This window comes from Coturnix japonica, chromosome 4 (genome assembly GCF_001577835.2).
Source record: "Coturnix japonica isolate 7356 chromosome 4, Coturnix japonica 2.1, whole genome shotgun sequence".
In the NCBI taxonomy this organism is placed as follows: Eukaryota; Metazoa; Chordata; class Aves; order Galliformes; family Phasianidae; genus Coturnix; species Coturnix japonica.
This window is the reverse complement of record NC_029519.1, coordinates 68,918,273-68,990,361: the sequence shown is the minus strand read 5'-3', so window position 1 is coordinate 68,990,361 and position 72,089 is coordinate 68,918,273.

Below are 72,089 nucleotides of genomic sequence, written 5' to 3'. Positions count from 1 at the left end.
ACTCACAAAGAAAAAAAGAAACTGCAATAACATATCCGTAATTTTACAAAGAGGGTAAAAATTTTCCACTTGTGGTTTTAAACAGATCTTTTGCTTTGCATAAAATGCTCAGTGGAAAAAAAAGCAAGGGGAAAAGATGTAGGCACTTCCTATTTTCTTTATGTTAGCAGGCTCTGAGAAGAGGAATTTTAATGCTGTATGGGTGAAGCAGGAAATTAATGCCAAAGAAAAAGAACAAAAAGTAAAACCTGTAGGAAAGTAATTGCGGTACTACACACCATGGATTTAGTGATGCTATTATAAAAACCAACCAACTATCAGGGGATTGTGCCATTTACGGGGTCTGGAAGAGCAAGGCAAATCACAAACACCATGCAGTAAATACTTACACTCCTTATCACAGGGTAGCTCTCAAGTGTGGACTCAACTGAGTCATAAATAACACTGCACATGCAATTACACTTTCAGCAGAGGATCTCCATTACTTCTGATCTCATTACATGGAGCAGCCAGCTCAGGGCACACTTCACTTGCAGTGGAGTCATGTTTACACCAGGCAGTGGAGCACAGTGTGTGCATCCTCCAAGCACATCAAACTGAGTGTCAGCACCAAACTTGCTCTGATTTAAGAACCATACAGCTGTGCTTCCACTGTATTGTTCCTAAAGCATTCAGCCTTTCTGACAAACAGGGACTACTAGCCATATTTGCATGTTGCAACACTGGACCACTGCCACTTTTTGGATCAGAAGCATCCTCTCCTGTCTGATCCCAACACTCACACCACAGTGGGTGTTCAGAGGAATGAGCACCAAAATCTCCCAGCACATGCTGCAGGAGCACTCACCTCCCCATGTGTTGGTCCCAGGGAATGTGGCATCTCTATACACAGCCCTCATCTGGGAAGGTCGCATGTGTATCTTGAAGTGCTTCAAGTAACAGGATTTTCAGCTAGCTGGTTGAAGACAAAGTGGTAGTAGGCCTGCATTTCTTCGCCATGTTGTTTTGATTCCTGAAGAGTGGGAGCTACTTCTTTTCCTAATTCCATTTCATAACTTTTCCTCAAGCAGATAAAGGGAACTATTATTTTACCGGTCATCTTTGTATAAACAGACCACTTAATTTGAGAGATGAAGATACCTACTGCTTTTATGAAGGCATTTCTCCAAAAAGAAAACCAGCGTGATTTTTTCCCTTAAAAGCAGTCACTGAATTGCTTTCTACAGATTCTTATCAAAAAGAGATAAGGCTGAAAGAAGCATTGCTGTCTCAAAAACTGACACCCCTTTGCAACAGATGCTGTGGATCTTCTTCTGAGTCATTATTTTTTGAAAAAAGCAGTTTTTAATGAAAATAATCATTTATTCATAGCAACTTTACATTTCCAGCAATAAGAAATCACAGGGTTAAAAGTATTTAATATGTTGTCTCATTGATTTTTAAGGGTATATTATAATGTTTAACATGCCCTCAATTTCTAGCCTCAGTACATTGCTTTTCTTTTGCTGTAACCATCTAGAATTTCATTCTCTATTTTAGTACTGGTTCACCACAGATAAATAACCTTTCCTATCTGATAAGAAAACAGATGGAGATCTCAGATTCTTTCATCTTAAGGCACAATTCTAAAAACATTTTAACCATTCTGGTTTTCTCCCAACACTTTCCAAATTATTATCACCTTTCCTAAAAAGTAAGGAGCAAAATTAGCATTCTTATTAGATGTACACAAGACCCCTAAAATAAAAGCCTTTTCCAAATCTTTACTTGAGATTTGCCCATACAGTATATTCAAATACCACATTAGTTTCCCCATTGTGGTAGCTTAGAAGCTCACCTTCTGCTTATATTTTAGCAAAATTCACAGCTTCCCACCACAGTCTCTGTTTGCCAGGTGCCATCTTTGTCCCTTATTTGTCTCATTTGACTATACTAAAACATGAATTGCTTGCTTCCATTTATTATTTTAATACATATTTTATGAACAAGTAGTCTACGATAACTTTGTCAGTGATCTGTAATTTTTACCATCAGCCACTTCCTCCAACCTGTAAAACATGCTCAATAAAAATTTTCATTCTAAAACAGTGTCACTAAATAACAAGTTAATTTTCAGGGCATTTCCAAGTTTGTCAGTAAGTACCAAATCGATCCAGTAGAGCTCTTAAACACATACTTAAGTCTTAAGCACTTTACTTGCACCAGTGTTATACACCTTGCTACTTGGAGACCCAGGACTGTTGTAGAAAGGGAACACAATGTACCAGCATGGCTGATCTATATGCCCTGAACTCCAGTTTTGGTAACTCATTCATAGAATCACAGAATGATCATAGAATGGCTTGGGTTGGAATGGACCTCAAGGATCACCAAGCTCTAACCCCCTTGCCACAGGTACAGCTACCAACCTCCACCTTTAATACCAGACCAGGCTGCTCAGGGTCCCATCCAATCTGGCCTTGAACACCTACAGGGATAAGGAATCCACAACCACCCTGGGCAGCCTGTTTCAACACCTCACCACTCTCATAGTAAAGATCTCCCCCCTAATATCCAACCTAAATCTTCCCTCCTTCAACTTAAAAACATTTCCCCTTCTCCATTCAGAGATTTCAGGACAGCCTGTACTCACATTATAAACAATCAGAGAAAGCTGAGCACGGACCAAGAAGCAACTAACTAGGATAATCCCTGCAATAGCATTCTTTTGTCTTCTCACATTTCATAAAACACTTCTGCATGGTCAAGATGGGGTTTAGACAATAAAATGTTTCTCGCTTTGGGGAAAATCCCAAAAATTCATTACACCCACATGGGACAGGTTTCTGAGCCAGAGAGCTTAGACTCACCCCTTAACTAGATTTGGATTTGAATGTTTGGTTTTTACTTAAAAGAGACTATTGTTTGGAAAATCTGGACCAAGAGTTGAGAATTTCGGTCCCCCCCCTCCCTCCCCCCAGGTAATTTTTTATTATGATGAGGAGGAAGACCACCACTATGGGTTTATGATACACCTTGGAACATTTTGACAGAAAAAGAAAACAGTAGAAAGAGGAAATGAAAAGAATTATCAGTTTACCATAGTTACCCACTTTCAGTAGTCATCAGGCTCACTGATACTTTAAATAATACTGCTCTGTTTTCCTTCAAACTTGCCTTTTGGTAAACATTCTAATAAATTTATTTGAAACCTATCATACCTTAAACCATCAAAAATCTTGTATACACGTGTCAACAGAATTTTCTGTTGTCTTTATGAGAGGCTACAGCTTTAGTCAGGGTATGGTCCAATCCTTATTTTCCCTGTGCTGACAGGAAGAAGCATGCCCTCAGATCAGTGGAGAAAGCTCAGACTTCTATAATGAGAGCCGGATTGCTGTAGAGGTATTGATTAGCTCACACTGTACTCTGAATTAGGAATTGCAGTTCACAGATAGAGATTCAGCAATTTAAACTCCTAGGGGTTTAATTACTGAAACTAATACTATGAATGTAACCAAGGAAAATATTAAAGGTTTTCAGAAACTGTTTTTCAGAGGAAAGAAGGAAAATGTTATTAGCTTAGGATGAGTGAAATTAAGGAGCTGATTCTTTAACGAAGCTTTGCTGATTACCTTTTAACATGCCATACTCAATAGGATCAAAGCCAAACACGTAAATAAATTATGCATTTGCCCAGTACTCATAAAAGAAAGTTAAAATTTCCCTCTGGTTAGAGGTTGCTACCACAGCAGGATAAACACGACCTGAACCTCTTCAAGGTTTAATGAGACAGGAGTTCAGCCAGACAAGAATCTACACCAGAATCAGATGAACCCTGCTCAATGACCAGCTGTCACAAGCAAAGAAAGTGCTTTCTTTATAGGAGTTAAAAATACAAGAAAAGTCCTCCCAAAATTGAGTAATAAGAAAAGAAAAAAGTCCATTGCCATAGCAGGCTTTTAAAAATCTCTACCCCGAGGAAAAAACACCTCATTTTCTGTTCAAACCATTCAGTTTCTTCTTAAATGGGTTTTGGCTTTTTGAGGAAGATGGAGTCACCAGCTAATGCCAGTTGCAGTCTCCAGTGAGAAAACTAGTGGGCAATTTTGGGAGTGAATGCAGGCACTTGCCATCCTGCTCCCAGAGACTGAAATGTACTTTTCTTCGGATCAAGAAATGAAGTCCATGCTTTACTTTCAGACAAGAACAAAAAACGTTTTTCCATTTAGAAGAGTGAAGATACACATACATGGATAAATCATAAGTCATAAATCTTATGTTATTCCCAAATTCTCCCATTAACAATAATGATGTTAGAAATCCAGAGTAAATACAGTTTGTCAGTTAGTTTCCATTTTGATCTACTCATAATATGATTTCAAACTTCGAGAAGATCTGAACAGGTCCTGCCAACTAGAAAATGGTTTAATTGAGAATTTAACAAGAGAGAAAGGATGCATAATGTGGATCAGAGAGAGAACTTATCACTAGACCACTGCTTTTGACATACTTGGTCTCTTTGATGTACACAGTTGTTGTAGTCCCAGTTTGTATTTGGGATGTAAGCTGTCCATGCCATAACAGTTACGGTAATATATTGCTTTCTTAGCAATGGTTTCCAACTTATGGTGTGCTTTTGATATTTTTAATTTTCTTTTTTTTAAATACTACAGCTCTTAGGATTATTCTTCTGCAGGGAGGGCGGCTGCATAAAGAACAAACACAGTTATAGAGGGGGGTTTTATTTGCTCGATTTTACAAAAGATTTTAAAACCTAATCCTGCATTTCCTCCAAACATTTTAAAGCTTATTTCATACTTCTACTATCTGCAAGGGAGTAATTACACTTATAAAGGATCCAGACTAAATCTGAGGCATTCTTTTGTTCATCATCACATCCTCGTGGTATTGTTTTATTCCTCTAAAGGGAGGTACAATGTCTGTGCTGCTTTCTAGGGGCCACCTTAAAAGAAAGAATATAGGGAGATACTTCAGTTATGTATCTCACACATTTCTAAATGTGATATCAATGCAGAATAATCATCTAAATACATCCTCCTATGCATATATGTAGAGTGAGATGTGCTGCTACTTCTACAGCTAATGCAGCATCTTAATGGCACTGCATAAAAGATGGAAATTTGGGATCCCCCCGTTTAGCTAATACAGTGCAAAAAAACACTGAAAGAGAGCATCATAAACCACTTACAATCATTTCATTCTGTAATCTGTAATAGGGGAATAGTGACAGGAAAAAAGGGCTGAACACATTTTTCATACAGCTAAAATAACGTCCCATGTTATTTTATTTTATTTAGGGTATTAATTTTACTCAGGTCACAGGTAAATAGCTACACTTTCATTAATGAAATGCTCTTAAGCTAATTTCCATTTGTATGCAAGCAACATCATCAGGTTTAGTACATGCACACAGTCGTACATACTTATACTGATATCTGCATGAGAAGAAAGCGAACAGGCTGTTGATTTATTACACACAAATTGAATGAATAAGATAACGTTTTATTAGCAAGATACCATTATAAAAATGACTATAAATGGATACAATACAAGTGGTATATGGCCTTATCAGTAAATCTACTGTATGTTAGGACCTGGTACATGTTGTAATAAAAAGATAATTAAAAGTATTGAATCACAGAACCATACCACCAAATAGCCCAGTAACAACAAGCTCCATTAGTGAGACAGTGTGTGCTGCCAACCTGGCTCAGAAAAAACAAAAAGCAAAGTCAAAATTTAGGAGATGTAAAAAAGCCCACAGTCCTAGCAGTGAAAGAATAAAGACAGGGAGGTTTTTTCTGACTTCCCCTAAAAGAGACTCGAAAAATGACTTGACACGGGGCTTTCTTGTTTGAGGGGCTTTATCTCAAACCCCTAACGAGTGTGTTTCTGGTAAGGTGATATTCACTCTTTAGCTGCTGTAAGTAATCTAGCACACTGTGAAGCAGTGCATATTTCAGAGGCCTTTCTTTTTTTTTTTTCTTTTTTTTTTCTTTTTTCTTTTTTTTTTTTTTTCCCCTAGTTTTATGACTAGCACTGTCTGGCTCTGGAAATACACACTGACTTCTCGTCCCTCCCCCTCCCACTCGGGTCAGCTGCCTCTCTCCCTCCCTCTGGTCAGTTTAAGATGGAGATGCTGCCTAAGCGCCACTGTACAGAATAAGCACACAACATTTTCTCCTGGGAGTTGGTTCATGCAAAACACTGCCCCGCTGAGAGAGTGGAAATTTACCCATAAGACATTCTTCCAGCAGCAAGACTCCAGAGGAAACCTGATCAGAATTTTTAAAGACATGCCTTGACTTTCTCTCTAATTCCTTCGAAGTTTCATGGGGAAAAAGAACACAAACCAAATGTTTAAGGTTTGTTATGCCTGCACTTTACTAGAAACAGACTGTGATATAGTCTAATTTGGGGATAAAAGCTGAGAAGAAGACAGCAGTGGATTATTTTCAATAGATTTTCTGTTACTATGTCTTCTATGATTTCTTTTTGTGTTTCTTTCCTCCTTCTGACTTTCAGTTTATAGTCTCTGCAGCACTTCAGCTGATCAATACATCAGCTCTCCTCCCCTCCACACAGGCAGAACCTTACTACCTTTAAGCTGTGCATGTGGCATTTGCAAAATAAAAACCATTCCATTTTACTACTTAAATTCATGTCACTGATTTACAGAAAAAATACAACTCCAAGTAGCATAGGACACAATCAAGGTGATGATTGATTTTTAAGTTGCTATTTCTTGAAGACCCTTAGAAAAATGCATGGATCTCTATAGCAAATCTAAGATCTCTTTTAAGAAAAAACCCTCTAATTCTGAGTCTGATCCAATGTCCACTGAATGCCCCTCCTCACTTCATTTTGCCTTGAACCAGCTTTTTATTGTTTAATCTTACTCTGATCGATTTCAGCAGCAGAGCTCCCACATTCTTTTATTATCATAATAAATTTAAGCTTCATATTTTCATAGTACCTAAAAGTTGCAAGTAGGGTATGACCCAGAGCAGCAGGTACTATTTAGAAGGATCTTGTTAAAGGACAGTCCCTTACTTCAGATGTTTCAGTTATGGACGAGTTGCAGACCCACATATCCTCCTGCTGCAGAGAAAGGAGTGGGTGGTCAGGACCCAGCTAGTCAGTGAGGCTGGGAGAATAAGGATTTTGCAGAGCAAAGCTTGTACACAATGACATCGTTTGAAGAAGGAACACATCTCTTTTTAATCTTGAGCAAGCAAGCAAGCATCCCTAAATAAGATACTGTGCCAGAAACTTTGGCTTCTTCCTCGGTTTTCTGCAGCAATAAGGAAGTTACTTCACCTTTCTCTGCGGCAGTGCTCAGACACTGTGCATTTTTAAAGGATACTGAAAGTGGATCCAGGACTGAGTTACAATATGATACGAACTTACAATGGCAGATCAAATTTGGTTTTGTATATTAGCAAAACAAGACTGAGATGTGATCTCAACGTTTAAATACCTTAAAAAGAAATCAACAAGCTGTAAATGGATCACTAAATTCCACAGAAAGAGATATAACAATGAACAATGACTGGAATTTATGACCAGATTAATAAAATCCAGAGGGAAGACACAGCTGGAACAATGACAGCAATAGATACTTGGAAGTACCAGAGGTGGTGGATGCTCTGTGTCCAAATAGCTTTGAAGCAAAACCAGCTAGCAAAACACAAGTTAAAAAGGTTACTGGTTGGACAATCAGACAAATTCTGCAGCTACATATAAGAGGTCAAGTTACACTACTGATAAAATTAATGATCAGAAGAATCACTTGCTCAGATACAAAGCAGGGATTTTTTATTCATTTTGGTATCATGAAACTTAGATTTTGGCTAAAATGCTTTTGCTTTGGAGAAATGTACTCTTGGCATGCAAGTGTATTTCATCTTTCATCTCTTTTAGGGTGCCTCATATCTCAGACCCAAACAAGTATTTAGAACTCATCATGTAGTAGCTCTGAGGTTCACAGCATGCACCCTCTGCACTGAGCCAGCTGTGAATGCTCCAGTTCCTCAAGCAGAATGCTGATACACTAGTATCCTCAACAGCTCCCCACCCTGCTGTCCTATCTGCATTGTTCCCCACCTGCTTAGCTGGGTGCTTCTACAGTTCTGAGCCATTCTCATCAGAGCCATTCTCAGTGTTTGAGACAACCAAGTAGCATCTTTTCTACTTTCAGTCCTACGAAATTCCCATAGTCACGTCACATTTCTGACTATTCATCAGCTACGTATTGCTTTGTTTCCCTGTCTGAAGTGAGATGCTATCTAGCCCTGGGGAAATGTGTTTTATCATGCCCAAGTGTCCAGCTGTATAGTAAAGCAAACATAAAAACAGGCATCTCAGTAAATGACAAATAAGAGGCACATTCGAGACACTTCTCACTGCTGTAACAAAGCAAGGGTAGTTCAGATGAACTATAGATAGTCCTGGTACAATTTGATCACTGCCATTATTCTGAGGTGCACAAATACTATTCCAGCCTGCTGCACGCTATCCCACATGCCTGGAATGTTGATAACTCAGGAAACCCAGTGCCAGGCAGAATTATTGAGACACTGAACCACCCCAAAATGAATCAGTCTCAGATTTAGCCTGAACTACAGGCAAAGGCTCTAACTTTGGACTGCTCTGATTAAACCACGTCATGTAAGTAAGCTTCTGCTTGATGCATTGTAATAAAACTTAATGAGGGATAGGGGAGAATGTGAGCATTCTTGAGAACTGGTGGTCTAATTTTTTCTACTTCGGGGGCATGTGAACTGGCATTCACTTAATGACTAAAAAGCAAATAGAAACTCGCAGTTCTTTTATGGGATAATGCAAAAAGACAGACATGAACATCTCCTTATGTACCTAAACTGTGCGCTGTACTTACTCAGTTCTTCACCCAGTATGTTCCACATGCACCACAAAACTGTAGCAAGACATAGGTTAATAATTAAGGACTCTAATTTTAGAAAGGTATATATACTAAGGACAGCCTCCACAAAGAAAGGGTTCTTTCTCATTAACACTGTAGCTCTGTGTTTCTGTGTAGAGGCACTCTGTCTTTGCACAGTTTGAAATGCCTAAGGATGGCACATATACTCCTAGTTGCTAAAACACCCAATAACGCAAAATGCAGATCTCTCACAACTGGCCCTTTTAATTGATGTCAACATACAATATTTCTGTCATTCTATGCTTGAGGGTGCAAGACTGATTTTTCTTGATATTTCCACTCTGGACACTTAAAACATTCACCTCCTGATTCTCAGAAAGCTCTTTTCCTGAAGTGTGTGCAAAAATCATTACAAAACTTTGACATGAGTGGATGCAGCCTATTGGTATTTATTCTCAGTTTCAAGAATTTTAGCTTTCCAGACTTCTGAAAAGCACGCTCCCCCAGGATTTTCCAACTACTTATGATCAATCTAAACATTTCCTTTCTTTTGTCCACACATCCAGTATAAGTTTCCTAAGTTATGAAGAAGAAGTCAAGCTAGAACAGTGATCTCACTGTCAAGGTCAGTGAATATATGTACTGACATCCCATAAGATATATTCCAAAAAGTCAGGCACCATCGGCCTTTCTAGACCATCCTGTTTAGAAACCATGAACTGGCATTTCTTGCCATCACTGGAAAATGTCCCTTTTCTGTCAAACGTCTGATGGTAGGCACAATGGACAAATATATGGGGCAGGATCCAGATCAACAACAATTGAGAACCCAAGTTAATTGTGATAACTCCTAAAACTGATTTGTATATATATCTAATGGGATGGTTCAGATACCCTGTATTGTCAGAGGATAAACAGGCATTCTGGAAAACTTGCATGCTAGAGCAGCAGCTGTGCACAGCTAAGTGACAAAAAGTGCTCAGCAGAGACTTGTTGAAATTCCTGCACATCTTCAGAGTAGAGGCACCATATCTGGCAAATAAATTTCAGGAACTCATCCATTTCTGCTCTAGTTCTTAGTGGCTTCCTTTGTGGGTTTGTTTGTTTATTTGTTTTGTTTTTTAAAGCACTAACTGATGTTAAAATTACATCTGTGAGAGGAACAGAGATGTGAAAGAGCATGGCAGGGGGGTTGAAACTATATGATCTTTGAGATCCTTTTCAACCCAGGCCATTCTATGATTCTGTGATTCCATGAAGTGGAATAGATGAGTCTTCATGGGAACAAGCGCCCAGCATTGCTATTCCAATGCATAAATCCATAGCTTTTCTTTTCAGCAGCAATGTGGTGGGTAAGAATAGGTGTGAGTAAACTTCCAGAAAACAAGTGGTCACAAGATTTTTTTATGGTGCTATGATAGCTTACACATGGAGAAGAAACATAGAAGTTACTTTGGTTGATTCCAGATATCACACCTGGGACAGTTTCAGGCAGAGTCCCAAAAGGAGTTGTATATTAGCTACAATTCATAAAGCGCTGTTATGAAAGACGATACATAGAAATCCTGGACCAGAATATAGGCTGATTTGCAAATACTGCCTGGGGCACACAAGTGAAAATATTGATCACCAGTTACTGTGTATACACAATGTAGATAACAATACCTGTAATGGTCTGAAAGTTAAACCTGCCATTAGAGTATAAACTCTTTAGACTGCGTATGCTGGAAAAAGTCCATGTGTTGGCAGTGTGAATTTCACATCACATTCAACAGAGTACTGCCTCAGGGCTCAAGTAATTGCAATCATACAGATAACATTTGTTTTATTTCCATGATAGAAGTGAGGTTTACCATGTGGCTCTTCCACAGAAAGAGAAAAAGAAGTAAGAAAATTTACTAACAACTCCTCCAAGATGCCTCTGTTTTGATAAAACTTACTTTTCGTAAGACATAAAAGATAAAATTTACTTTTTCACAGAGAAATAGAGGTACTGAGCATTTATACCTATGCCTCTACACAACATCAGACACAGAAGTTCATAAAAAATTTCAGCATTACAATTAAATTATTTCCTTTAAAAATTTCTTTACAAATTCCTGCTAGTATCAAAACTGTACACCAAGCCACATAGCACAATACAAATTGCATCAATTAACTACAGCATCTGTATCCTACATTAATAGCTAAAACACCAAAATACCTGTATCGGATGAATTAGACAGCACAGATAAAAATTTAGACAGAAATTTGCCCAAATTTTGCAAGTTGAGAAAAAAAAGAAAAAAAAAGACAATAATATAATTTCCATTAATGAGAATGAGGAATATGCTCTTGAAAGAAAACTGTTCTAAAAGCAAGAAGCAATTATGTTTCATGCTCAAAAGACCACAGATTCCACATAAAACTCACAATGCTGCGCCAATTATTTGGAGTTCAAATTCCCTTATTGTAGCAATTGAAACAATCTCAATGAGTGCAAAAATTACCAAGTTGAAAAATCTATTCTTTCAACTATGCCATGCACTCATTTTGCACAATAAATGATCTTAAAGTATTTCAGAAGGTGCTGCACTTTTTAGTTTTAAATGTAAAAATAACATCTATCACTTTAGTAACACTGTTAGACATCTTTTAAATAGATACTTAACAGAATTACAGACATGTTGGAGAAGATAGCTTATATTCACTGAAAAGGCTACTGTAGTGCATTAGTCTTTAGATAAAGTAATAGGATCTTTTCCATGTATTAACAATCCTCTACACAAAAGATTTCTTAAAACTTTTTAAACAGCTTTATCTAGTCAAGGTTACAAAGCACAAATGGGTAACTAAACGATATGTGGCCACTGAAAAGGTATTGCCTGTAACAATTCATATTTTGATTGCTAAAAATATGAGTTTGCTCTTTTAAAACTAGGAGTATATTTTAAAATGGAGAATGGCATAACAAATATCACTTTTTTTCAACAGAATCGGATTGGATTTTAGCCAAAATCCACTGACTTGTCCCCTCTGACAGGACTTGGGGCAAGCAAAACACTGAGGCTAATTCTATGCTGAAATCTACCAAGTTTCTTATTGAATTGCCATTTGGTAATTGCAAAGTATACCAGTGTTAATGCTAGTAATGTAATTTGACACTGTAAGCAACTATTTTTAGAACAATATTTTCTTAAATAGGTGGACACATACTCTATTTTGGCTAAACACCTTTAGCCAGAAGTAACAGCTCAACATTCAAGAAGAAGCTCTGTTATATACTGCTGCTGTACTTTGCAGGTACATGTGCACAGTTATCTACCTCAGCTGAGCATCCGTCACCCACCAGTGACTGAATTGCTTCCAAATTTGTATCAGTTTGTGATTCCCATTTTTACTTCTCAATCTTAATCAAGAGTGTCCAAACAGACTGGTACTCCTATACCTACAATTTACCCATTTATCTGGTTCAAATTTCAAAGCACTCAGGATCAGGAAATATAAACCCAAGTGTTTGGCAAGGCACCGAAAAGTAATAGAAAAAAAATACGTTGTGTGGAACAAACGATGAATCAGTCTTTTATTCATTTTTTCTGCAAGGTTTGTAGCAAATAAATGAGCCTTTCTTTCTGGTGCTACCACAGCATAAAAAGAGAATCACTGGAACATGCTGGAATAGCCATAAAAAGTGAATAAAAAATAGCAAGAATGGCTCTCAAATGCCTGCATAAAGCTAAGTCAGGGCTATAAAAACTGCTGCATCTAATTCCATAATTTCTTTCTGCGTTTTCACGCAGTCAGCCATTCCGAATGGTCCTAGAGTTCACTGTCCAAGGATATTGCAAAAAAATCTTATATAATCCTTAATAAAAATTATTTTTATTACCATTATTTCTTATTGATGTCATGATTGTTTAAAAAAAAAAATAATAAAGGATGTTAACTTCAAACCAAATAATTACCCTTTTCCTTCCCCTCCCCCAAGATTTTTATAGACACACATTTCATTTGGTTTTCTGTACATCCCTTAACAGTTTGTGAATTTTCATTCCCCTCTAAGATATGAATATATTATACTAAGAGATATTATATAAATGAGACCATTATTCAAAATGAGAACCTTCTCCACTAACAGCATCACTATTTGCAGAGTATGAGACAAAATAAATGTCTCCCATGAGTGACTAAATGCAAAATAAAAAGTAACCACTCAACTTTAATAGTTTAAAAATGCTATTAAACATAATGGCTCCTCAACATTCAAGGAGCACTATGTTTTAAGTGATCTTCATTTTTAAAGAACTATTTTATTTACATTTAAAATATTGATGGTGCATAAAGTTCTGTTCATGTACTAATGATAGTCAAAAGTATTTAAAATAATTGCCACAACCTGAAGTCATAAGTTTGCTCTGTCCTTAGGCCACTGGAGATTCCAGCAGTAAAAATGTAAACGGCATCTGAAGAAATAATACGAAACACCTACACCATTCCATGTAATTCTTGAAAGAGTATCTGAGTTTCCTAGTGACCAAAAGAAACATCAAAGCAAAAGCTTCTAGATTATTAAGCAATAATGTTGTAACTCAGTCTGTGTTTTCTTACTGGTTGTGGAGAATTCTGGCCCTGTGTATATGCTCCAAGAAAATAACATTTTAGGTAGCAGCCTTATTATCAAAATTTCTGATGTAGAGAATGAGCCTTTTCAAAATACTACAAAGATCAATCTTGCATTTGAGAGGGTGAATAGAGAGAAAGTTTGCTTTTCCTTTGTGTTGTTATATTTATTGAAAAAACAAAACAAAACTCATTTTTTTTATTTTTGTGCTGCCCAGGGTTATAAAACAATATGTTAAGGAGACACTAGAACTTATTTTCCAGATTATTTTGCCACCTGAAATGAAGCAGGTACATGCAGTATAGAAAGATGTGCTCTTAGCAACAGCTGAATTTGTGGGAAAAAACAAAAACAAAAACAAAAAAAACAAAAACAAAAACAAAAAACAAAACAAAAAAACCCAAAACAAAACAAAACAAAAACCACCAAAACCACATCACTTTACAAGGAAAAAAACCCAGGACATCACAAGCCAGCACCAATGATGTACCAGCCTGGTGTAGCCTAGCAAATGATATCACTGGTGGCAGGTGACAAGACGAAGGGAAATGGCCTCAAGTTGGGCCAAAGTAAGTGTAAGTTGGGTGTTAGGATACACTTGGTCAAACACTGGAATAGGCCCCCCAGGGAGGTGGTTGAGTCACCATCCCTGGACGTGTTTAGAAGAACTTTGGATGTGGTGCTCAGAGATATGATTTAGCAGAGGGTTGTTAGAGTTAGGGTACTATGGTTAGGCTGTGGTTGGACTTGACTTTAAGGTCTTTTCCAACCTGAATAATTCTGTGATTCTATGAATGGCCAGGTTGACTGGTTGTGTCTTTAAACTCCTGGGCAACACATTCTGCTTACACTGCAGGAGTAGGTACTTCTGTCACATAGGCTAGAACTTGTGTAGCCCTGCAGGACATAGTCTAACTTTCTATGTAGTTCCACATCTTACAGAAGAGGCCTCTAACTTACTGCTTCTTAGGATAACCAATTAAAAAAAAAAAAAAAAAAGAGAGAGAGAGAGAGAGAGAATGTCCAGATCCCCTTACCAAAGTTTGACCAGCAATGAGCAATACTGGGTTTGAAACTTGCCTCAGCCTTACTTTAACACTGAATAAACAATTCAGAGGCTGTGTAACCTCAGGAAAATTCTCCAAGATAGACTATCTGGAACAGAGATAACAAAGAACTTTTGCTGTCGAGACAAGAACATAGCAGGATGCCTAGAGCAGATGGACAGGTCACTGTTTAAATAAACAAGAGAACTACCATTACAGTGGTTATTTGTTTTCTGTTTTTTTTTTTTTTTTTTTTTTTTTTTTTTTTTTTTTTTTTTTTTTTGAGCTTTACTTTCTATCTTGTAATCAGGAAAATCAAGCTCTGTCTCAACTGTCTAGAAGAGATAAGTGTTTATTCTAGAAGAGACAAATTAGAAAAACTTTTTTTTCCAAATAATATTATTTAATCATTAAATATAATAAATCTAGAATGCTTTTAGACTCAATCAGACTAACTTTTTAAGGCAGGAAACCTTAAGAACACTAGCACTCTTCAAGCTGAAAAAGCCTGTTGGAAATCCCAGTGCTGGGGCAGAAGGAGAACTCTTCCCAATGTAACGAGTATCAACAGTGAGACATACATGACAGACAGTTGGTGACTTCAGAGTATTCTGAAGAACTCCACAGACTCTTTCACATCATCTTGTTTTTCATTTTGTAACTTTATTAAGGTAGCTTGTAAAAGACCCTACTGGAAGTGAAACCAGTTGGAGAAAACTTTGCATATGCAGATAATTATATTAAACAACTTGTCTAGAGTCACACAGCAGGACAGAGGCAGAGCTTAGGGGGAAGCCAGACACAGGGCTATGCAGCAAACTAACTATTCTTCCTTTGCATTCCCTGGATGACCTCTCCTAGCAGGGAAGGCCAGGCACAGGTTCCAGCCACCAAGCTCAGAGCTGCATCTCCATTTACAACTGCTTTGTGTCCAGCCAGCAGTTCCAATTGCCATAATTCCTACCTAAAACACATGCCCCTCTAAGTCCCAGTCCCAGATCTTTCCGTTCCTTTCTGTTGTGTCTCTGTCAATACTACAATATTCTCTTCAGACATCATGGATACCCACCCCCACAATGAAACCAAATCACACAGTGTACTTCTTCCTCAAAATCATTTGTACTGCTCCTTTTTTCCCTCCTTTTAGAGTCAACACCCTCCTCTCACATCATAAAAGTCTCCATATACCGTTCATAAGCGCAGCACATTGTAAAACACATCTGTGCTCTCTCTGATCGCATTCCCTCCCCACATTTTGAACCTCCACCTTTTTCCCTGGGATGTGGCCTTTCCTCAAGGCCCGCATAGCCATGCAGCGAATCAGCCTTGGTTGCTATGGCTACAACTCCAGCCTCACATCCAGCCTTCCATTCCCCACTGGCGATTCCAGGCTTGCTTACAAGATGCCCAGGATATTAAAAAAATCCTTTCAATATTCAACCTAGTCTAATGACCAACATCTATCTTGACATCTATAAGAATGTGTCAGCTTCTCAGTCTTGTCAAACAGCAGTGTGTCATCTTTGATTTGCAGAACTTTTGAATGATGAATCCTTGGCAAAATTCCTGTTTCTTGCAGACCACCAAATATCCTGATCCACAGCTCAGAACTCTAGTAAAGGACTGCGGTCTTGTGGGCTGCCTATGTACCTCTTGCTATGGCTCTATGATGAAGTTTGGAAAAAAACCTATTTTTTCTTTTTTCACAGAAATATTTTCAAATCAACAAGACCCAGCAGGCAGGCTTTGGGCTAAATTAAAAATGCAAGATCCAGGCAGGCCACAACACTTTATCTAGAGCAAAGCAGCTACATGGACAGCAATACAGTATTTACCCCCTTCACAACTCCTGAAAATGCCACATTTCTATGAAAGAAGAAGAGGAAAGGAAAAATATCACCCCCTTCTTTTGCACAGCCTGCCAACTAAAATAGCAAGAAAAGGAACTGCAGCAGATCTTATGATGCCCATCTGAGAATGGAAGGAGGGCAGAGGCACTCTAACATAAGCCCTATTACCTTTTGGGGAAGGGTGAAGGATGGGAAGAAATATCCAAACAAAGCTCTTTTGTTGAAGACTGGAAGAGATGAGACAGCCAACATGTTCAATAGAATGTGAGAAGGCAAGGAAAGGAAGTGACTTTGTAAAGAGCAAAGACACAGCCCTTCTCTCCCAGAGAAACACAAGGTCAGGAACATCACACATGATTTTGTTTCAGCTGTAACTACCTGATGTCATTAATAATCACTTAAGTACCTTCCACACCTAAGTTTTATCTACCTCATACCATATAACTGCGCAGGAGCAGATGCCATGCTTCCATTTGTATCTTGCCAGAAAAAAAATAATAATAAACTACATGTGTACAGAACAGCTGCCAAACTGCATTTAGAGCTTGTAGAGATCACAATATTTTATAGCATGAAAGTGTTGGATTAAAAAGAAAATGATCATCCTTGGCCATTATACCATCAGTTGGATTTGGAGCTTTATCACAAGCATTATCTTTCTTCTAGATCTTTTTTTAACAATGTGCCTTGTTTGACTTGCAGCCTTGATATAATAAAATATTAATCATTTCCAAAGAGATAAGATGCAGGAAAACATATTTTGTATTGTGTAGACTGGCTAAAATTTTATTTAAGAGATATTCTCAGTTTGTATCAGTCCTAGATTTTGTAGCAGAAATGTGAAATAGTAATTCACACAGAATGTACTTGTTCCATACCTGAATATATCGACTGGTACTGTTAGCATGTCATTAGCTCTCCACCTTTTCCTTCTGATGTTTTTTCATGGAGGGCACAAAAAGAAAGACACTCACATCCTTTGTCATCAGTGGTGTTTTTGAACATCATGACAGTTTCTCAGTCTCACTGCAGCCCTGAACTGACAATAGGTTGTTTTACACCTGGTGTTTTCTTGAGGGAGAATAACCCAGTGACACTGGGCAGAGAAGGAGTGGAGGCAGCATGTCTCTCTTGCACAGGCATGGTTGGTGAACCAGAAGAATGGCCTGTAAGGCCCATAAGGCTTTAACCTTCAAGAGTTTCAGTGCCTTTTCACTTTGTAGGATTTTTACCATTTTACCTTTCTCAAAGTTTTTCCAGACTAAGCTTTGATGCAAGTTAACATGCATAGGAGAATGGCAAAACAAGACTTGTCTTTCCTTATCTATCACAGATACATGGAACAATTGTGGTCTAACCCTTACTGTATCTGCACATGGGTACATAGACAAAGAAAAAAGATATCTCCCAATCTCAGGTAACTTCAGACCTTCTGTTTCTAGGGCTTATCTCTTCTTTGCTGTGAAAGTAATTTTAAATGGCAACCAAAAAAAGATTCCTTTTTTTTTTTTTATTACCTTCAAACACCAAAGACTAAAGTATGAACCAGAATATCTCTCCTTTTGATTATTTTCTCTCTTTTTTACAGAAAACCAAATAATTATTTGTGTTCTTTCAAATGACATAGTGAAATATATGTCTAATGTTTTCACTGTTATTTCATGGTGAGATGAGCCTGGTGTTTGAGTCCCACCACATCTGTAGAAACATAGCTTTCTCTCAGTCTTCAGCAGTGCCTTTCTTTGGCTTTCCACTACATGTTCTGTCCATATTTTGAAATTTAAACAAAGATTTTTCCATTTCTTTATAATTTTCCTGTTCAGGATTATATATTAGTCCATGTATAAGTCCAAGATTTTACAGAGGTTTCTAACATGACTAGTTTTTGCATGAGGATACAGAGAATTACAGTAAAACACTGATACATTCTCTGCCTAAGTACAACACTTGAACTTTTGTTTGGAATCCTCAAAGGATCCTCCAGGATTTCCTCCCATAACACATCTTCTAAATCATGCAAATCTGCTTTGGTTCTGGCTACTCCATGCTCTCTTGGCTCACATTCCTCTCTAGTGCTTGGTATCAGATATTTTCTCTCACACTTTCCATGTTCTTTGACAAAACTTGATCAGAAACATTTAGCACACCTCATCTGATAACTCGTTTCTCTATGTAACAACCTCAGTTCTTTTCTATTTACATTTACAGGGCTGTTGCCATGTAAACTGTCACTGTTAGTCTTTGATTTCTGTCCCAGTGTAGAGGTGAAACAATGAATGTAAAAAGATGTGCAATCAAAACAGAAACTGACACTTATGGAGACTCCATAATGTCAAGCAGGGTTCGGAAGTTGTTCACAGAAACATTTGCAATTGCCATTGCATGCAGTATTGCTCTCCTTACTGGGTGCATAAGGATGGTAGCTAGATTTTCACAGTATCACACAGTATCACAGTCTCGTGCGGGTTGGAAGGGACCTTAGAGATCATCGAGTCCAACCCCCGGGATTTGAGCCCCTGTGTAGCAGAGCGGCACTTCTACCACTTGCGCCACAGGGGGGATTCGAACCCAGGCCCTCCGGTGTTGCAAGTGGCATTCCTACCACTGCGCCACCAGGGCAGGTAATAGTTTTACATCCCATACAATGCTATGTTTATTTGAAGACAAGAATGAGACAGCAAGAGAGCTCTCTCTGACCAGTGAACAGGAAAAATACAGCATTGCATCTACACAGTAATATTTAGCTTAGCTGAGGTCAGGAAAAGGATTGTTCTATCTGTAGTGACTGTTACTGCTAGTATTGCTCTTTTTCTACTCGTGTCTAATGTCTTCCTTTTATTCAACCCTGATGTAATACATCCCCAAGTTTCTTTTTCCCTGGTAAAAAGGTCCTTTTGGACCTTCCCATTTCTACCACTACTGTTCCTATCTTCCCCTGGGCTCTGCTTTCAGAGAGAGTTGCAGCTCCTTTCTCTCTCATGCAACCGAAGCCACCAATATTACGCTTTGTCTTTTACAAACCTTATCGCTCTATAAAGAGCTTATGTTCCTAGGCACATTTGGAAACCAAAAAAAAAAAAAAAAAAAAAACCCCAAAAAAAAGGAAAAAGAAAAAAGAAATAAAGAAAAGGAAAAAAGACTCCATGAAGACAAGCATTCAGTTTTCCACATAATACCAGAGCTCTCTTTTGCACTTCATATTTCAAAATTCCCTACCAACCTTTTGCTGCTCTTGCTCCCACCTAATTATTAATTTTTTTTTTTTTTTTTGAGAACAGTTTGAGTTTGATCAATATAAAATCTGTGATTTTTCTAATTGTGATTCGTTACAGCTTCTCTAAATTGGTTACTTGAGGAATAAAGACTAACCTTTTCAAACCTCTCATCCGGAAATATTATGATAATGAGCAGTGCCTGAGCTTCACAGAGGATGCCTGCAATATTACTACACTACTGAACAGATAGATCTTTTATAACAGTGAAAGGTTGCTTCCAGAAAAAGCATCTTTATGGAAACGTTTAGACCTCCTAATATTAACAATTCAGGCTTACTTCCTATTTTATGAATTTACCAGAAGACCACCTAGATGGCATTTGTTTTTAAATGACACACTACTATTTAACACAGAGAAATACATACATATACATATACTCCAATCTTTGCAACATTTTTATAGGAATAGTCTTTAGAAAGAAGATTCCCCAAATGAAACATGTCTGTGGGTGATGAGAAAGGAAAACAGCAAACTAAAGCCTATTTAATGTAATGCAATTTATATGAAAGATCTCATATCAACAAAATATTTTCACACTCAAACATTTTAGTGGTAGGTATCCAACAAATACTCAAAATGGCTTTGTGCCGTGCACATAGATGTTGATGTTACAGAACGAAAGACACTCTGGTAATTTTTTTGTTTGTTTGTTTTTTGGAAAAGAGAATTTAAAAACATTTATTTTAGGAGGTCAAAAGTGCATTTACTCTCTTGGACAAGATATTTGTGATGCTATTAGGCAGAGTAATTTGTAGAAATCTATACTTATTACAGATTATAAAATACAGACTACAGTTTGAATTTAACCCCAGTATCACAGAATCAGAGAATCGATATTCAACATGATTTTTGTTATTTTCAAAATGAAGTCTTCTAGTCAACTGTTTTGTAATGTCTGTGCTGTGCCATTTTATGGCACTAATGTTCCAATACACTAAAGCATTTAGACAGTATTGCTGACTCCAGTGCAACAATTTGCATACTTACAGTTAAGTACATACTTTCTGAGACCAGGACTTTATATTTCCTTTCATTGTTTGTATGTATCGCAAATGGTTTCTGTTTCCTTCTGGATGTGGTATAGCTAATATGTTTTAGTCTCTGGGTATCCAGCAAGCACAATATAAAACAATAAGCTTATTTTCTTCTCTTACTGCAGTTTTGTCCCAAGGCAGGATAGCTAAAGGTGCAGTTACAGGCTTCCACTCCAGAGAAGCTTTGTCCTGATATCCAAGGAAAGTAATCTCCTGGCTATGCTAACAGCCATCCAAAAGCCTACCATATAATCTAATTGAAGTATTGATTCTCAAGCTTGGGCTTCTATTTAACATTCTAGAGAGAAAGAAAAGAGGGAGAAAAAATTTTTACAGGCAGAGCAACACAAGTGTTCAAAGCATCTTTTAGCTTCTGTTGCTTTACTTTCATTTATCATAAAGATTATCACTGTAAATAATTTCTTTTCTGCATAACAACAATATCCCTCCCCCATCCAAAATGCGTCCTCCATTCTATTTCCAACTGCAAATTCTTAAACAGAGAACACACATTTTCTTTAATGCTGAAGTCTAACTGCAAGGAGAAAGAGAAGAATGAAAACTGCTTCATCTCAGCATCACCTCCCAATACTTATGTGTCTAGACAGCTGGTAGCACCATTGGTATGACAGGATCTTTCTCAGCTTTTCTTTTTTTTTTCTTTTCCTTTTTTTTTTTTTTTTTAAATTTGGTTTGTTTTTTTTTTAATTTAAGAGGAGAATAAAATAGAAGCAGTTTGCATTTGAAAAATTCCATCAGAAACCTACTTTCTCTTTCGTTCAGATTGCAAGATCAACAAATTCCCTTGATAATTCTTTCCCATGAATATTAATTAAGTTACAACTGCAGTGTGTTTACTAACCTATTAGAAATAATGCAAGCATTATGGGGGCAAGATATTAGTGGCACGAATTAGAGAATATAGTTTGAACACTTCACCAAAAATAGAGTCTCCATTCTGACAATTCTGTATATGTGAAAACCTTATTTTATGGTAAGCTCTATAGGCTGCTGGCAACGTGTGACATTCTCCCATATTTTTTATAAAGCAAGTCAGGACTACTTCCACTACTTCTAACTTCTTTTGTAAGTATCTTTGGTATTCTGTATTCTGTACCATTACCTCATCACAGAATTTTTAGTTCATAAAACTGGAATGTTTAAATTTAAAAATGTCTTCCATTTAACTAAATGCCATTATGAAATTTGTTCTTGATGGTAAAAATATTGCCCAGTGTGTTGAAAGCTAGGAGTTAAAAGCACTTCTCAACTGTTTCTCTGATAGAATCATATATTTGGATATTTTTCAATTCAGTTCAATTTGAATTAAGCAACTCCAGCAAGATGAGCTTTTCTCAGAACAGGATGAAAAAGACAGCTCCAGAAGTTTCCAACTTCACTTCTAAAACGTAGTTTGCATCAGAGAATAACACTATGCGTTCTTCATGGCCAACTCTTGATATTTCAGATAAGACCTAAAAATCAAGTTGTGATGTTTCTATCTTTTCAGAACTAGGTGAAAAACATAGGTAACCAAACATGCTGATAATTAAGAGCTACATTTTACTCCAGTCCTGTAGTTTTTTTTTTTTGGGGGGGGGGACAATAATACTGAAAAACAGGACATCTGGCAACTACCGAAATTATTACAGTTTCTGCTTCTTTTCCACTGGAATTATGAGTAGAAATTTAAATCATATATAGGACAAAGATAAGCCTTCAAGTGAAAATGGAAGCCACATAACTTCTACAGGAACAACTTCCAGAGCAGCCGTTCCCTTCCAACAAGACTTAAAAAAATCTTAGCCCACATTTTCAGTGATGACACTGCAACAAAATAAATAAATAAATAAATAAATAAAAATAAAATAAAATAAAATAAAAAATTGCACAGGAATTATTTCAGGAGATTAACCACTGGGCTAGGAGAAGCCTATGGGAAAGAACAGTTCTGGTTTCCAGTGCCACTGGCCAAGAGCACCCTCCATCAGCCAGAAGTCTGTGCTCCATCCAAGGCATAGAAGAGCTGAAGAAGAAGAATGGGAGCACAGACACTGGGCATCAAGGAATCTATCAAGAGACAGATGTACTTCTGGAAATACCACTAGCTCATTTTGTGCTATTTGAATATTTACAGAAAAACAAGATTGTTACTAATACCCAGATTCTCACATCTGCTCAGAAATGAGGGCAGAGACATTACTAGCATCACTGCTTCAAAAACAATCTTTTGAAGAATGATTTTCTTCAATGTTCTCTCATGAATTATGATTAATCTTTCATGGCTTTGTAAGTTCAAAACCTGGTGCAGAAACTTCTAATTAACGGTTCAAGTTTGGCTATTGATCTGTCATGTTTACAAGGTATTTAATGGTAAACTGCATTGAAATTACTCCCATTTTGATGGCTTCAGCTTGGTCTAATGTGCTAAAAGTCTGCATAGCTGTCCATAATATACAAAGTGAAGTGGAGTATATGCATTCTTTTTATCATCTTTTTTAGAAGTGATGATCTTTCTAGAAGTGATGACTCAAGACTGCTAAAGCCCAGGAATATGTCTAATATCTCCTGATTTATCTCTGTTGCCTCAAGTATATGGGTATTAGAGAAGAATTCAGGTGTAAAGCACAAGGTATGCCAACTAATTCTACCTTAGCTTTCATTTTCTGTAATAGCTAACAAATGAGATTGCTATATGAGCCCTCCGTTAACTTTGCATTTGGGTTCCTCTTTATAATTGTCATTTTTCCCCTTGTATTAAGGAATCACCAAAACAAACGCCATGTCAGCTGTCCCACAAAGCCAATAAAATACACAAATTCCACGCACAATACCATTGCCATACCTCAGATTCAGAGGACACCACTGCAACTATCAGTGCTATTTCTATTAACAGATAAAGAATAGAACATGTAAATACCAAATGGCTCAGCACAGCTTTGCCCTATTCACCAGAAAGAATGAAGTGAAACCATATCTTGTTCAATGAAGTACAGAAGAATTTTCTGTAATATTTCTCTAATGTTTCAGCAACACAGAAATTTCCTGGCCTAGTCATGTTCTTTCATTATGTCATTCTTCTAAATCTTATTGAAACAGTCTCTGGCATGAAATGTTCCTGTCCAGCTAGCCCATTTACTAAAAAGTGCAGCTTCATCTAATGACTATTAATGAGGTAATTTTTTGTTGTTGTTGGTTGTGCTGAGAAGCATCTTCACAATCTCTTTGGAAAGGACTCACACAATGAAAACATACTTTAGCTGCACACAGTCTTGCAGTACATCCTTCCTCCTTCACGAGACATTATAGTTGAGCATCCCCAAAATTAAACATAACCAAAAAAAAAGGGAATTTGAAGTGCACCTTTCTCTTCAGTACAACTGCAACAATTATGCACCCTACCCAAAGGCACAACGTCAATTGTGTGTTGTGATGTTGTCACTTACTGAGAAGGTCCACTGTGATATCCATCACGTCAAAGGCTGCCAGACTACTTACTTCAATCTGACTGTGTAAAACATCTTCTGAGGTAGTCTTGCTTCTCAATCTGTTTTCTATGTTTGCAGTAGAAACAATAGTGAATGATTCAGAACTAACTATCCTGGCGATTGCAGTGACAGAAAGGTTCAGATATCATCTCCAGTGGTTGTGGCACACTTCAGTAAACAGTTTCTATCTAAATAGCTCATAATTACATTTTTATTTTAGTTTTTTTAGTCCACAGATTAATAAGTTCTGAGAACCCATATGAGTATAGGTTTCTTTGAAAACAATAGTGCATTTAAGAAGTTCATGTGGCAGTATTCTAATAAATCCTCTTTCAAAAGTTGACAAATATCAGACTACGTGGTAACAACACTTCTAATCTAACTGGAGAATTCTTTTTAAGAAATCATCTGAATGGAAAGTAGAGAGATTCTAGTATTGGAAAAATTTGTATCGTCATATTTATTTATTTTGAAAATTGTTTTCTTGGGGAAAAAAAGGAAAGTTGATATGCATAACAGCAATATCAATCAAGAAACATGGGCTTTTGGTTGTATCTCACATCACAATGCTAGATCTCAGTCCTTCTTTGCTTATTTTAATTTTCTTCTTCCAAAACTGCTTTGTGACACCTTGAATATGAAAGTAGTCAAGCAAAATTCTGTCTTTTCCTTCCAGTCTTCTGAAACTATCTGAATTATAGATAAAGAGAGTGGTAGAAATTGAAACTGTTTGTCACATGGCCTACACATGCTGGTTTAGTTTTTTCTGATAGTTTAGTTTTACAATACTCAGGGGCAGCTTTGCAGTGACATCCAGCTACTGCAAATTTGTCACTTTACCACAGATGTAATCCTTTTGGTCACTCATTCAGCAAGAATACGAATTGTTAATTTCTTTGTGTGAAGAGTTACCATGTATTTTGAGGGCTGCTAAAGAAGCAAGTAGGGTGCATGCAAAGGAAGTTCTTGGTAGCAAGATGACATTGTTTTCTATATTTAAATTTTAAAAGGAATAAATTTTGTTTGCAAACAGCTCCAGAAGAACATGGTATATTTCACCCCAAACCCACGATTGCTGAGCAGTAAATGTTATTTCCCTTTCTAACACCACTTTTCTGCACAGCGACATGCTTCCATTTATATGTGCACAGCAGAATATTCACAGATTCACATATGCTCACAGATCCACAGTCATTCTTTCATCTGATTTCTCTGAGAGTTCACCTCAGAGGGTAACAAAGCAGAGCTGGTGATGTAAATATGGAAGAGCCACACTGACAGCCAGTAAGCCATGCGGCTCTTCCATCTATCGATCAAGTTGTCACTCCTACTTCAACACAGGTGAGGAAATGTCAAATAATATTTACAGAAAGTTAAGCATTCCAACAAGTGTCAGGGGGAGCTTATTGGCTCCAGACACCTGTTTGTTACATTTTTTCTTTGGTGAGAACAATTTTTGTAGGAACTGTTAAGTCACACAGTTTGTCTGCTTTTTTCTTTTTTTTTTTCCTCTCCTTTAGGTTACTAGTTTTCATCAGAGCTTGAGTAGAGTATGAATGTTATGGGATACTTGAAAGACAACAGGTGCCACTCACAAATAAGTAGTGAGTGCAGGGTTGTCATTGAAGGTGGTAACACTGCAGTGTGAAATAATAGTAGTGAGTAACTGAAGAAAAGAAGTGTCAGATGCGACAGCTGAATTGGCATGTGAGTCTCTCATAAGATATTGAGTTGCTGACTTGGAGAATCTGATTCTCTTCTGCCATAATTTACAGAGTCTCAGTCTCTCATCTTAAACTGGAAGGAATCAGACAAGAAATACTGTGTCCAGAATCACTTCAATTTAATCTTGGTAGTCTGCAGATGTGACCACTGTCATTAGAGTGGGGACTGGCTGGGTGTATGGACTGTAAGGGTTTTTAAACTCCACTGCTTAGTGTCAGCTCAAGGCCTGACAGTGCTGAGATAAGAAAGCCAAGTTATTGTTTGCTTCTTGTACTTATTCTTCTCACCTAACACATGAAAATTACATCACTAACTCGTGTAGACTAGAAACATAAACCTACAGGAACATGTGTGATAGGGAAACTCTATTTCTCTTGCAGATCCCCACCTACCCTACAGCAGGCCTGGCATGCACTTCCTCAGCAAGCATCAAGGCAGCCAGACCTCTTTTCAGCACTTTCTTGCACTCTCCACAAGGGAAATCCCAACTGCAGGCAAATCCTTATCTCTCCCTTTCCCTAAGCCATTTCTTTCTCAGCAGTGTGCAACGATACTCCAGATAGAGTTAAATCTGTACGCTGGCACCTTCAACCATGCTCTTGGCCTTGGTAAACAAAATTACACAAGTATCATGGCAGACTGCACACTTCATAAAAGAAGGAAAAGAAGAAAAACTAGGTCCATTAGGGAAAAACTGCAAGGGAAGCAGCTCAGAAGATTATTTTGGGTATGCAGTTACGAGGTGGTTTTTAAATAAATAAATAAGTGAGTCAGCTAGTATACAAAGATGGCTGAGGAAAAATAAATATTCAGATGGGCTCCGCTTCTTCATTATTTCCCCTGATGCTTTTCAGACATCTTCACTCTCAAGCACTTAAAAAACACACCAAAAAATATTTGCTACTCCCTTAAGCCATTTTCAGCCTACCTGCCTGGTTCGCAAATACAGTTCCCTTGCAACTGCAAGCTGTACTATTGTGTTAATAATTTTCCCTCCAATTCCACTGAGGTACCCAGAAAAACTTGAAAGGAAAATCAAAAATTAAAAAGGCAAAGTGATCTTTTAATATACTGTCAAACAGCTCTGAGGCCTTAATCCTAGATGCCTTTTTACCTCCTTCCCTAACACATCCTCACAAATTTTCTTGTCAGTAATGCAAAGACGCTCAGCCAGGAAAATAAATAAATAAATAAATAAATATTACTACATGTTTTACCTAAAACAGAGGGGTTTGAGTAAAAGTTTCTCACTGACATCACAACTGTGCCCAGAAATCATGCATCACAGATTTTTTGAGGAGGTGAGTTCTGGCCTGTTGCACCAAATCCCATCCCCATTACTTTCCCTTACGACTGGGCATTGGTGTGCAACACAGCATTTCACTACTGCTGCCATGAGATGAGATGGCTCTAGTCATGTTTCCATTTAATCATCATGGAGCCAAGCTGGAATATCCTTTGAGCAAAACCCACATTGTTTTTATTTGTAACATCTGGCAAACATGGAGACTGAAAACTCTCCAGAACATAGAGCACAGTTTGGAGAATAAAAGCTAGATGTGATCGTTTCTAATTTCCCTTGAACTCTTCAGTTCACATGCAGGTCCCTCAGCACCCTGACAGAAAGAAGCACAATCCAGACAAAATGGCAGAACTACAAAATATCTTCAGCACTGGTTTGGGTTCTGGAATTAAGAGATGGGTAGGATTTTTTTCTCACTTGGTATTTCTATTACTTTTCTTTGTGTGTGAATTTATCATTAAATCCAGCCAGTAAATATGAGCACCATCCTTATCTATATATGAAAAAAATAAATTAAATTAATAGAAATAACTAGGTGATATTTAAGCAATTTATGTGAAAAATCACATTTTGAAATTAAATAATTATTTCATTAAAAATAATAAACCCACTTAAAAAACATTAAGTTATGGCAGACTATGTGAAAGGCCTAAAGCAGGGTTAAAGTATCTCATTAAAACTTTAATATTACAGTTTGTGTTTCTATCAGAATTTTTAGCAGCAGCCCTTGAAGAGCAGAGGAAGGTAGATACTTTCTCTGCTCCTTGTTTAAGTAGCTAATTCAGTGATTTGGAAATGAAAAACAAAGCAACAGTCTGAATCTTGAAGAAATATAAACTTCTTCTCACTCTCTGATTTTAGGACTAGAAATAGACATTAGGGAATGAAATCTATTAGTTCTGAAGTCCTGGCAAATCCAGTCACTGGAAGCCACCATGTCAGTTCCTTAGTTGCAAAACATACTTATTTTGTTAAATATTTGTATTATGTGTATGAGACATATTTTGATACATTTATTTACTTTAAATTTTCATGTAGCTCAAATTACTTGTTGTGCATTACTATTTAAATCTAGTAAGTGATTTCCAACTGCCTCCAAAAGGTGTTCAAAATACAAAACACTAGAATAATAAAACATTCAGTGTTTGAAATCACTTCAGATAACCTGAATATGTGATGTTTTTTCTTTGGGAATACTCTAAATAATATGAATTATTTAAGACATGCAACCGTCTTCTCTATCATAAAGGCAATATTTTGCTACAAATCAACACTCAAAAGCAACTTCGATTTTCAAAATTCAAATTCATTGACCATCCACTAATTAAAACTAACTCTTCTTCCATAAGGCAGCAAAGAAATTGTAGGAAGGGAAAAAAAAAAAAAAAAAAAAAAAAAAAAAAAAAGGCCTCTTAAAAGTCTATTAAACAAGTTTTCCTGCTTTTAAATCAGTAATAAAAATGGTTATTTAAATTACTTTCATGTCAATCCACAGCCCCCCCCCCCCCACCTGATCTGCAGAGAGCTTTTTAAGACGACAAAGAGACAGACTAAAGTATATCTTCATTTGTGTTACTGTCAAACCTGGTAAGGTTCGTATTTATCATGCTGTACTAATATTTCCTAAAACTCACATTTTTGTGGCATTGAGTATTTCAATAGAGAAAGATATATACATTACTACAAACATAGTAGGATTATTTATTTGCTAGAATAAAGGAAAAAGTTACATATATGAAAAAACACTTTGAGTAGATGATGTGACTGAGAGATTCTATTGTAATGAAAAGATAAAACAGTAACAGCTGGCAACTAGCAGAAGCGCAGCAAATACATGATTATCACAGTCTTCTCTAATACCAACAGCAAGAGGGAAATTAACATGAAAAAAAATAAAAAAATAAAAAAAAATCTGTAAATCAATTTTAAAAAAGAGTAAACACTATTACCTTGTAGTTTGTACTGCATGTATCACTTGGAGTATATATGTGAGTAAAAGTTACTCAGGTAGAAACCACGAGAAAAGATACTAAAAGATACTAAAAAACAAAAATGTCTGTAGAAATCAAGCAAAATCAAAAGTCTGAAAATGCCTCAGAAAACACATCAAGGCCAAGAATGAGATCTGCAACATTACTACCTTCTGCCTTTCTCCTTGGATATAAAGTTCCAGAACAGTAGATGAAAATTTGGGGGTGGACAGAACTGTCTCAGAGCAGAACAATTATATTGCTTCTCTGGCTACCACAGCCTAAACAAGCCTTCCAGGCAGAAAGGCAGAGTGCTGCAATTGGATTACCGTATCCAAAAATCTTTGTGCAACTACTTATCACATCCACACCATTCCAGGACAGGCACAGGAGGGGGCTGGCAACAATCCATGTGCTGCACCCTCTGCTTTTTGACTTGAAATTGAGTCAGGTTCCAAACTGGGGACTCAGGTTCTGCTGAACTGATGTATAAAATCTGCTGCTAAGATAGCGGACTCTGTCAATAATCAAATTAGACACGAATGGGGGAAGGGACATTTCCTTCTGCTATACTCAGATTTGCCAAATTTAGGTATATTTGTGACATTTGAGACAGTTAGAGCCATCCATCAACATCTCTGTCACTAGCTTTGGGTTTGCAAAAATGGAAACAAGATGTTGCTTTGGAATGTAGCTTTGCAAAATTCTGCGGATTAAAAAACATCTCCCCACAAAACCAAGTTTCCACATGTAACTAGAAGTCACCTCTGTATCCTGACAAGCAAGTCAGGTGCTACATTAAATGACCATCTGAATGGTCATCTAATATAATGTTACCATTAGTATTCTGAACTTATTCAGATTAACTTTCCATTTAGACAGAACATCATGAGACTATCAAAACACACTATGTTGTAGCCCTGAAAAACAGGCAGTGTGGTGGGGGGGTGGGGGGGGATGGAATGGGAATCAGCATTCTGGTGTGGTAATAAAGGTTCCTTTCTCCAATGATAATCAACTCTGCATAATTAAAATAGCTCAGACTGCTGAACTAATTTTCAGACTGGAGGTTTCTTCCTGTAGCAACACTTACACACAAAGTTTCTACTGCGGCTGAATTTAATCGTGAGTCTAATTACAATTTTAATGAATATCTTCAGCGCTGCATGTAAACTTGCACTTCACAGTCTTACTATCAGAGCATTTTAGAAGCTTTCTGCATTTAATACAAAGTATTGTTCTGAGAGAGGCTCAGGGTAAAACAATACTTTTCAAAAGAAAGCTTTAACAGCATTTGGCCAAATTAAAATACTGTTTACAGTACACACAAGTTTTTATACACATATATCAGAATATTTTTACTGTATATTTAGATGAATATTTGGCCTACTTCTAATCAAGTTCTAAGTTCAGTGTGGCCCAAACTGTGCTTATTGAGTTTCTCTTTCTCCTTTTCACTCCTTTTGGTAAATAATTTGAGGCTTAATTGTAAATTTACCCACCTAAGGGCAAAAGTTGATGTCTTCATTTTGTGACAAAAAGCCACGTTTAATAGTCAAGACACCAATAAGATATCATTCCTATCCCAGGTTGCAGATTTTTTTTTTCTGTGGATTTTTACTGCGAGAACTAAAAAGAACTGTATTAGCCTCACATACAGAAGAAGTTTTTTTAGTTAAACATAAAAACTGACCATTTATTGTGAATTTTCCTCATACCATATGCTTTATTTTACATTGCCCTCGGATTTGCAGCAGGCAGGCTGCTGCATTGTTTGCCACACGTGCACCACTATAGAGGCACAGTTTTCTGGCCATGTCATCTGGTTGCAGATTACACTACTAGTTCCCAGGCAGACACAACAGATTAAAGATGACAGAATATGAGCACTCTGTAGCAGTTACTACTGTATCCATCAATACTGCAGAATAATTATTATGTTCCAGAGTTAATCTTCAGCTAAGCCTATGAGGAAACATATTCAGATGTGCTGAAGGTGGTGGGATTTGACTTGCTTTTTTTCTCCCCATTCCACCTGTATATTCTAATTGAGAATATGTATATATATATATATTTATTAATTGTTTTAGAATTTAAATCTAGTAGGAATATCTTCACTCTTGGTGATCTTCAGTCACCAAGTCCTACTGCTGCTACTGCCTAATAACAGCTTGCAATCACTTTCATAAATTTACAAAAGTTGATGTTGAAACCAGTTAGGTTTCTTGCCCCTCTCATGCTGCTTGGGGCTATTCAAGAACCCCACTGATCTGGTATTGTGGAAGTCCACATCTTCTCAACCCCAGCTGTGATGCTGGCAAATTCTGTGTTCTCAGTTCTGTACAGAGGCTTCTCCCTCCAGCTCCAGCATCTCCTATGGCAGATCATAGAATTATAGAATCATAGAATCATCCAGGTTGGAAAAGACCTCAAAGATCATCAAGTCCAACCAAAGCCTAACCATAGTACCCTAACTCTAACAACCCTCTGCTAAACCATATCCCTGAGCACCACATACAAACGGCTTTTAAACACATCCAGGGATGGTGACTCAGCCACCTCCCTGGGGAGCCTATTCTGGTACTTGACTACCCTTTCTGTAAAGAAGTGTTTCCTAACATCCAACTTAAACTTGTCATGGCGCAACTTGAGGCCATTTCCCCTCGTCCTGTCACTTGTCACCAGTGAGAAGAGACTTGCCCCACTCTCACTGTAAGCACCTTTCAGGTACTGGAAGAGGGCAATAAGGTCTCCCCTCAGCCTCCTTTTCCCCAGACTAAAGATAATGGTACTTAGATTGCCAACCAGATGTGGTTCATATGTGGCCCCAGAAATAGGCTACAGCATTAGGAAGCAGCTGCGGTGCTGTGTTCAAAGCAGTCTCATGAGAAGCACTGCTTTCCCCAGCTGCACTGGTGACTGCACATCACAGCTCCTCCCACTGGGCTCTGGTTACCAACTATGTTGAGTGATGCGCTGTTTAAGATTGTGGAGAAAGGAACCTTGAAGGGGGTACATTTCATAAAGTAGTTCAAAATAAAAACATTTTCCATTATTTGTTTTACTTTTCCCTTTCTCAGTTCTAATACGCATCCAAACACATCAAGTTAACTCCTGTTTATCCTATGAATTGCATTAAACTTCATGAAGAGAATAGTAAAAAGTAGAGTTTTAAAAGTTAGAATTGTATTGATAAGCAGCAGAATTCTTTAGTCTGCATCTTCCATGGGTGAATTCAGCAGTGTTTCAACAGAAATGTGAATGCTGGAAAAAAAAAGGAAAAAAAAAAAACACAACAAAAAAACAAACCAAAAAAACCCAACGTTGTTTTGTTATTTGATTTTCTTTACTATGGAAAATAAACCCCATCTCAGTATTGGATCATGTAAACCTTCAGCTCTACTGCAAGAATGACAGTATCAAGAATGGGAAAGATTTTGTATTTCTATCTCCTATAAATGCCCAATCAAATAAGTGTCTCCAGCTTGTATTATGTACAGGTAATGATGATTAGCCCTGCTCTCAAGTGTGAAAACCATTTTCCTACTTGGATAAATACCAGTACAAAAATACTATCTACAGCTTAAAAAAAGAGGGAAAAAAAAACAAAACTGAACAACCACTAAAAAAATAACAAGCAAAAACAAAATAGAAAGGAGCACAAAAGCAAGAAAGCTAAAGCCTCTTAGTATTAACCGTGCTTATTCTTATAACAGTCCAGGTTCATCTGACAAAGAGGTGGTGTGGCACTGGGAAGCAATGCCAGCAGGAGCCAATGTGGAACTATTTTCTTGCTTACATCTCAAACAAAGGAACTCAGAAGCAGCTGTAGCTGAGACACAGTGTGATGTGGTTCTCTGCATAGGGTTGTAAGGATAGCCCAAGCTGATCTAGCTGCAGGCTGGTACAGAAAGGTGTAGCTGTATCCCCTCTATTCCTCCCCAGATAAACATTCTCATCTCTTCCTTTTTCCTATTCAGTCAAACAGGCAATCTCACTCATCTAACAGGAAAACACAAACTTCATGGTTTTGCTTCAGTCAGACTGGCCAGCAGTTCTGTCTGACTGCATTGCTACACACTGGTGATACAGCAGCTGGGTGACTGCAAGACTGCAGACACCAACATGAGGTTAAGACCAAGACCTTCTGCAAAGGTGGTAACTTGCAGCCAAATCTGCCAGGCTGCCCTGCACTGTGCCCGTAAGTTTGGCTGATCAAGTAATGACATTTTTGATTTTTGAACTGCATTAGCACAGGACAAATGAAGTAACTAAAAACATGAGAGAGATGGGAACATCTACAAAAGGAAAAAAAGCTTAGGCAAGTTCACTCAACACTTCATATGCTCTTGCAAAAAAGAGAAGTCAAAACACAAGAAGATACACAGAAGGTGGTTTGATTTTTCCTGTGGCACTGGCTGATTCAGAGCGCAAGAATTTAATAGTTTTGAGCTTAGGCACAGAAGTCCAGCTATGAAACTGTAACAGAAATTCGAGGAGCACTGCATTCCTGGTAAAAATGAAACACATGAAGTATGTGCTTTTAATCAGGGCATAGAGGAACGTGAAATTACAGAGGGGGTTGTGATCATTCTAAGCCAATTTTGCAAGTCTAACTAGGACCAGATATGAGATAAGGTTGTAATTGAGATCTGGATGAGAAACTGAGTGTTCACTAGAAAAGCCAGAATTAACCCTGAACTACGCAATTAGAATTTACAACACAATCACAGCTGTCCAGTACATAACGAAGATTATGGGATTATGAAACTTAAGCGATTCTCTGAGACTGAAGTCATTATTACAGATACTCAGCAGAAGAAAGATGTCATGGAAAAGGTTCCAAATTTTGCACTGTCTATGACAATTAATGTAAGCTGCAAGAGTGGAAAGAAGAAAAGAAACAAAAGGAGTAAAAAAAATGCAATGTATGGGGATGATTGTTCCCTTTGAGGAGGGAACGAAGTACTAAGCACATGAGTGAGAATGAAACTATAATAACACCTAGAGAAAAGACATAACTGTTACCATGTTAAAACCTCATCCTACATTCAGTCTTAGCAGGTAAACTAAAACAATTCAAGAGTCTGAACAATCTTCTTCAGACAAAATGTACCCCAGAAAACAGAATATACCCAACACCATCACCTGGGTAAACATTGCTTTTTCCTGATAACAGAAGCCATTGGAGGAGGTCAGGAGGCACACTGTTCTAGACATAATGGACACAAACAGGTAAAATAGTGAGCACACACAATATGCATCCTTTGAATATCAAAAAAAACAAAGGAGAGAGGTCATATTTAATTTATTGCTAAGTTACATAGCAAGGAGTATGTATGTGAAAAGAGCATTTTTATCACCTGCCAAACAAGAACACTGGTAGAAGGAAAGAAATATAATGTATTTCAAATATTTTTCACATGTGATGTGAGAGGTTTTCCTAATAGAATAAATCAAAGTTAATATCTATGTGAAATAAAAAATAAAATTAAAAAAAATCTACAATTTTTGTAAATTCATGCAGATTCCAGTCACTATCATCGATATTCTCTCTGAATAAATCTCAATACCTGAACATACATAAACACTACTTTGGTTTATTTAGATTACTCATCAAACTGGGGGAAAATCTACAGAAGAGAATGATTAAAAACTCTAGGCAATCTTTGGCAGATCCACAACTGAGACAAAGTAAAACAACAAATGCATAAGTCCTACATAGCAAAAGCAACAAACAGGAAAGGCATTAACTTAGTAGAGAGCATAAGCAAACTGGGGTAAGATGAATAATCCACAGGAAAAAGTGGTTTACAGATTTCTTTAAAATAGTTGGGATGCAATTTCTGACACTTCCTTTAGTTTCTTCCCAGTGCCCTTGATGGAGTTTACTAAAAGGCACTGCAGAATATGGCTGATTCTGTCTGAGGTTGAGGGGCTGGATCATTGGAGGTTTCTAAATTGGTCTGCAGTAGATTCTGCCAGCACTCATCTCACCCCAGCATTCTCCAGGGTGCAGAGTAAGAGGGATCAGGTTTCATGTTTAAATTAATTTTCCGAAAGTGACTGGAGTTTGCAAGTTTTTCTCCTTTCCTTTGCTGGAGATGAAATATTATTTATTCTCTGATTCTATACTTTTCAGTCAGAGTCTCCAGCCTTTCAGTCTGCCAACAGGACCAGTCCCTCCTGCCTTCCACCACAATTCATTTATGTTCCATTCTAAAATTTTCTTAAACAAGTACGGTTCTATTCCTGTCAGATTAACCCAGCTCTGAGATCCCATCTGCTTGGTTATATATTCTTAAAGTGAGTCTGTTTGCTATGTGCTGACCTAGTTCAACGCTACATTTGCTCATTGACTGTTGTGTACTCTAACTTCTCCCGTACAATCCCACATATCACCAGCAAATTGAATGCATTTGTAGTTATTATTATTATTTTTTTTTAACCCAGGGCATTTTTATAGATTAGAAAACAGTACAAATTCAAGTATTGATCCCCAGGGACCCCATTTAATACTTTACCTAAATTGAAATAGCTCCTCTTACAATCACTTTTTATTCCATATGTGTAACCACTGAGCTTTTCATCCAATTTCATGTTACTGCATCTCTTGAATCCTCGAACCTCTTTACTGTGGGCAGTCTTGTGACAATGCTTGCTGCTTAAATACACCATATTACGCCTCTGCTGCATACATCTGAAGTGTGCTATATGAACAAATCCGAAGTTATACATTGGGTCACCTAATGATCTTTCCTTTGCTCAAGTATGTTTTGTATGTCAGAGATGGAAATAAATCTGTTCATGCAAATGTAACTGTATTTCTTACACACAACAAAAATGCAGTGATAAGATTGATAGCCATTTATAAACTATTCTCTATAATACAGGGGTTTGGTTGCTCTAGTTAGGATACACCTCAACATCATGATCAACAAAGTGCCTCACTGACAGCAGTTCCTGAGCTGCAACTCCATTTTGACTGTTTCTCATTCCCTATGCAACAAAGAAGTTTTATTGGGCATTAACACAGAGCCTTGCAGTGAACAAGCAGATCTTGTATCTTACAAAGGCTCCAAAACTCTACAGTTCCTGTGCATGGCAAGCAGGCTGAGACAAGCTAACCTTGTGATGAGAAAAAAAGTTCCAAACCTATCAAAAATGACTGGAGCAGCCAAAGGGAGTTTCTTTATGATAAGTAAAGAAGCAGATTTTATAAACGAAGTCGGTATAGTTTCACTTCCTCAACAAACTCTTTGACAGCAAAGCCCAAGAAGGCAGAAGAAGCCCAGCATTTTAAAATCCTTTTCCCACTTTTATCTGGTTCCTACTGAGAAACAAAGTTCTTTTTCCTGCCTTCTCTAACATTAGGCATTGTGGAGAAGCTGGAGATTCTAACCACTTCTTTAACAGCTCTAGGAACTGAAGAAACCTAACCAGGGAAAAAAAAAAAGGGGGGGGGGAGGAGGGGGAAAAGAAAAAAAAAAAAAGCAATTTTGAAACTGAAAGATACAATGAGACAAAGAAATTACATAGGTTACTCCAAAAGTATCGACTCCTATTTATTTCTGTGGAAATTACAAGAAAGTTCACAACAACACTATTCGATAGAGCACACTCACAGCTATAAAACATGATTTTTCAACACAGACACCACCATTAGCTCTGCATTTTAACCAGCAGTGAACAAGATCCTGCATGCCACAACCCTCAAAATCTGCACCAGAGGATCCATTGCCTCCATCTCCACTGCTGAAACACACCACCACCACCTCACTGTGTTCACATCCCAGTTTGGCCTCCAAGCTGTTCAGCAATTGTCTCTGAATATCAATAGTTGCAGCTTTTTCGGCATGGAATAATTCACATCCACACCTTTGCTTCAAATGCACTTCTATGTCAGATACCATTTTGTCAGACTGCCCCTTTACTGCCATCTGTTGCATGGCAAAAACATATAGCGGAATATTTTTTGGAAGGTTCTGCCTCTACTGCCATACCACCACCATCTGCCTCCAAAACTGAGGGCCATCATAAAATAGGCGGCATTACTTTCGGAGCAGTCCTCATTGTATACTGGGGAGGGGAATTTCAGAACTTCTGCATCAGGAGGCAAAGCTGATTTGGGAGCTACATAATTCAATTATAATAAGAGAAGCTTTACTCTTCTCTCAGAACAAGCATCAGAATCAAGGACAGGCAGATGCTGATTCTGCTGCAAGAGGCAGGGAGATCATTATGTAGCTTTGGAAACCTCACAATATCATACAGTCCAAAACAGCAGAAGACCAATATGCTGAAACCAGACAGGGAAGTTCAAAATCAAAAGGCCCACTAAAATAAGCCAATATATTTAAACTTTTGAAGCATATGCACATAAATTCACATTCTCATATATAAATGTACATGTGTACATACATGCACACTCAGCACACTTAGTGCTCATATTGCAGCTCTTTGGAGGTCTGCCTCAAGATTTCTAATCCTCTCATTTGGCTGTCCTCCGCTGCTAATGGGATTATTTGTTAAATGAATATGAAGTTACTCATCACTCTGTTAAGGAATTGCTTGCAGAAGACCTTCTCCTAAACACAGCTTACTTAGAAGCTTGGCCATATTATTTTCAATGTGATATTATAACATTACGTAATATTTCCTGTCTTTATTTGATATACTGTATGATACATGCCACCCATCACCACTACCAAATTCCTCCATTCACAGCTGAGAGTGCACCTGGACTTGATCCATTACATTACCTAACCCTGCCCATTTGATATATTTTAGAATAAACACCTCTGCATTTTTTCCATGCGACTGCTCACACTTGGAGGAATGCCTTTAAGCATCTGCAAAATTGCCTTATTATCCTCCTTTGAACTTTCTTTGCAGCAAATCTTGTGCTGAGGTGGAGTGAGGAGAGAACAAGAGGAGGTCCAGTGCATGTTGTTACCTCCTGCAGAGCCTCAGCAGACACTTGAGGTTACAAGTAAAGAATAATGTTGCTGCTGTTCAGCAACTTGAAAGATTCTTTTTCCCAGCATCGGTGAAATAATTCTACATTAAGTTTAGCTATAAAAGGCACGACCCTGGAGAAAGAACTTGGCACTTAGCCAAGTGTTTTTCATATTCAGTTTCACTTTCCTGGTATAAAATATTTAAGAAAACATAATTCCATTTAAAATAATTCCATAAAAAAGTCATGAATGCGATTTCTTGTCTTTTTTACATGTTTCAGTAAGACATTTCAAAATGATTTCGTCCAGCGCAAGGCTTCAGCCCCCCCCCTCATGCTGTAACTGATCAGTACTTGTGAAAGGATTTATACTGAAAGGCAAGCTAAGAAAAAAAGAAGAAAAAGAAGAAAGAAAAAATGTTCTCTAACGTATTAGAAATCCTCCTCCTCTCATCTCAGTGTTTGTACTGTCACCAACCATTGGAGAATGTGAATGTTTCTACATAAAACAGATTAGTGCTAATGAAGTCTCTGGTAAACCATGTGGAATTTCTGGCCCTTCTGTCTGTTTAGGCTGTGGAAAAGCTCTGTTCTGGTTGAGATTTTAGAAAATTGTGATTATTTAAGAAGTGTGAGTGGTTGGCGTTGTGAGTGGCACTCTAGTTTTGACAGAAAAACTGTATCAGATGGAGAGATATAAAAGCTTTTCTTGAAGATGGCTGGAGTTTCAATTCACCTAATCTCTGGAAGTTCATTCCACAGCCAAGACTTTTCATCCCCAGCCTTTTCATGGTTTTCTGCATCTGGCATGTTCTATACTAAAACAAAACAAAAGAAAACCAAGGAAACAAGTAAACAAACAACCAATAAATAAAAAAAAACCAAAAGCCTGTAGTTTGGAATCTCTACAAAGTCAAAAATCACTTTGCTAAGTTTAAAACATTGCAAGTTTTGTAGTTCAGGCAATCATTCTTGCTAACCAGTATAATTTATTTCCTTTGTTAAATTGTGTCATTTTACTTTTTAAATAATGCTTTTCTATAATCTTCCTGTAGGGAAGCTTTTGCCCCTGTAGTTCGTGTGATGAATACACCCTGAGTATTCCCCAGCACACTGGACCTTTCTTTGCAATCCAGTATTTTTGAAATGTATGTGACATTATATGTCACAGCAGCTACGTTGTGTTTGTGTTTTAAAAGATCTTTACTGCTGCTGGCCTGACTGTGCAGCTGTGGAGGATGCCCCCAAAGAGGAAGTTTTTCCTTCAGTAGAAGCCACAGTGCTTGGCCATTTCCCAAACTCAGTGCTACAAATTCTGCCATATGGCTGACCAGCTGGGGAAAGTCTGTGAAAATCAAAGTAACTCACAGGCTGGTTTTTTGGGTTGGTTTTGTTTGGTTGGTTTTTTCCTTTTCTTCCTTTATTTATTTAATTTTTTCCCCCTGCTTCGCCAGGGAAGCTCATTGATTTTCCACAGGCTGGCTGCAGCAGAGACTGTTTTCTCCTGCTCAATCTATTTTCAGAAGCTCAGTGAAACCACCTGATATTTGATTTAAACAGGGAGCAAGAAAGAAATTGAAAGAGGCTGTGAGGCCCAATTCTTCCAGGTGCACGGGAATAAGAAGGATGCAACAATCACTCATCGCCCGATGTCACAAAGCACCAGCAATGCCTCCATTTTATGAAATTAAGAAACTGGTATATTTATTAGCCTAATCTACAGTGAATTACCGATTGGTTTGAACATAGAAGGGTGAACAAAGTTGCTTACCCTTCTCTATCAAAAAGAAAGTAATTAACCTTTCAAAGAATACACTTGCTGTATTTCAGGTCACCAGCTGAATGGTTAAGCACTTCGGCTTCGGCTCACCAAGGAGCATGTGCTCCCTAGCAGATCTCAGAATGTTGACTCAAGTCTTGGTCAGCTTTAATGGTTTTCAAATACAGTTCACTTCGCTGCATCAAATGCTATCTTTTTTTTAGTTTACTGCAATACTTTATGCCCAGATCACATTATAGGGGTCAAGCACCAGAACAATTTTGTGTAGGCCAAGATATATTGTAACATTACCATTTACTGAGGTAATCTATTACCATTTCTCATTTGGTCTCCTAAGGCAAACTGGCAAGGACACTATTCACCCCATGAAGATACATAGATGTTTTAACTATAGTTGAGAATGTTGAAGCTTTGACTTTAAGGTAGGAATTAAAAGCACATCCCTGTACTGCAATTTCATGAAAATTTATTATTTATAAATATTTTTCTATCTTGAGGGTCTTTATATCCAGTTCCTATAGGACAGTACTATAGATATTACAAAATTCCTGATAATTTTTGTCTTTCTACTTTGCTTTCTGTTTAGCTTCTGTTTGCTTTTTTGTTTTTCAGACAAAAATGAACTCTGGCAATCACAGAAACCATTCCCTGAACGTGTTCCTTGCTTTTTACAATCAACAGCTGAACTTCGGATAAGTGTTGAGTTTTTGTATTAGGCACACTGGTTCATCCATTAAAAAATGAAGTTTTATCCCTCCAGAACAGTCATTTTGAGGCTTTTCTGTTTTCTTCTGTTTTGTTTATTCCACTCAGGTAAAATATAAGACCATCATTTCCAGCCAGAGTTTATTCTACTCATTTCCCAGAAGGAGAGAGTCCCTTTTCTTGTGTTAATTATGATAATGTGAAGTTTTATTCATTTGAATGTTGGTTAAAATGAAGCTTCTCTCTTCTCAGTCTCAATCAGATTATTTACCCCTCTTTCACCTTGACTGAATCCCGTTTATCTCAATGGCATTATCTTCACAGAAAGGCACAGCTTTCAGAGTACGTAGGACCTGCAATCCAGAGATTTAGCAGTAAGGTTTTAGTATCTTTAGCACTGATCATTCTGTTTTGTGCATTATTTTGGACTTTCTTGAATTTCTTTCTTCCATTCCATTTTAGCCCTATAATCAGTCTTGAGCCACGGAACATTTTCTTCTTTTAAGATTTGCTCAATAGAGTGGCTTTGGAAGAAGAATTTTTATTAGCATTTCACAGCAATTTTATTTTATCTTTAGTTTATGGTTCAGTATAAATTAATTCTTGGTTAAGGCACTGTGTGGCTCCATGGGACATTTTGACATGCCTTACATATTAATGACTCAAAACTTCCAGCCAAGCTTCCCTCTTTTTCCCTGTTTTTATGTAATATATAAAAACATCTTTCAAGACAAAGTCCATAGCTGAGTATTTATGCCAAGAAGAGATGGGTCCCAGGCATCAGAGGCATTTCGAGGTGTTACATTGCATTTCAGACAGTTCTAAGCAGCAACCATTTGAAAATATCAGCTAACATTTTATTACTCTTTGATTGATATTCTTGTCTTTTCACAAAATAAATAAACTAACAAACAAATGTATATCCGTTTCACACAATGATTTTATACACAGCATTTGTTATTCAGCAGGACTAAGCAGCAAAAAATATGGTTCAAATCTTTTAAATCTCAAGCTGCATAATAAGTATTAAAGATGAAAACTGCTCAGTAGTGACTAGTTTATGAATTACTTAACTATATAAGTAACCACCCTCTGCCTCCATAGTACTACATACGGAATTCTCACCATGAAGAGGTGACAAAAATGAAAGCAGACTGAAGAAAGGAGTGGAGGGGGAAAAAAACATCAGATTTTCTGTCTTGAAATTCCTATATATTGTAGAGCATTCTGCCTCTCCATTTGTAAGAAAATTTTAATTGAAACAATATTGCTTTCTAGTTCTGTCTACCACAGGAAAGGGAATATATTAGGAGCTCTAGAATAATAACTAGTTCTAGTACTAACTAGATGAATCTGTAGCCAGCAGAATGAAAACAGGTAGCATTAATTCCCCAGGTACTTCGCTCCAAGTATTTAGTACTGAGAGACAGAGTTATCTAAACTGATGATGAAGTTGAGTAGATTTTACCATTAATTTTTTCAGTCCCTATTTAAACTCATTAAGCATACATTTATTTGCGTACGCATAATACCCAGTTGTACAATATATACACAACATACATTAAGAAATTTCAAGTCAAGCATCACCTTTTCAGTTTTAATATGCTCCATGAAAAGGAGGAATCAGAGCTCATTGGTTTACCCAGGACAGCTCCTCAAAAGCCTAGAACAATTTTATTTATAGCTTCCTTTAGCAAAATATTTCTAAGGTCATAAAAGTTTAATATTCTAAAAATTCAGAAATCTGCAAAAATACTGAGAGGCTATACAGCCTGACTACTAAGTCTTTATTTTCTAATAATACTCTAAAACTTACTTTAGCTAATAGGGGTTACCACATTGAGCTGACAACCAACTCGACTCTATGCAACACTGTTCCAGTTGGTGTTCGAGTTTATTTACATATCTGAAAAGTTATGAATAATATTTGTGAATATTTCGGTCATATTAGATATTTCCATCTGGTGAAAGTTAGGTTACAAACACCTAGCAATAATGTAGCAGTAAAACCTGACAAATTAATGTGTGCAGGTTACATCCTGAAGCATGCAAATAATGTCTAAGGACAACTTTACTACAAATGAGAAGGTAGGAGAAGGAAAAGTCCTGAAGCTGATCTTGCCTTTGAGCAGTGCTGACCACTGGATCAATTGCTATCATTAGATAACAGTAGAGGCCCTGCAAAAGAAGCTAGCTGCCACTGTGCTGAAATATAACCTATGTCAGCTTATATTTTTCCTCACGGACAAGGAGAGAACTTTAAGTTCAAAACTGGAAAACAGGAGAAGCAAAAGATTATATCTATGGCAAAAAGCAACTCTTAACTTGAATTTTGTGTAGTTGATGAGTTTCAGACAACAGTAATTGCTTTTTACAACAAAAGTGAAACTGGAGTTCATTTTAACAGTAATGTTTTGAAAATTCAGCCAGTTATGGTACTTGTAGAACAGAGAAAACTTCTGCATAAACTCCTTTATCAGTTAAGGACATTTAATATCCCTTTGATTCATCTTAAATTCCCATTGAATCCCAGTTCATTTTGAACAGGTTACTCTTTCAGCTCATTTAAATAAAATCTTTTCCCTTTCCCAAAACAATCAATTTGCCAACCTCTGCAAATGCACCACTTGCACTGGTTGTCACACCTGAAAACTCTCCCTAAAAGAGTTCATATTTTTAATATCCTAGCACAATCAAAAAACAATGAACACTCAGATCATATGTGCAAGTCCATGAAACTAATAATAAGATCCAAAAAATATTTCAAGACTATTACCCACATGCAGATGCAAAGTGTTTTTGTCTCTGAAGGCACTGAAGAAGTAAAATCAGACTGCTTCTGAATGCCGGATAACTTAACGCATAACAGCACCGTCTGGAAAACTCTCTAGAGAATTGAATTTCTGATAGTTTCATCACTGTGCAATCATCATTATGCGAGATAATCCCCTTACACCAAAAATGTTGTAGTCAGAATAGACAAGACAAAATGGAAAGAACAGAAAGAATAACAAAAGGAAAGTGAAATGCCCAGAGTTAGATAGGACAGGGTATTTCAAAATCTATTCTAATATCACATTCATCAGTGCCCAGATAACACAACACACATAAATATTATGTTAACATATGATGTTGCTGACTCTTGTTTAAGAACTGTCTTCCCCCACTCAAGTAACAGCATTTAGGAATATCAGACTTAAAAGTCCAAAAAATACAGAAAACAAATTTCTCTATGAATTGAGACCTTTTGTTCTAAAAACACAAAACTGGTAAGTGGGAAAAATATTGGGTTCCAAATTCTCTCTCAGATTCACACCCTATGCAGACAGCAGTCCTCTAGTATGTGAGGCACTGCAGAAGGTATCTGCTGCAACCAAAATAACTAAAAAAGCAACCACTGAAATCTACAGAGTAAAAGACAGAATAATCTCAAAGAGATTACAGATCTGTGATCCAATACCAATAGAAATGAAGGATAAAATCCTTATATGTACTTCACAATATATTTCTGATGAAAAAGTAGAAGTCTTTATCACAAGAAAAAAGGATGTAGATTTGTTTGCATACTAGAAAAGTCTATAACCTTGTAAAATTATCTTCCTTCCATGTTACATAGCACTAGAATAATGAAGAGCTTTTAATTTGCCTTTAGAGAGAAAGGAATCCGGTGTAGTTATGTCCTCAATCTCTGTTAAGCCCCACCCGCATCGGTAGCAACATCAGATCACTTCCCACCTCCTCCTTTTTTTCCATTCTTCACTTGCCCCAGCCAAGCAATCACTGACAACCTGTCTTCAGCTGTCAACTCCTTTCTCTTCAGTGCCCTAGAGCCTCATAGAAAATAGGCCCGGAAACACCTGGCAATGTGGTAAACAAGTTAGCAAGTCCAAACACATGGATATGGTTGCTTTGATATTTTCTGAGGAAAGATTTTTCACCAAGATTTTTCTGAAAGCAACAGCAACACAGCTGACAGCAGTGTCTTCTTGCTCATACAGCTCCTGAAATATTTCTTCTTAGCAGTAAATCATAAATGAAATGGATGATTCATTACTGCTTTTTTATTATTATTATTTTATTTTTTTGTTGTTTAATGCTCTCTTCTCCATCAGAATTTGTTCACAGGATCACTACGTAGCTTTGTAGATTGCTATGCATTTAAGATAAAAAGGAATGCAATATTTGTCAATTAACTGCTGTGTTCAGTGGAGAGATCACAACCCTCTGCCCCATCATCTCCACAGTTCTCTTCCTTCAGATGCTGTTCATCCTGCAGATGTTCAATGCTTGGCAACAAATCTCATTCCCAGAGTTCTCTTTTATGCTCAGACTCACTAGGACATCCACTTTAAACTAAATATTGTCCTGGTTTAGGATGGAATAGAGTTAATTTTCTTACTAGTAGCTGGTATGGTGCTGTGTTTTGGATTTAGGATACGAATAATGGTGGCAACATGTTGATGCTTTGCTTGGTTCAAAGCAGTGCTTACACAGTGCCAGAGATGTTTCAGCTTCTCATGCTGCCCTGCCAGTGAGGAGCTGAGTGCACAAGGAGCTGGGAGGGGACACAGCCAGGACAGCCAACCTTAACTGCCTGAAGGGATGGCCCATACCACAATGTGTCATGCTGAACAATAAAACTGGGGGAGTGGGCTGAGGGGCTGCCATTTCTTGGGGACTGCCCGGGTCACCAGGTGGTCAGCAACTGCATCATGCCTCACTTTTTATTATTAATTTCCCTTCCTTTTCAGTCCCCTTAGTTGTCCTTAACTCGGCCCACACATTTTAACTTTTTGTTCATTCTCTCCCCACTCCACTAGGGGGATGAGTGAATGGCTGTGTGATGGTGAGGTGTCTGCCAGGCTAAACCACCACAAGGACCAAACCACAGTTTGAGAGACTCTGGCAGAAGAGCTCTGACTTTTCATCACATCACAAAACCTTTCTTGTTTCTCAAGCTGCATCGTTTATGTAACCAACACACATGGCTCCCAAGAGACATGGAGACCTGTCGCAGTAACTGAGAAGCCTGGACAGGAGCAGCCAAGGACTGGTCTAGAACCAACATCAGGAAAAAATGGAGTGTCAACTCATTTTTTGGGTTGCCACTTTTTGAGGAAAAATGCCACTTTTTGAGAAAAAAGAATGCAATATTGACAAAATACATGTTTTGTTAGACCAGATGTCTTATCCTCAGCAGCTCTATACTTTGACTGTTAGAATTTTACCTGAAATGGATACTGAATTATTATTAGTCTTTTTCCTAAACCCATAAGGTATATTTGAGGCGACCTTTCTGCTGCAGTAACAAGAAAGCAACAACAATAAGGTCCATGATTCTGGAAATTTGAGATTCATGTGAAAGATGCAATAATTGACAAAAGTGGCAGACTAAGCTAACAATCTGGGGAGATGTCCACTCAAGAGAAAATACAATTTATGTGGGCTTAAAGTTCTAAGAATACAAGCAATAAACAGTTTAGCTTTTCTAAATAAGTCAAAACAAGACAGTAAAGAGAAATTTTCTATTTCACAAATACTAGTAGCCTGCTGATTGTAGGCTACAAATACAGAATGTATTTCTTTAGCAAACCATTTATAGGTAAGATTTAGTACCACCTTTCTTTCACATGCTTACTTCATTCCTTCTTTCACTTTTAAATAGTTATTTTTGGGTGGTAGAAATTTTCGTTGTGTTCAAAAAAACCAAAAAGCCTCAAAATATAAAAAATAATTTTACTAGAAAGCTAATGGCTGCACCATAATTCAGATTTCTTTGGCTATCATATTAGGGAGAAAGAGTTACGAAACTTCATGCTTTCATATGTTTTGTTGAGTTTGCAGTCCTGGTTAAAGGAGAGAGCAAATTCTCAGGTGCTAAACATCAGATTTCTTACTGGAACAGCTGCTGCACCAAGCTGAGTAAGCAGGACATGCAAGGAGGGACTTTTGCTAGGCTAGTTTTTGACCAGCTTCAGTACTAACACTTAAAAATTAAAAAGAAATATCTTATGATTAGAATACTATTGCTGTTTCCCTTCCACTAAAAGCAAAAACACAAGTATTATTTTTGCATCTCTTACTCTTGGATCCACTGTTTTTATCTCATGCTGATTAGGCTCTGCAGTGTGTATTTTTTGTGTCTTATTGTCCAAGCTGTAAACCCTACATTAAGCTAGGGAGTGGAAATGGAAATCTTTTTCCTTTTGAGGACCAGGGAAATACAGTGGGGTAAAGCTGTGTTCTTCTCTTCCAAAAGAAGAAAATATATAACACCACTAGGTCAGGAAATCCTCCAAAATTACAGATTCGCATCTTTGAATATATGACAGGAAAAAAATATCTCATTTTATGGGGAGTGGGCAGAGAATGTTAAATACCATGAACAAATGCTGATTAGAATATAGATTATTCAAGATTCAGAATTTCTAACTTCTGAGAATGGATCTGGGTTTCTTTGTTTGACTTTGATGTTGAATTGAATTTTCTTGGGAACAGGCTAAGCTGATCAACAATTAAACAGTCTGTGGTGGAAACAAGATTTATCTTATGGCAAACAATGGATTTTGGCTGCCAAGGGAGAAGAAGGGCAGCGCTGGAGAACCTTTAACTGCAGATCCTCTCTATGCCAGCAAGCTCTGCAAGCAGGCAGGAATTTCTGAAGTAAAAAAACATGATTCTGCAGAGCAGGCTCCATCAGATCCTGCATTAATACCCTTTCCCACCCCATTCTCATTTTCAGGCTTTATTTCCTTAACCTTTGATTTCACTCTTACTTTTCCTACATTTTTCTTTTTTCTTTTCTTTTTCTGTTCTACAGAAGCAGGGGCTCAGCTTCTCAATAAAAGGTGCCACACCTGAGATCCACTAACTTTGAACAATGACTTACTGAGAAAGTCATCTTCTGTTTCAAGCAGGTTCCAATTCAAGTTAGAAGCCTTCAGGAAACGGGCACATTGCGGCATCTGATTAAAATCTTTCATTACTTAGACTAATGCAAGGTCAGCTGGTGAAAAATCTTTAATAGAAAGCAAGCTGAAACAAAACTAAGTTTATTTACTAACAACAGAAGCACAAATATATATATATATATATATATATATATATATTTGTGCTTCTGTTTATATATATATATAAAAATTCTGTTAAAAAAAAATCTTACAATTCTATGGATAATTTGGAAACTGTCCTAACACGTATTTTTCTTCCCAGTAGTAAAGGGGTGTCCACATTCTATACAAAAATCTTTGTGTTTCAGTAATTAGTGGGAGATAATTATCTGGAGAACAGGAGATACCTTCCACACCTTTCCACCACAATTATCAATAAGCAAGCACAAAAACATTCAAAGCTTGATTTATGAAAGTCCAGTGTTATAATACACATCCAAGATGTGGTCAAACCTTCCCCTATACATCAGCTGAGGTATGACTCTTGCATTTTCTGAGTCACCACTCCTCACTTCTTCATTCATGAAGGAAACTTGCTAATCAGTGTCTTGATTCATAAATTTGATACTTCATATAGTCTATGTCAGTATTCTCCTTCTGCCTCCTAAACTCTCAGGTTCTCAGATTTCTTGCCTTTTTTACAACCCACTCAAAGATTTAATCTCCCAGGTGCTTCCTGTTTGCAGATTGTAGAGCAATAAACAGCAACATCAGCAAGTATGCAAGTTAGCATAGTAGCAAGTTACATCTTGCTAGTCAGGAATCTAGAGAACGTTTCTGAGAGGAAAAAAAATGATGTTATTTATGTGCATTGTTCTGAAAACTTTGTAAAGAGTTATGATTATATTTTACAGTGGTGGAAAATATCTGAACCTAGAGCTAATTCACCAAAAATATTCAGTAACTTTTCTGACCACTGTGAAGCTGCCCTTGGGCCATTTAGCTCCAGAATGAGTTATGCAGGAAACATAGGAGAGTCATGTTAAATGTTTTTAAATAGGTCCATACCCAATGTCCCTACGCTCACAAAATAAGTCTCTTATCAAAGCTTACTTTCCCATATAATTAATTTAGCAAAACAAATTTTCAAGATCAGACCTTGGTGCCTGCTTTGCAGCTGAAAGATACTTAATGTCTTTTGCTTTTGGAAAGCTGACTCAAATGGTCAGAAAAACAGAAACTTTTTGAAGCTGATGCCAGGCACCTGCTTTCTCATAAACTCTGAAAAGCTTAATCCAATCTCCAAATTAACACGTTTTCCTCCATTTGAGTTCTATGGTCTTCACTGTATTTCCTAATGAGACAGTCTTGCAAGTCTTGAAATCTCTGAGGGTCTCCAAAGCATATTTTTTGCTATGTTTCATTTTAGTGGTGAGTCAAATGCCACATCATGGTGTTGGTGTGCAGGAACAGGTGGTTTCCTCCAGCTTCTTTTCCAGTCTGCTTAAGAGTCCTAATTCTTATTTTTCTTGTTATTTACTTTTGATGGTCAGACCACCTAATTTTTTCTGCAATATTGAATTTTACTTGAAGAGGTACATGAACCTAAGTGAATAATGTTAAAATCTGCATGTGGCAAAACAGAACCCTTGTAATTTCCTGCACAATCTATCTTTCAAAGGTGCTCTTTCAAGGCATACCATCCACCAAGACTGTTCAGATTTACACAGATATAAGGGCCTAAAGCATACCCTTTCCTACATGTCTTTGTTTGGAAGGTTATATACTTTTTTCCTTTTCCTCTCAAGATATTGGAGAGAAATATATGCAAATATGTGAAAAGAAAATAGGGCTGTCTTCCTGAATCTGCCTGCAAGCTGTTGTGACAATGATATGCTGTTATTACTCAGCATCTTCCTCTTGGAATGGGCTGAATTTCTAAACTGATTAAAGTCTCTGCTATGAAAAGGGCACAGACCCCAGCTAAGACTCCAGCCAAGAATCTTCAGAAATTGTCCTAACAGCAGCTTAATACAGAAACAGCAGACACAGGTAGCGTAGTTACTTCTAATGGAAAATGTCTCAAAAAGATAAGAATTGACATAACAGTCAAAGGGGTTGGGAGAGGCCTCTCCAGAAGATCCTGGCAGAGTGTAGGAAAGCAAATTTCTCTGCTCCTTCAAAGTGAACTTGGGAGGTGGGGGTGAGAGGATGAACCAGACAGACCACAGGAAGAACTCAGCACAAAGTTATATACTCATTCTTTTGGGAGTTTTTCTGAATGTAACTTTGCATTGTAACAAGATGAACTACTATTGTGGTATAGTTCAAATTTACACAAATCGGTACAGGTGTCAGTACAGAAATCATAATTCAACAACTTACCTAGGCTTAAAGGTTGCTGACACAGCTTGCCCAGATAGGAAATTAATGCTAGGTGAGCTAGGATACAAATTTATACTATACATACAATTTCCCTGTGAAGCTGAAAGGTGAAACCAGCTTATCGTAAGTGGAAAAGACCTTGTGCCCTACTAAAGGTAGAGAAGACGACACTGCACCTGTTCTTCTCAGTAAGTATCTAGATGATTGGTAGTAAAGAATAGCTAGTATACTGGGAATTCCCAGCTAACTTCAGTTATATTCTGTATAACAGATACCCTGTCTAAACAGAAAATGGAAAAATGAGCAGTAACTTCTTAGTATCCAACCTGATCATACAAAAAAGCATAAAGTTTAGATTTGTTCAGACATCATCGATTCACATAAACTACTTCTTTGCTACACGTCATTTCATTTTTCATTAACAAATCCCAGAGCATAAATTTAAAAGGTCTTCAAGATCTTTCCCCCTCATTTTGTTTGCTGCCATAGTTTGGTATTATTTAGCACCAATGTGTGCTGGCCCTTTAGCACTTTTCTTCACCTTTAACATAAATTATCAAAGAAGGTAACAAAATACAAGTTGATCAGTCTCTCTAGTTTAATTTAACAAGGCAGGTCATAAAGGCTTTGTTCCTTGACCAGCCATGCCAAAGTGCTGCTTTTCACATATTAATATGACATGACTTGTACAGTCATAATTACTTTGACAAGATAAAGGGAATTAGTTAAAACTTAATTAAAACTACATGCCTTACAACTGTGACACTGTACATATTTAGTAACTTTACTTCTTTATTCCTGGTTTATCAAAAGGGGAAGGGGTCCACATGAATCTTCCTGGTATTACAAGTGCATCAATTAAGAAAGAAAATTAAACACTGATCATAAATAACCAGATAAGAAACAAAACTGAAAGAAGACAAGTATTCCGATTCATGGCTAGTAATGAGTTTTCTCGCTGATACCTACATACTAAGGAAGCAATAAAGGCTGAACAGCAACTCTGTTTTCTTTTCCAAGGGTATGAGAAAAAATGATCAGTGCAGTGCCTGTGTCGCATTACTGGAAGCCTGTTCAAAACAGGCATTACTAAATAGCACCATGAAGAATAGAAACAGGGCTTGTATTTTCATGTTACAAATAAGGACAACCAAAAGGAAACAAAAGCATTCTACGGTTTATCATTACACTTTACAGCTTGGTAGAAAACATAGAGTGAGACAATTTGTAAATTTAACCCTATGCTGCATACAGTAATAAGCCAGCAACATCTAGTTGTTACTTGCTTTAGCAGTCACTCCATTTTTCAATAAAGAATTCAGCTATGAGGATGTTCTGCTATTGTTTGTTCCCAGCTTCCCTTTCCTTCTAGGCACTTCCCCAAAGGCAGGGCCATTTTCTTGTGCTGCAAGCACTCACCAGCATCAGAACAAAACCTTACTGTTCCAGGTTTTGGCTGCAGAATAATCTCTTCTGCTATTGTAGAAGTCACATGCTGTTTTTAGTGCAGGTATTCTCAATATGATCTGGGCTCCATGTTCTTAGGTTCTCATCAACTGGGCATTACTGTCTCAGCAACTTTATGGACCCCTCATTTCAAAATCTTAACAAACTTTGCATATTTCGATGTGTTTATTAACTCTTGTTCACTAAAAGGAAATAGTGACAACTAAGGGGAAAGAGGAGAAATCAAAAGCAGAAAGACTTACTGCCCCAGTGGCATAATGAGATGTTTCTCAACTGAAGTAAAGATTTGGCTTATCTTCCACCCTGGGACCCCATAAGCTCCATCTCTAAAGAGGTTTTGCGGCTGTTTAAAATCTGTCTTTAGCATGTTTCTGATAAGCAGTGCAATAGTTAACAGCACTGACATTTATAGTATAACTTGGTATCAGCACTAATATTACTGAAATAAATGGGCCCGTCACATGTTTCAGAGCTATAGTTTCAGGTCCCTGCACCCAGTGCCTGTTCTCAAGGCAAAGAACCTGGGCTTCATTTCGATACCAGGACTGAAAACAGACCGACATGGAGAGGAAAGTGGATTCACCAAAGAAGCCTCTCTTTTCTGACATACCACAGATCAGCACAATCAGACCTTCACTGCTGTATCCCAAGGCTGGAAGGGTATGTATCCTGGAACAGTGCCAAAACATCTAAAAATCTTGGAATTTAGTGCCATTCATAGGCAAAATGTATACATGCACCTTTCTGGTTTCCTCTGCAAGGGTGTGCTGCAGAAACAGACAGTTCACCCAGCTCTCAGTCTTACCCCTCAGCCCGACTCAAGCTCTGAGTGCTTTGTAGTGACTGCAGCTCATACAAGCAGACATGAGGAAGATTAAAACTACCTCATTCAAATGTCCCTGTTAATGTAGATTCAGCAACAGAATGTGGCATCATGCCCTCCTCATTTAGCCAGTACCTCAAGGATGAGCCTTAGTGTGACCTGCCATGACCATCCAGGTACAGTACCCATATATTTCTACAGAAAGCAGAGACAAAATAATAGCAGTCTGTTTCTTCTTCTCACATGACACAAAGTAGTTTCACAAGAATAAAAAAAGCAGCTTTTATTTTTTTATTTTTTATTTTTTTATGTTTCTACCCAATATTTTGACATTTACTCCAAGATTTTTTGGTCACCATGTACACTGTATAAACATTTATTTAAGAGGGTTCTGCCTCTTCTGGCTGAAGAAGCAGAAGGAATTATGTGAAATAGAGCCCTGTGATTTTAAGACAGAATTAGCATCTTGCAACTCATAAGACTAAAAATAATTAAAGTGAGAAATAATCCAATCAATAAAGCATAATCCCTTCTCTCTCAACCTGGGTGAGCCACAATGCAGCTATTTCAATTAGATCATGTCTACACATCAGTAAGACTGTATATATTGATATTGCAATACTGTGATTTAAAAAGTTACATGTGTCTGAATACTTTATAAAGTATATGTTCTGTATGAGTGCAGTGCCACCATGGATGTTGAAATATTGACAAACCAAAGCTTTATACTAGTTTAGAAAAGCTCTGTCTTTACAGTAGTTAAGCAAGTAGAAGCAATAAAAATGGAGCTTTTAGATATAGCAGACTGGCTCTCAGTCAAAGGAAACTGCTCAATGGTACAAGACATTATTGTCTGTACTTGTTTACGTTACCCACCTGCCAGAGGTAACTGCCTTGACAGCAGGGACAACAAAAGCAAGCAGCTCCAATCCAGAGCTGACTCTATTAACACAGGTCTGTCTTCACTAGCACTTTAAGTAAATACACCAGAATATAAACTGGAGCACCCATAGCAAAAATGCTCACATATAGCAATGGGGTAGCACAAGAAATTAAAGGTAAACGTACCTTTGCCTCATTTCAACAAAGTCCAGGCATATGAGCCTGAGTGGGTTCAGATAGTAGAACTCAACTTACCTGGCTCAGAGCTGTACCAGCACAAGTCCATCATGTTTCATGCACTTAACGAATTTAGAACATTTTTTAGCTAGTTACAATTCAATTAGCACTGGAACTGATATTCTGCAAATTGCACATAAACAGATTTTATTTTAAATGAAGCATGGTCTATGTTTAGCTCTCAAGGTAGGCATCCCTTAGTGACTAACAAAATCATCCCCATCTCAAATCAAATGAGAATATTTATATAGACTAAAATACACACTTTCAGGCAACCCTATGGCAACCACTGGGATCTGCACATTTATAAAATAGTGAAACTCTTTTGGCACCACATCATCTGCAAATGTGAAAGATGTGAAAATATCTTCCATTCCCCAGCAGTAACACATCAACTGTAACAGTGACGAAAATGTTTCAGACAGCAAAATTCTTTGAAAGGTATAAATATCAAGAGCAGAAATAATATGATAGAAAGGAATATTTAGGGCTTTACTGAGGCGTGGATACATTGAAGACTGGGATACAAAAAAAAAAAATCCAAATTAAATTTTGTATTTTTAATTTATGAAACTTCTCCGTTTTGAGCTGCTACATATGGTGTTATTTACTCACTGAAAACCATAGTAACAAAATAGGCATTCATAACAACAAAACACAGACCTGAAAAATTCAGAAAAACAAGTATATCTACTAAGCAGTCAAAACCACAGAAGATACAAAATACTTTCCGAACAGAAACACGACATTGTCAGTGGATACATGAGGAACAGAAATATGCTTGTATGCCATGTAAACAAGAGAAAAATTTTGAGCTTCAATCTCATAAACCTACCAAGTTCAAATCACTTATTGGAACTACTTCCCTGCCATTTTGTGAACAAAACCACCCTGATTCATGAACCACAGCTCCTCTGACTGCTGAGAACCCACCCATATAGAGTAAATCTGCAGCCTGTGAAGTTCTGCATGCCCTGTGCTTTCATCAGGAGATCTATAACAAGGCTCTCACATATTGTTTAGATTGTAACCAGAGCAAAATCTCCAAGAACTGTCAGGAAAATCCTCCCTTGCATCCCCTACAAATAAAGTCCAGTATAGTTCACCATCTCCAGCAGTAGCTCTTAGCACAGGAAAACAGGTCAGCCTGGCCACCACCATCAGTTTTCCCTCTCATTGGTTCTCTCAAAGGTTTGGGTTAAGTATCATAAGGTTACCTGCTTGCCCACTCTGAAGGGACGAGAATGGCACATCACACTTCAAATGTGGGTTCTTTATGGTTTTACATGGCACCCAAGTGATACCCTCTGTCTTGTTCTAAAAACCACTCCTGATGGTGCCTGATATTTTGTTTGCTTTTCTGGCTGACAATGTGCATTGAGCCAATTGATTCAGAGAACACAAATCGATGGTTATTCTGAAGATCTGTTTTCTGTGCTAGGATTACAAGTACCAATATTGACAGTATTTAGTTTTAAGTCATTTTTCAGCACATGCATTACTATACATTTATCTGTTGTGAATTCATCTGGCACACTCTTGTCCCCCCACTCAACTTTGCAAGGTTCTTCTGGAGCTCATCATCAGTGTGGGATTTGACTATAGTACTGCCCATGACCCTGGAGATTTCACTGTACATTCCATTCTTCAGGTTACCAATGAAGGTTTTTAATAAAAACAGTACTAAGCACCAGTCTCTGGGAGTCTCCATTACTGGCTTTTCTTTCATAGTGACCCTAAAGCTGCCTGCTTCCTATTCTATAAACAGATTTGAGTCTTCAAAAATGAATATTTCCTCTTGTTCCTTTACTAACCCCAGTAATCTTTTTTTCCTGAGCTCTAAATTGTCCAAACAAAAAAGTATTGTGGAGCATAGTCTCAACTTAGCATTAATAGCCATGGTTTCTTTCCTCAAATCATTACTGTTCCAGAAGATATTCTTTTGGATCTTCCTTGGCATTAAATGTCTCTTGCTACAACATGATAATTTCCCTGGGCCCTCTCTCTACTTATTCTCATGTAAGCAGTTCCAGTGCTGCTATACATGCCTTACACCTATTTCTCCCTTTCTGATTGGAATGGTTTAGCCTCACAGGCAGCTCAGGCCCAAGAGAGCTGAGGAGGTAAAAGTGTGATGGCTCATAGGCTGACATAAAGGCAGTTTACCTGGTAAAGCAAAAGCTGCATACAGAAGAAAAGCAAAACAAGAAGTTACTTTGCTGCTTCCCATCACGGTTTCTTGGGACGACAAATACCATCACTCTGAACATTTCTTCCCTCATTTTTTTCTGCAAAGCTGTTATTGCTGAGCATGACACCATAAGGTATGGGCCGTCTTTTTAGCCAGCTGCGGTCAGCTGTCCTGGTTGCATCCCTTCCCTGCTCCTTGTTCAAGCCCAGCTCCTCCTTGGCAGGGCAGTGGGAGGTGCTGACAAAGCCCTTGGCTCTCTGTGAGCACTGCTCAGCAACAACTCAAACATCAATATGCTATCATCATTATTCTCATCAAGAATCCAAAACACAGAATTATATATATATAATATAATTAATATAATATAATATAATATAATATAATATAATATAATATAATATAATATAATATAATATAATATAGTATATAGTATATATAGCCTATACAGATAACATTAACTCTGTTCCATCCAAAACTAGGACACCAATTTAAACAGTCTTTTTCCTCATTGCACTCAGATATCTGTTGCATTACTTAGTCCCAGCGGATTAGAGGAACTGCATTTCCTTGTTTAGGAGCTGTTTAATTTTCTCAAAGAAAAGCACTTGTTTAGTTTTTTGTAATCTTCTTCTGCATGTTTTCATTAAAAATAAATAAATAAATAAATAATAAGAATTTTTTTTTTTTAAGTTTATACTAACATTCTAAAGGGCATTTAGCAGGCAGAAGGGAAAGTTGGGTAATAATTTCATGAGCAACACAAACTTCTAAGAAATTATCTGCCAATTTGTGACTTAGTTACACTTTCTTTACATAAATGATTTACAGATGAAGGACTAAACAGACCCCATTAGAGGGTTTTTTTCATCTATCTAGCAACTTGCTGCTAGCTAATCTGGTACAGCAGGAACCATGTCAGAGGGGAATGATCAAAGTATTGAACTAAAAAATGAAGTAAAAAGGATTGGGTGACAACAGTTTGATGTCTCATTTTGGAGAGAGTAAGGCTTGGAAACAACTTGCAACATTTGGTTGTACATTCAAAATTGAATTCCTATGTAGCATATACCAATTAAGGAAGGAAGGGATATTTGCTAATACTATTTAAACTATTGGTGTTTTTCTGGTACTTATTAGCACCTACTTGTCTACACTGACAGGTAAATGTTTGGGGTAAATGACATCTTTGTTAAATATTCAACACTTCATTTCTGGTTAGGTACCTTATGATAAACAGAGGCTAAGCATTAAAGACTAGTAAGGAACATAGCACTCCCCAGACTCAGTCTATCCAAAAATGAAAGGGTATCTCCTAATTTGGGCTAGGATCCACAAATTGCCCTCTGTTGACTGATGCTGCTGGTAAGTCCATTCTCACGTGCTGCTAGCAGCAGAATTTGGCACAACTTGATCAATTTACCCTAATGATTACTATCAATGTATTCTGTAAATCCAAGGTAGGCCAAGCATTTCTAACATGAAGACAACCTTTTTTTTCCCTTAAATGATCAAAGGATGGTACCAGAGACCTATTTTAAGAGGAAAAAGAAAGAAAAAAAAAATAGAAAAAGAAGAGGGAGGAAAGGGGAGAAGAAGAAAAAGCATGAGAAAGTTCAGGATCTCCTTAGCAGAGCTCAACCTACAAAATCAAGGCATAAATGAGTATAAGACTGGCACTTATCTGTCAGACAATTAAATTTCTATGCCAAGGTATACTTCTGTATAACATATACTCTTTTTTTTCTAGAGCTTTCTTTGTTTTCCCAGGAATTTCATTCTGTAGACATCCTCACAGAGACAGGATTACATTTCTGTTTATATTTCTTGTAATAAAATAAAATATTGATAGCAAGGCAGTTTATATTTTATTGCACTTCCACTACGTTTAGGCTAATACAAGGTGGTAAGCATAAGCATTAACCACTTCTCTTGTGTTTCACTTAGGTGGATTTTGTCTTCCAGTTACCGTGCCAACATGACAAGAATCAGAGCAGGGCTAACTAACATTGTCAAACCAAAGCAAGCTGGTTACAGGTATACAACTAATGTTGAGGCTGCTCACTTTTATTTTTTATTTTCTCCCTTCTGCTTTCCCCTAACTGCAAGGAGAGAAAATACAATTCCTGCAAGACATTTTGTTGTCAACTGCAATACAGCTGAAGTATTAAGGAGCTGGATCTCTGCTTATGTCTTTGAAAAGCGTAAACTGAGGTTTTGTTACATAGAGCAAACTAAAAGAGAAAAAAAATTCACGAGACCAACCTGATGCCAGAACTGCAGGGATATTTTTTTACTTAGGATAACTATTTCCAGTTAAATAAAATTCTTTGTTTGATCAATAATGATTGTGGTTACACACTGAGAACATGGAACAAGGAGATCCTATCTTGCTCATGCCTTGGAGTCCAGTGTTGAGGGAAATTATTTCAGGTTAATTCTTCTGGAAGAATTTGGCCTGGGCACTGAAAAATTTTTGCTGCCATCCAGATCTAAGTAAAGAAGATTCTGATCTTCAACTTCTTAGTCCCCTGGCAACAGGAACTATTAAGAATCACTTTAACCTTTTCTTAAAGATAAAACAGAAAAACAATCAAAGCACTGAAACTGTAAAGTTTTAACTCATTCTTTCATACCAACTAACACTTGTTCCTTTGCCCTTTACTTATAGAGACATTTTTAAAGTGAACCAGTCCTGTTAATCCTTCAGGTGATATCAAAGATGGTTAAGAACCATCCTTTTAGCAACAGTTGGCATGTGTGGGAATTGCTGTTAAAGTTCAGCATTGCTTCCTTGAAAACAAAACAACACAAACATACACCTAAAGGTAATGCTAAAGAACAGCAAAGAGCAGAGGCTGAAATGCAGTTTTTGTTGACAGCTTCCCTACTGAGAAAGTCAGACACTGCACAAGGTTTTATCAGGGAGACTTGAGTGACCTGTACCAACATCAGCCTGCTTAAGACATTGCTTTTAGTTACCTTCCAAATTACTACTTCACAGCAGTATCAGAAAAATTCCTTTTTAGCTACAAATGTCAAAGCAGAAGGCAAAGAAAAGAAGAGAGTGGGGTTAGAGGGAAAGGTAAAGAACAGATAAAGATAATAGGAGAACTAAATACCATAGAAAAAGTGCTTCCTCTAGCTAAGATCTTTTGTATAGCTACAATAGCTGGTCTTTGGAGCAGTTTGTAATAAGCAAACTCATCAGTAAGATGCAGTGGTGGTGAGTAAGCCTCCGCAGCTCAGTCCGGTAGTTCTATCAGCCCTGGTACTCCCTGAAGTGCCCTTTTCACTTGTTCGCCTGCATCCAGTCATAGGAAAAAAAGTATGTGCCAGGCAGAGCAGTACTAAGAGAAGGCACAGTTCTGTTTACCAGAAATTTATGCAATGCAGTGTGTAGGCTCTGTCAGTAGTACTTTTGGTTTGGGAAAACTCATGCTGTGGTTTCATGATATAATCAACATAACCTAAGGATTTCTATGTAACCAAATAAAAATGCTGCATCTACAGCACTTACATAAGAGCTTAAACTCACTGTGACAGTTCATATTTGTTCAAAAAGATTCATACTGCCAGGCTCAATTCTGGATCAAGTATCTCCTGTCTTTCTACTATCGGCATAAAATCAGTGTAAAAGTAAAAGTGTTGGCACAAACATCATGCCATGTTCTGATTAAGTAGACAGAAATACAATTTTGTGCTTGTATCTGAACCGGACCTAATTTGTTTTGCTGCATGACTCTACAGAGCATAGATCTGTTATTAATGATCACACAGCCATAGCCACATAACTCTTTTTGTTGTTTTGGGTAAAAGCTGAACTGGACTTTTGGTACCTCAGACAGTCTCAAGTGTAGGCCTCTGCTCAGGGATGACACAGTTTTGAATTCTCTCTGATTTACCGTAAAGATTCCTAACAAAATCTCCATGCAGGCTTTACAAGAGAGTTTTTCCACTTCTGTCAGATTGCACCACCTTTGCAAAGGTCCATTTTATGGTGCATTAGAAAAGGCCACTCATGTTTCCACATCATGACTGATGTTGTTACTCACTCTTCTCCTAGTGACTGCATTACCTTCAATTTTTGTACTCAGCAACTGAACTGGAGGCTTGTTGGTCTTGGTTCTGTTGTCTGCATTATACATTGCGACTATCCATTGCATCCTTAGGTCTAAGATTCAGGATTCCATGGGACCATCTGCCAAGAAGTGTACCCAGCAGGGGTAAAAGGACTCCAATCCTTAATCACTACATGGTCTATATAGACTACTAAGGATACAACTCTAAGATTAAAGTATGGTGAATACTGGCTTTACTCAAGTCAGTGTGCTCAGAAGGGAATTACAACACCCATCAGCAGTGCTCTTTCGGCCCTGAGATTAGTCATATCAATGATGCATCTCACTCAGGCTGTCTGTCAGGCTAAATAGATGTAGGAGAACTTCAGTGTTTCAGCAAAGTCGTGCTAGTAAGAGCTACAACATGTTGGGAACCAATTGGCTGGAAAGTAGCTTGGCAGTAAAGGACAAGGGAGTCCTGGTGACCACCAAGTTGAACATGAGCCAGCAGTGTCCCATACAGCAAAAAAGGCTAGTGGTATCCTCAAATGCATTAGGCAAAGTATTTCCAGCAGATGTAGGGAGGCAATCATTCCTCTCTATTTAACACTTGTAGGTCCAGTTCTGGGCTCCAACTGCTAGAGAAATATGAACATGCAATAGAGATTCCAGCAAAGGACCACAAATATAATTCAGTGTTTAGAGCATTTCTCACAGGAGGAAAGACTGAGAAAGCTTGCCTTTAAAATAGTCCACCTTTCTGTTGGAGAGGCCTCTTGGAACAGCCTTTGGCAGAAGGTACACTGCAGCCGTTCTGTACTGCTATAACCTTTCCTCCCAGAAGACGTCCTATTGCCAGGCATTTGTGCCAGGATTTATGCCAAAGGAAGCTGGCAGAATGCCAAGTAGTACCTCACCTAATGTTTTAAGGAGTCTCAGAGCCAGCTGAAGGAGTTTGTTTTTCACATGCCATCATTTGTTATGGCAGCACGATCCCAGCCCAGTCAGCCTCAAAAGCGAACTTCATGAAGGTAAAGTATGGAATGTAGTATAGAGGTACAGAATTCTTCCACAACTGAAAAGGGCTTGTATTTGTGACACTGAAAATGAAATATACTCTCTCTTCTTCACTCTGGCCTATTCTTTCAACCACTGCCCTTGTTACACATCCCATTCCATTAGTTAAAAATCTTAACCATGCCTGTTCTTCACATTCGGTGGATGTTCCTCTTGCCATTCTGCGAAACAGTTGCTACTGGGAAGAGGTTGTTTTTTAATGAGGAATGAATAAAGCAAACCCTAAGTGACAGTGAAAATATCTGTGAAATCATGCCAGATTCTACACAAATCAGAGCATTAAACCAGTGCCCACAGTCAGAGGATAAAACCTTACTAACTCCTCGGATAGGAAAGGACAGTAAGCTAGCAATAGTGCTTACTATGGAATGAATTGCTTTCTCATTCTATGGAGACAGACTTGATAAGAAGCCTTTTAGAGGCTGAAAGATGAACAGCTGCCTAGGGAAATACAGTGGCCAAAGTTTTGGAGTAGATTGGCAGAAGCAGCCAGTAGAGAACAGCATGAACTGAAGTCTTTCCTCTTACAGAGCTGCAAAGTCAGAGCTAAGGGCCTGAAGAAATATTTAACAGTCCAAAGAGCAAAGATGAATGCCTTCTGGTGCTGCCATCTGAAAAAATGTGAAAAATCGGGCTTAGAAAAGTCTGATACAAAAACACATACAGCTTATTAGAAATCCAGAATATCTACATTACTAAATCCAGGTCTCCACTATGACAGTTAACTACATCACAGATACTTAGTTCAGAAAAATACATGCATCTTGTCACTAACTGAACTCAGGATACTCCCCATCTTCCTCTCTGAACATTAACAAAAATAATGAAAGCCTCATACAGTATAAAGATGTAGGAGGTTCAGTCCTACAGTCTGTTACAATAGCAAGGAATATCTTCAGTGAAAACATACAGAATCCTCTCCTAATTTCCTTAGAGGATGAAGGCATAATATCTTGCATAGACCCAAGCCAGCAAAGGACTGCAAAAATCTGATTTATGTACATACTCACTAAGGTGCAACAGGGAGTGGTCAAGTCTCTTTTCAACCCGCTTTGGGAATACAAGAAAATCAGAGACTCCAAAGTGCTACTATGAGTCCAAATTTTTAACATGTGGATACATGGTCTACAGAGTTCTGATCTCTCCCAAACCAGCTATTTCAGTGCTGGCATGTTGACCTGCTACCACTTCTCACAGATTCTAATGAGCAGTGATTTAGCATTCTGCTACAAAAGCTCTTAATAATTGACCCAAGTGAATCAGGCACTGAGAACACAAGAGATGCTCTCACTTTTGAAGAGTTTACAATCCAAAGTAAAGTGTTGGACATTCTGATGAGCTGATCAGATTGACATCTCCAGAACTTTCAGTTTAATGGGGAAAAAAAATTAATGTGTACTAACATAATTTCATGTTCTGTATCATTAAAGTATTTCAGGGCGTATAGGAGAGAACTGAGGTGCAGTCACGCACTTCCACAGTTTATCTTGACTGTATTGCACCTCTCTGTACAGACGGCAATTATGTAGCCTACAGGAATAAACAGAAATTATCTTGGTGCCTGAGTAGTAGGAATGCAGCGTGGAGTGAAAAATCTAAGCAAAGTAAAAAGTATAAAGCCATTTAAGCAAGAGTTCCTTAAAAGGAGTCATGCATTGCTTTGACAACTCTGCTTTTCCCCTCTTAAAATCCATGCTTAATTATTTTCCCAGTAGTGTTATTTTTTATGACAATATTTGAAATAATTAATGTAAAAATGCTGCAGTGAGCTTTTCAATTACTATTATCCACTTCCCCTTCTTTCATGCTCGGGGACTGATGACAATCAGAGAACCCAGATGCCAGCCTGTATTTTACAGTCTCAGCCAGGGTATTTGGCTTCTTGGCGAGATTCACAGGCAGTTATTCTGGCAGCTCTCAAGTTGTTCCTGCCTAACAAACAATGAAGGCTGTTGACTGACTACTCCGGCTACTCCAGTCTGGACATCTGGACTTTTTTCACCCTCCCTGTACTTGTAGTAGAGCAGCTGTTCTGTGCATGTACTGCATTTGTGCAAGTGTGCATTCATTCATTAACGAGGAGACAAGAAAATCATGTTTATTTAGGACCCTCCACAGTTACAAAACACATGGCTATCCCCCGTGTTAGTGTGATTTTGCATAAATTAGAGAGAAAGCTTCCAAATAAGTAAACACATACATATGCAGAAAGACCAAATCTGGAAAAACAGCAATGTGCATGTAGGTCTGCAGCAGGAGACACACGCTGCCTGTTGGCTTCCCCTTGGATCTGAGTAACACTTGTTTTAACACGTGCCTAAGAAAGTTGCCAGAGACTCTTTAAGACCTGGCTCTGACCTTCACCACCCCTTTGACTTCCTGCACAGAATTTCCTCTGCTTCAAATGGGCCAGAAACACTCCACATGTGATTGATCTCTCAAAAGTATTGGTCTTAAATTATTTATTATTTCTTGAGTGCCATCAAGGTATCTGAGACGGTGCAATACTTGGGGAGAGACAAGGTCCCTACCTTATGAGACTTACTTTAAGTGAGACAGAATGCTTAGCACAGGCATTCAAAGCAATACTACACAGCATGAACAGACAAAGGACCAGGCTCAAAATTTCATTACTCAACCCCGTTATTATCAAACATTATTACTGAACACATGTGCTTTCAGTAAGGCCAGGTGTGAACGTACAGATATTCTTAGCTTACTTACATCAAGAAGGAAAGTGAGAAAAATCATTTGACTATTGTTCTGCCTAAACTTTAGCACAGAAGAAACAAAGTCACCAGCAAAAACATCTCTTTGTGATTTAGCTAATTTTATCTGATGAACAAGTATAGACCGCTATAGCCAAAGAACTGCTTTGTTGGCATAACCTGTCTCTTTCCAAAGGTTTTGCTGCCACAACACAGTAAAAAATTCCTAATAAACAAAAGACCTAAAACTGCTGAACAACATCTACAAAACTGGAAGTAAGGTACAAATAATTTGGAATTATTTTTGGATAAGGTTACATATAATGTGATAACTACCCCTCAATAACTACTTCTATGCCTGGTCAAACTCAATAATTTACATGCTTACAAGGGTAAGAGTCTGGGGGGAAAATGACTTACAGACAGATAAGCAAATGCAGTCAGATAGTTAAGGGAGTAGTTGGCATACTTTAAGTTTCCAACTTCATCTACCTCATAGCAATTTGTGTATCTACCTACATGCTTTAATAAGTAACTTTACCTCAGCAAATGAACAAGAAGATGATGTGGAAAGAAGTGTGCAGAATTCCAGGCACAGCTGGAATCACTCACAGTTATGACTGCAAGGAAACTGGAACTGAATGCAATAGATATGGGAAAGTCGTTAAAAGTATTCAAAAGCAAAAATACCACAGTTTAAGGGGAAAATGGACTGGGTTAGTGGGACAGAATGAACTGAGAAAGATTAATATATAGATGAGTGAAGTATTCAAGCCAAAAACTATTTGTCAGATGTCCTCTCCTTGACTAGCTTACTGAGAGGATGTCCCTCCTCAACAGGGCAAATGCTCAATATACCTGGTTTGGATGTAATCCTGAGGATTGTCTACCCAGACATCTTGCTTTTTATGCTTCATGGTATTTCAAATCCTGGACTAAATTCCCATAAATGAAGAACAAACATGACTACTGACTGCCTACACATGCCCATCTGTTCAGATGGCACAGCTCCCACTAACAATTTAGTCGGGCAGTTTCACTAAAGCCTAGGTGCCAAACCAGCATACGTTTCACAAAGATAGTCTCTATTACACTACAAGCACCATTTCCTTGATTCCTTGTCTGGGACAAGTTTGCAGGATAGCCTCCTAATACTTTCCCCATCCACCTGGTCTCATAGAAAACAAGATTATGCAATCACAGCATGACTCCTCATCTGTCAGTCTGCCCTCTTCTCTCCTACAGAAGTTTGGCAAACCTCAACTTGATCTGACAGAAAGGCAATGGTTTCAAAGTTATTGTTTTCCCATACACTTCATTAAAATAAATGGCTAGATAGAAGACTGCATTTACAAAGGGAATTTCAGCTGTGTGACCTAAAAATTTATCAGACAACTGAAACACAGGTGAGCAGCAGGTGAGCACTGTGTAGAAAAAGTTACTATCAGAATTTCAATAATAGTAGAAAGCAACTATCAAATCCATAATAAAGAGGATACTTGCTCATAGAGCAACTTGATTTTCTTGCACTTCCTGTCAAAAGATGTGACCATACCAATTCATAGAATCCTTAGAGCTGGAAGGGACTTTTAAAGGTCATCTAGTCCACCTTCCCTTCATGAACAGGGACATCCGCAGCTAGATCAGGTCACCCAGGGCCTTACTCAGCCTCTCCTTGAAAATCTCCAGGGACAGGGCATCAACCGTATCACTGGGTAACCTGTTCCAGTGCCTCACCACCCTCAATGAAAAAGAGTTTTTCCTTATATCAACCTAAGTTTACAGTTTTTGAGCTTGAAGCCATTTCCCCTTATTCTATAACTGAAGACAAATGCTGAAGAATCCCAAAGATTGCAAATGTTTCCGACCACAGCTCAAATGCCCAGTGTGTGTAGCAGAATAAATTGGTGGCACACTCTCAGCTGTGGCTCACAACAGGCACAGTGCCATCCACATCCACATAGCAAAAGTACACTGGAATATCTGTTGGGTTTTTCAGATTTCCCAAGTTCTTTAGTAATTTCCTAATGAATGTTTAAGAACTTGGAAAATTCACATAAGTGCTCTCATACTTTCCTGAATGTTCAGTGTTGTCCATCAAACATTGGGCTCTGGGGAAAGAAAATAATTCAGTGAGCAAGTCACTCATGGACTCAGACAAAATGAATGAAAAGCCTGTGTGATGCAGTTTCTCCTGAGAGGTATGGGTCAGTCTAAATACCTCATGTCAGTTCATCAGTATGGCTGCTTACAAAATTATACCATTAAGAGCACCCAGACAGGGACACACTGTACTAGGAAGATCAATGATAGCAAAATGAGCTGTTTTCCTGACTCAATAAATGTCAGTGCAAAATGGAATGACAAAACATAGGTTGGTTTCCAAACAGAGTGATAATAAGTCAAAGTGACCAATGCATACTGGTCATGAGGGCAATTAAACAAAGCACCTTTCTAGCTTCAAAACAAAACAAAGTCCACAAAACAACAAGCATACGCAAATACTCTACAGAAGTAGCTGTAGCTAGGGATGGAGAGAGCTACCATATTTGTGCTCAGAGTATTACATAGCCATACAAAGTCAGCGCCAGCTGTTATGGCTAAGAACATGAAGAGAACTGGATTAGCAGTTTGAGGGAGATGGCCAGAATCAGCAGCACATAATTAATGTCATCCTGACAGGAAGAAGAAAGATCATCTCATTTAATTTCAATTCACTTTTGGCCCACACGCTCCATTTCTACCACTAAGTTTGTGGTGAAAAGCAGAGCTGAATCCAGATATGGGAACCATACCAATATTAATAGTATCAGTATTCCCACATTCTAATTTGCTCTAGTGGTGCTGCTGAAATCCAGAGTAGGGCATTAGTATGGGAAAAGGCAGAGCATCCTCATAAAATATAATTAGCAGAAACAAACCTTACTTGAATTTGTTATTTTGTGTGGAAGGTATCACATTACAATAGTGGGGGTTGTTTTGTTTTTTGTTTAATTAGGACTGGCAACCCTATTACTTTCACTGATATTCTATCTTTGAAAAAGCACTCCCATTAGAAATTGTGAATTTTGCAGGTATATTAGCCACTTCTCTTGCTACCTTTTTGCATCAAATACAGCACAATTTGTATGTACAGGTGGTTATCATCCTAGAGAATAGCTTAATCTGTGTGCAGGACTGACAGTAAGAAAGTGGAAACTATAAGAGAGAACAACAAATTATCGTTCCCATTTTTTCTTATTGTAGGTTAGACTAAACAAAATCATCCCTCTTGTTTCCTGTGAATTTTTTGCTATGTTAGGTAAAGTGGCTGAAGACTTCTGAAGGATCTAATTTTACTGGCAGTTACTCCTCAAACTAAATCAATAACTCCAACAATTTTTAATAGCAGAGCTCTTCCATCTGAGTGGCTGCAGTTCATGTGCATAAACTGCAGTGATGTTTACTGTATACGAGGATGGAAAAGCTAGACTTTAAATTGTGTAACTTTCCATAACACAGTTTTCCTGAGGGCTGTTCAACTCAGCAAGCAAGCCAAAGAAAAGGGAGGATGAATGTAGCAGACCCATTCCTTTCCAGCTTGAGATGCAGATGAGGCCCCACCCAGCAAACCAAACTTGGCATTCATCCACACAATTCTCTGGGCTATGGAAAGAGGAACCACGGAACAATATCACAGCACAACCCTCCTCACCCTTCTCATCCTGGGGCCTTCTTTCTCATAGAAACAAACAGTCCAACTGGTAAACAACTCTGTCAGATTAATGGTTCTCCACAATTGTGAAGCAGCCATGTCAAGCTTGCTTCTAGCATTTACCCAGTTTCAATGTGGTAAAAGCTACAGATTTTTTTCCCCGTTCCTCAGTATGCTGTTTGTCCCGGACCTTGGACACAAACAAGGTGTACTCCTTAGCATGGGCCAAAATGTGTTCTCTTTCCAAGCCTAATTATCAGTGAAGCAACAGAAAGACTCACTCATCTGCAATTTAAGAAATAATCACAATTGCTTCAAAATACAAGATTTTTACTGCAAGATCAATGTGCAAATAATTTGGTAGAACATCACCATCTGGTGGATATACCCACTGACAATTTGGTTTTAAGTTTCTCTTTAGTTACCTCATAGCTCCTCAGCTCACTGAAGGATATTAGATCATAATGCCACAGAAGAAACACATTCAAGCTGTTCAACAGTAATACAAAGCTTCTCCTCAGGACAAGATACAAACACGAATAAATAGGGGGGAAATTCCTATTTTCATGCACTAAAATAGGTGGCAAACCTGTTAAGCACTGAACTTATTCACCAGAGTGGACAATATCAACAAACATTCCAGGCTGCTGTGCAAGGATCCCACCCACTGTGGAATATAACAGACTGGCTTCCTCTCTGCTACCACACCAAAGCTGAAACCTCTTTTTCCTTTTACTCTCAGAACTCAGCAATTAGTCTCATTTTTGATGGAAACCATCCAACTTGTGCAGTCCTTATTTCCTAGCGTGTCAGCAAAGCGCAAGATCTCATGCTCTCCACAAGTTCTAACTGGACAGTAAAGAACAGGAGGAAAATAAACAGAAAATGCCCATACTTACCATGAAGACAATCTTAGGTCAGCCAGAAGAGAGACTGTCTAATAACACCATTCACTTTCCAACCCTACATTTCATGACCTTGAAACAAGGTGTTGAACACAGTATTTTCTGTGTCTTTAATTTTTTAAAACCAAGAGCCACACTACAGAAGTCAGATACACCTCAAGTTCAGTCATTTTCTCATAGCATGAAAAAAAAGCTTTTTTGGTGTTTTTTTTTTACTGTTCCCTACCCATAGAAAACCTTATTTTACGGTTTCACATAGGTCATGACAATTTGCCTTATGTGATCATACAAGTTTTTTTGAATGCTCACTTGCTTCTTTCAACAAAAGGGTAATGGTCTCTAGGTCCATCACGTCACTGCAAGTTCCTAGTAACCAGGCTGATATATACAGTACAGAATGAAAATTGTACCACTGAGGAGACTTATACAGCATGATCTCACATACTGATATAGAACAGAGATCGCATCAGGTATCTCAGATGCCCAGAGCAGAAATGCCCCAGACAATAAGAGCTCTGACAAGCTCTCTGGGTACAACTCATGCTTCTTCAGAGTCACTGTGTACTAAAACCCATAGCCTACCATTACAGCCTACGCCATCTCCCTCACAGTGTTTGTAACTTACTCCCTTACTCTACGAACCTGTTAGCCCTGCACGCTTAAATGCAACCTTATACTGATAGCAGTAGATATTCAACAAGGAAAAGTACAAAGTCAAGATACTTCCATTGGAAGTGGGTGTTGAGAGGTTTATATCATGGTAGATCAGTAACATTAAAGCACAGGTAAGAGATAAGAAAAAAAGAAGAAAATATTTTGGGTGAGATTTTAGACAATAAAATAAAGCCCCATACAATGCAACTGCTACCTACTTTGTTTGTCAGAACTTTGTATCACGAAGTGCCCACAAAAGCAGTGACATGGTGAAGTAAGCCTCTTCAGCTTTATTTTATCCAGTGTATTTTGAAACGACGACAAACGTGTTTAAAAATAATAATTTTAGGCACCATATTTTAAAAAAATAAATTTTTAAAAAAGGAGAATTTTTGCACATACGTAAAAACCATTACAGGATTCTAAGAAAGGGATAGAAAAGGGATAGAAACTATCACCAGTAGGAAAATTCAGCTAACAGCAAAACACTGACCCTTGTTTGTTAGTGTGGGAGAGGTTCCAGGGCAACGCGTGACATGACAGAGCACTGCTTCACCATTGTGAAGTCCCTAGGAGAATCAAAACACCTGAGTGCTGGCTGTATTACCTCAAGCTTCTGTTACATGTTTTAAACAAAAGATCTTCTAGAGACAGACAAAATAAACACTCAGAAGATAACAGGAAAACAGGATCAATGGCAGATCAGAGATAAACACAGAAATAAGACACTGTCAATAAAATAAGTGCAATTTGGATTCATTGTTGTGGCAAAAGCCACTCTGGAAAATATATATATGTGTGTGTTTAAAAGCAATTAGGCAATTTTACAGAAATAGTCTGGGATTTTGTGCAGAGGGAGAGAGACTCCAGGCTTGCCTCATCTCCTAGAAGCATCCCATATTCTTAGATGTGACGTTGCCATGACAACCACAACTTGGTGACCTCGTTATTTCAACCTAATCCTGCTTTGAAATTATAGTTGCTCCACCCTTTTGCCTGGCTAGCCTGATAACATAATCATTGTAAATGAGGATGGAAAAACACAGCAGGATACCATTCCCCCAGTGACATGGGACTAGTCTCACCTTATCAGGGAAATAGACCAGCAATTAAACTGCACAAATCTAAAAGACCGAAAGTAGATTTTTTTTGTTTGTTATTCTGTTTTGCAGAAAATCCAATAGCTTGTCAGTGCAGGGATTCAGTCTGGAAGGGGGGCTTTTGGGGAAATTCCTTTTAATTTAATTTAATGTCTTTATCAGGAAATTAAACAGTAGTAAGGGGGTAGTTCTCCTTAATTATGTATTTGTTTTGACTAACAGCTAGAGATAGATTTAGGATGTACACAAAGAGTCAGGACAGAAATTGTTTAGCAAATCAGATAGGGGGGTTTAGGTTTAGGCTCGCCCTTGTTTTATTTAAACTGGTTAAAGCACTGAGCATTACAAGATCCCAGTTGCAGCCATTGTGGAAATACTTGCTATATTTGCTCACATGGAACAGGAACATTAGTGTAATTCTGCTCTTATTAAACACATGGGCAACAGTACTATTGCTGTTACAGATTTAAGAAAAAAACATTTCCTTGGCTCCTTGGGGAGGGAATTTGGAGTTTTCTATGTATATAGGACATATGAAAGCTAGAGGAGAAAAAATGAAGTGAATACATTTAAAAGAACATAATTCTGGAACTATTGGCACGTGAACTAACTGAAGTTCTATAGACTACAGTTCATAAAATCATTCTGTGACTGTTCTTACATACTTTTGTTTCCCTCCCTTTCTGCCAGACCAGACTGATTTCTCCCCCTTCTCAGTATCTGCACGACACAAGGGCAGATGTTACCTTGGAGGTTGTGGAATTGCCTAAGAATTCTTGTGTGACCAACACGCAGCATGGCAGCCACGTTTGTAAATACTGTTCATTACTGAGAGAAGAACACAGAGGAAGAAAGCATTGCTACTCTCACAGAGAAATTCAGAGGGTACTTACTTGGTAAGGACACACAACTTCTGGTATGGTTACTTTCAGGAGCCTGACACAAAGAATTCCTTAATGCTCAGCAAAGGGTCTGAGCCATCCTCCTGGGGTGCAGATTCACAATTCCAGAAACTCTGCCTTTTAACACTGGAAAAGATGTAGTGCTAGATCATTCTTCCCAGATTCCATGCTGTAAAAGGGAAGTTGGGTGATGCCCTCTATAATAAATCAGCAAAGAACCCACGCATGAGCAAACGTACCTATCCAGCACTCATGGATTTTCTCAGACACAAGCCAGGCAAGTTTTTACACATAAATTGTTACATTAACAAATCACAAGTCTGTTAAGCAGTCATCAGATGGATGATGAAGCAGCAGGGCAAATAAGGCATTCCTCCTCTGGTAAGGTTTTACACAAAATGATCTTGAATAGTGCTTCAGAAGTATTTGGGGATACTTTCCCTGAATAGCCAGGAGAAAAAGAAAAAAAAGAAAACACCTAATACTGAAGCATGGAAGCAGAAAACTGAGCTCTTTCCTGTGTCCCATGGAAATATCTTTGTATTCAAAAGCATCTGCAACAGGCAGGGCTAAACCATCACTTGCCTCTGTTTAAATACTTGCTGCTTCTAGATAGAGAAAATGAAACCTCTGATAGCTCACCCAGTCTCCTTGACTCATTGGCACAAGGTGTCTTGGGCACATAGAATTTAGCTTTGCTTAAAGAATAATGGGACAATGACAAAATACATCGTTTCCTCCACGAAAGGATCACTTAACATCCCCCCTTGTCTTTCCCTTCAAGTAGGGCATTTTGCTGTCAATTGCTGATCATTAAGTGATTAGAACAGAAAAATGTGAACATAATCATAAGTCATTTATTTCTTGAGGTGTTCAGCAGGGGTTAGAAATCAGTCTCCATTTAAATATTTTTCTTAAGCTCTGTTGAATCCCAAGAGCAGAGAATAGACATGAGTAGGAGATGTTTATACAGCACTGCAGCAAAGGAAGCAGGTTTTCCTTCACTAAAAGGCCAAAGTTCATTTTCTCAGAATAGCGGCATACATTCCAAAATGGTGCCTCAAATTTACTAGGAGATATCAGCGAACAAGACACTAAGATTTACGTCCAGATTCAAATTTAGTTCTCCAACATGCAATAGGAAAAGGGTATAGCACTCAGTACTTGCTCAGATTTTGAGTATGATTTTCCAACCTTGCTTGAGATCACAGTGTATCGTGTGTAGGCTGATTAATCCTTCTAACTACAGACTCTAACACACAAGCAGAAACTTCCGTAGAAGTTCCAAGCAGAAGGTTTTCTATGACAACAGGTTTTATTATTTTTTTCAAATACAGTCTGACTTCTCAACCTGTTGTTACAACCAAAGGTTTCTTGGCTTGCTCCCCACCCCCATCTAGAAACAAACAAGCAAATCAATCTGAAATATTTTCTCTTTTGCAGCCACCTTCCTTAATCTGAACAACAGCTAAA